The sequence below is a fragment of the Lactuca serriola genome, chromosome 5 (assembly GCF_051521515.1).
Source record: "Lactuca serriola cultivar US96UC23 chromosome 5, Lser_US96UC23_V15, whole genome shotgun sequence".
Taxonomy (NCBI): domain Eukaryota; kingdom Viridiplantae; phylum Streptophyta; class Magnoliopsida; order Asterales; family Asteraceae; genus Lactuca; species Lactuca serriola.
The window spans coordinates 216,748,902-216,820,990 of NC_136412.1; the positions used below are offsets into that span (position 1 = coordinate 216,748,902).

The following is a 72,089-nucleotide window of genomic DNA, read 5'->3' on the forward strand; positions in this document are numbered from 1 at the left end:
AATTGATCTGGGGTGAAGCTTGTGGAATTTCCGAAAGTAGTAGCGGTCTGACGAGGGTTGGACCAATCTTCGTAAAGAATCTCGGATGGTCTTAAGCTCTCGGAAGGGTAGAGCTTTTCAGTACTTAGAACATAGTGTACTTCTATGGCGAGATCATCACTGGCGTGATCGCCATTCCGAAGTTCCAACCGTTCTCTCACACTGGGAGTGTAGTCCTTCGGGTTGGTTCTTAAAAGTTCGGGTTGTCCTTGGGTTTGTGTTCCTATTGATTGGCTCTCCGAGGTTTCCTAGATCATTGGATGGATTGCGTGTCTATGGGTATCTATTTTTTTGCAGAGTGTTTATCTCAATCTTGTGCAAAATGAACCTGCACTTCTGATTCTTGAGATATTTCTAACGGAAACCCTCAGGGTCGGGGAGATAGGGTTTCACCAGACGAGTGTTGGACTATCTCGGGAGGTGGTTCTACTACATCTGTGCGAGATAGTTTCGTGGAACACCTAGTAGTCCAATGAATCTCTAAGGCATGTCCTATTCTCCAATGCGTTGGTTTATTTTAGTGAGGAAAGCGCGTGCTCTTGTATAACCCATCGACTAACACCTAGACTGGTATCAAGTCTATAATCTCTTCGGGATCTAGGTTATAAGGCTTAACGCAACCTACTCTCGCACTTTATTCAAGTATTCTTGGCTGCGGAGGTTATCCTGTGGGCCTTGGCATTCTAGTGTTCACTTTGGAGAATGTGGTCCATCATCTACAGGGCGACGGTGATTTCTTCCACGCGAGAGGGAGGAAGGTCCTAGGCACTACTCGTCGGTAACGGGGTGGACGAAGTGTCTGAGTAGTGCGAACATCTTCTGCAACTACTCTTCCGAAGGTTCTGAGTTTTCTCGATCTAGGTCAAATCTAGTGAATATATGGTTCCATCACTCAGAACTTTAATCTCCTCATCCACTCTTCTCAGAGTTTAACTTATCGCAGCTTCTGGATTTCCGGGATATCCGCTGAGATGCTTAATTCGTGGGATTAAGCGTGAGTGGATGGTCGTAGTCAATGTGTAGCACTTGGTTCCTGGTACGTAAATCCTATTTGAGTATTTCTCTTCTTTTAGCCTTGGACTCGGAGAGTCATAGGTCCGACTTGCCGAGTAGATGCGGGAACCGGGACACGTTTAAGTTGGCGACTCGGCGAGTCCATATCCTGGACTCGGCGAGTCACAGCTGTTGGATGAAACCCTAAGTTTCAGGGGTTTGCACCCTATTTAAACAACATATCTTCCCCAAGCCAGCCCCCATTCACACCCCAGAGCTTCCAACCCTCGTTCTAAGTTGTTCATTTAGAGTTTGAAGCATTTGTTGTGTGATCTTGAAGGTTTTGAGGCAAAAGGGAAGTAGATCAAGAGGAAGGGAAGGAATCCAAACATCTTTGTGCTCTCTCAGCAGTTCCTTTGAGGTATAACCCGTTTTCCCCATGTTTCTATGCTTATTACTTCATTTAAGTCATTCTTGAGCCAATCCCCAAGCTTGTATGTGCAATATAAGTCGTAATAAGTTGATTAGCCTCTAGATCTAGGCAGGATTGAGCTCCAGGAGCTCAGATCTGTTACCTTTATGGACCCATGTTGCTTGTTCACCCTAGATCTACCCTTTTGAGGCATTTTGAACCCTAAAATCCGTATTGGTGAATATCTACACGTAAAGTTGGAAACTTTACGTGTGATTTGTGTTCTAGGAGTCCAGATCTGTGAATGGCATGGACTGGAATCGAGCAAATCTATGTATTTAGTGGGTGCATGGCAACGACTCGGCGAGTCATTCATGTGACTCGGCGAGTCTGTTCGCGAGTCTCCGAGTTTGTCCCATTTTCGTAGTGTCGAGTGAGCAGTGAGTCACGGGGTGTGACTCAGTGAGCCAGAAGCTGAACTCATCTATAGAGGAACTCGGCGAGTCAATGCCCTGACTCGGCGAGTTCAAGGCAATCTCCTTAGATCAAGAACAGACTCGGCGAGTTGTTCATACAACTCGGCGAGTCGCAGCATAAGTGTTCTTCGGATGAAGATGAACTCGCCGAGTTGTTCATACAACTCGGTGAGTAGGATGAAGGACTTGAATATTAGTTTAGAAGGAGAACTCGTCGAGTCGTCGCCTAACTCGACGAGTAGTAACGGGATTCAGGACAATCGTTTGGGTAGGGACTCGGTGAGTTGGAAAGCAAACTCGGCGAGTCGGGTCAACTGAAAGTTGACTTTGACTTTGACTTAGGGCATGATCAGGGGTAAAATGGTCATTTTACCCAAAGGACAGTTAACATTGTTTGATTGAGTATGTTGTGGGAATTGCAGCCGGAGGAATTCCGGAGCAGCAGCAGCAGCAGTAGACAGTCAGTTCCCGATCAGATCAGCAGCTACTTCGAGGTGAGTTACCTTCCAGTAGCGGTGGGCCTACGGCCACAATGCCGGCCCACCAGTAGGAGTTGTATGTAGATGATTGTCTCCGTGATATTCATCTAGGGATTACTACTACCTGTGTTATGTTTATGTGCTAGTATGATATGATGTTATGTGCTAGTGATAGTAGGGGGGGGGGGGGAGATAGTCCCCGAGGTATCCGGTCGGTAGGGCCGAAGGGGTAGTTATACCCAGCCATGTTAGATAAATCTGATATCGTGATACATGTTATGTGATAGTAGTGGAGGGGAGGAATAGTTCCCCAGTATCCGGTCGAGAGGACCGAAGGGGAGGCCAGCACCCAAATATGCTAGGCAGTATCCGGTCGAGAGGACTGAAGGGGAGGCCAGCACCCAGATATGCTAGGCAATACCCGGTCGAGAGGGCCGAAGGGGTAGGTCGGGCACCCAGATATGCCTGACAATGTATGTATGTTATGAGATTATATGGTATGTGGTACAGTGGGGGAACTCACTAAGCTTCGTGCTTACGGTTTTCAGTTTTGGTTTCAGGTACCTCCTCAGCTAGGGGAAAGGAGTCGGCGCGGTAGCAGCATGTCACACACACACACACCCTCTTGTTTCCGCAGTTACGAGTTTATTCTGGGATTGATACTCTGATATTTGATTGATCGAATGTTGTGGTTTTCAATTTGGTTTTCGATGTGAAATGGTTTAATCAAACAATGTTTTAACTGTTAAGGCTTTCATGTAATGTTTTATAACGAAATTTTTGGACGTAAAAATTGGGTCGTTACACAATGTCCTTGACTCTTGCGACTTAGATTTCCTTACCAACCGAGGGTGTTAGCTACTATGCTGGCTTAACCGAGATGACAACAAATTTCGGATTTGTGGTCATTATAGTAGCTCAATCCACCGTGGTTCTCTTGACTCTATCTCCTATTCTACAGAATAGGATGAAAGGTTTTACTATGAGGTTCGTGGTAGAGCTCATATTCGGCTTAACCACTAATACTTGGTGTATGCAAGCCGTATATAATTGAGGTCGTCAGGATGTTCAGTTGTGCGACTCCACCCCAGACCCACAACCCAACGAGGAACAGGGAGTAGGGAGGAAGCACACATCTTAAATCTTTTTGATCTCAATTATATACCACTCTTATGCATATACTCAGTTATAGTGGTTAGTCCCATGAGTTCTATCCTCTTGATTCACGAACCGGATTGCGAGGTGCGAAGGGTCTTTCTGGGTTTCTACGGTGTCTGCTTCGGATGGTTATCATCTTCTGGAATGCCTGTAGTGCCTTTCGCTTCGATTTCTATCTGTCTAATAAGGGTTGGTTAACAGCGCGCGGTACCCTCTCTTGGGTACTTCGGACGGATTTGAAATAAGAGTGACAACTGACGGATCGTATTAGTCTTTATTATTTTTATTTTGTTTAGGTTCGGAAGAACCTTTATTTGCCGAAATGGCTATGGAGAAAGTTCTTTTTACACAGAACTAAGGATTTACACATGGTTGCACGATTGTCGAACCATGATTGATAGAGGCGTCGAAGTTGGCATACTTCGACATGATATAGAATGAGGATCGATAGGGTCATGTGCTAAACGGGCACATAAGTTCTAGACATCTCGGGTTTCGTCCCGTGTATCACTATCGCGGATACTTGGACCGATAGAGTCGACGCAGAACTATAGAGAGTCCTGAGTGTTTCTGAGTAAAGTACCTTTTCATGAATAGATTCTCACGAGGCATTTCTATAATCGCCTAACATATACTCGTCATGTATAACTAAGATGGGGAGGACTGTTGACTGAGCAACTCCGCCCTAAATCCACAACCAAACGAGGAATAGGAAATGAGTCGACATTCACTCACTCTAGGTCTATCCATCTCAATTATACATGGTCGTAACGTATATACTTAGCCATTATAGTTTTACCTGATGAATTTTTTTTGAGTAAATTACACGAATGGTCCCTATGGTTTAGGGTAATTTGCACGTTTGGTCCCTAACTTATTTTTTTAACTCGGAAGGTACCTACAGTTTATTTTTGTTACACGTTTGGTCCCTGTCTTACCTAAAAAGACTATTTTGCCATTGATTTTTTAATTTATTTAAATAAACACACCTCGAACTCCATTCCCCTCACCTTACCTTACCTATCCCATCATTTTTCCCTATTTAAATAATAGTCTTTTTAGGTAAGATAGGGACCAAGCGCGTAACAAAAACAAATAGTAGGGACCAAACGCGTAACAAAAACAAACAGTAGGGACTTTCTGAGTTAAAAAAAATTAGTTAGGGACCAAACACGTAAATTACACCAAACCATAGGGACCATTCATGTAGTTTACTCTTTTTTTTATTTTATAACAGTGCTGCGACTTTCGCCTTAACGGGGAAGTAATTACATTTAGAATTAGCCTTTTAATGTTTTCGATTAGTTATCTGAGATTGAGAGACGTACCAAAAATCTACCAGTTTCCTTTATGCTTCTCCCTAAGCATTAGAGTTAGCCTCTTCCTGTACCCCTGTTGTTTCTCCTGTAGCAGTGATCCTTAGTATCCTCCCGTCTGCACCGGAGTTCTTTATTATTGGACAATCCCTTTTGAGGTGTCCCGTCTCACCGCACTGATGACATGCCTGTTCGTACTGGTATTGGTAGTAGGAGTGAGGTGCTTAGTTAGAGTTACGTGGACGCGGGTGCCCTCCTCGTTCATCTACTTTGAAAATTTCCCTTTAAAGATTCCGAATTTGACACCACCATTGTGTGTAGGGTTGGACCCGATGCCTGGGACTTGTGGAAGGGGTCGTGTTGGCGCTGAAGGGGTGGGGGTTTCCACTTGATGTTGTTGTGCGGCAAGTCTGTGGAGTCGTTGGCTCTCCTTTCGAGCTTGACGATTCCGTTTCCTCCTCTCTGTTTTACCACTTCGCATGTTCGTGACTGTTGCCATTTGTTGGCTCCCTAGGTTTGGTTTTGTAGGTGTTGGGATGGAAGGGTTGGTAGGGGTATTGACTGTCTCGACTCGTTGCCTTTCGGAAGGTCCTTGAGTCGAGGTACTTCCTTCCTCGTTCTTAAACTTTCTCTTCGGTGGAGTTGGTTGAGGTTCTTGAGTGGCTGGGTATGCAGGTGTTGGTTGCTGTTGTCCATTGCTGGGATCGGGATTCCCGATAGGGCTCTTGCTAACACTTGCGTTGTTAGCATTCAGTTGAGCCATGGCAGCTGCAACGGCTGCCGAGACTGCAGCCTGGAAAGTAGCTTCATCGAATAGGAGAGTCGGTTTCTTGCCAGTGGATGGGTTACGCTTCCTCGGCGGCATGGTTTTCCCTACATGAAAAGGAACACAAGCTGGTGAGAGATGATGGTTAACCCTGGACGTATCTGTCCTTACTATATTAGGCATAAATTTTCTCGTGCTTCAGATATTGGTTGCTTGAGTGTCGACCTACATCCCTATGATGTAGTCCGGGTATCAAGGTAGGGGTATGAGTATCGGAAAAAGCCATAAGATGGGAGTCGTTCCTACTAAGTTACCTTTATACTAGGAAAGGTTTCACTCTCCAGCCTGGAAAAATTTGAGAACAGTTCGGAACGAAGACCGCGGGAAGAAAGTCTCATCAAGACTTATGGCTAAACACCCTCAATAGAGGTGTAGGGATCCGATCTAATCGTATTACTTGCAACGGGAAAAAGGCGATTCACCTAACACATAGCGTGAGTAATGTAATCACTAACTCACTAAATTGTATTATTTTATGGGTGTATTTGATGGGTTTTATGCATAAGAACAATCCTATGTGCTCATACAAACCCTAATGCTTGGATCTAGGTTTCTCTATTGTACATGCTTTGAATCCAAGACTAATAACCTTAGATCTAACATATTATAAACTGAATTAGGGTTTATAGAATTACCTTTAATTGTTATATAGTAATAACAATTAATTCCTTGCTTGAATAGGCCTTAGAAAGCTTAGTGCCTCAAGTGCTGCACCTCTAATGGAGTCACAAACACCTTATGCAACTTGGATGAAGAGGAGAAGAGAGGGGAGGCACCAAAAACGGCTGGAAACCCTAATGGAAGACTTGTCCACGTTTTTGGGGCATAGGGGCCCTTTATATACATGTAGGCTATTAGGGTTTACAACTAGGAAACCCTAATTTGACTGCTTAGGCCCTAAGCAGCCCATGGACTCCTTAATCATATCCCTTGGACGATTTCTAATGGGCTTCCCATAGAATTCGTCCAACCTATATATTATTAGGTGATCCATAGCCCAATTATAATTATCTTATAATTACAACTTCAGTCCCCTAAGTTTAATTAATCTCTTTTAGCCACAAAATTAATTAACAATTAATTCTTGACTAATATTAATTAAACAATATGATTTCTCCTTTAATATATTATTCTCATAATATATTAATAAATCATATTTTAAACCTTTCTCTCCTTAATTCATCCTACATATTGCTATGGTGAAGGCAACCCAAAAGGACCATGCTCATAATCGGGTCAAGTACATACCAAAATAGTTATGGACTTAGACACTAATCCAACAGTCTCCCACTTGGATAAGTCTAATAACTATTTTCCGTATGACTTCAGAACCTGATCAGCAATCGTAGCTTTCAAAAGCCGCTGTCAACTCTGATCTTATCAAATAGCGTGTCCTTTAGATAAGGGATTATATATTCCTCCATTCTCAATATATCGTATAGACAAAAGACATGAGTTTCAATCATTCTCTCTATACTGTTTCCCGACTTCCGATTTATGACGACTGACAATAGACTACAATTGAACACATCAACTTAGTCCCGGCTTGGCCAAGCGCTTAGGTGTCATCATTAAATCATCGAGAGGCCCACAGATATCGCTTTTATCCCACTTTGGGTAAAAGGAATGGATAAACTTCGACTCAAGTGCTCGCTTGCATTTATTGATCGAGTCACACACAACAATAAGTTTTATAACACCAAGTTACTGGTGCGTTTACTTATTATCAATGTGCAACCGACCAACAAATAACAACTCACATGTCTCGGTTTCAAGAATATACAATATTATCGTCTCACTAATCACTCGTGATAAAACCATGAAGTGATCCAAGTGAGCGTGGGTTTAATCCAATACTCTAATCTTATCAAAGCACTCATGAACTCTGCAGCAAACTTGTGCTATGTCTAAATACTTCAGACAATCTACAGACAGATTCATGACAGTCTTCATTCATACCTACTCCCAACGTATGACCGACTGTGGATGTTTGAATAACCTAGTTATTATGGAAGTCAAAACATGCAAATTGAAACATAACAATAATACTTAATCCTATATGGTCTCAAACTTGTGAGAGTAAATAAAACACTTCTATTTAACCACCATATTGATTACTCATTATTATCGTTTACTGTTTCAGAAAATCAACTTATTACTCGAATTACAACAATAGTTATCCCATGCATAAAGCATGCACACTATGTTTCCTATGGTCCTTACTTTGTGAAATAGATCAATTGAAAAACCTTTTTTTTTAATGATGCTAATTTCACAATTCCCAATCCTTATCATTAGTGTAAGAACACAAGGTTCTTTGCTACTATTAGAATATGCTAGATTCTAACATTTTACGCAACGATCCTTTCGTAAAGTCATAGCACAAAAGTCACCAAGACTTGGCTAATGAAATTACAAAGTACTTTCTTAGAAGTTGTTACAAGACAATTCCATAGACGTGAAGTCTCACATTCAAAGTACATTCCTTTGAACATCCTTCTTGCATAAAAGTTTCTAATCTAGACATAGATCCTCAATATCCAACTCCTAATATGGAAACATTTCCACATTTGCCATATGACAACTCATTCTTAATAGAATCTTATCTATTCATAATAATGTCGATATGGTCCATCCAATATCATACTTCCAACTACTCACAAGCGACCAATCCTCAGCGAACTTTGGATCGTCCTTTGATAGTTGTTTAATAATTTTAGTCAAAAACCCATTCTAGTCCTTTTTCCCTCTTAATGCGCTAGACATTTGAAAAATTTTAGAATGGTAAATTATTATAGCATTTGCAATCGATCCTATACCCGAAGTGTATGGGACACGATGCATAATGTCTCACATAAAGATATGATACTTTACCAATCTTTTGCCATAATATTTTATGTGTCATGTTCTCACAATTCGAACTATGAAGAGGGATGCCGTAATCATAATCGAATTTTAAGAACATACAATGTATCCTTTGACTGAAAATATTAAAATTTCTCAATCTAAGCTTCAGATTTTGAAACGAAGTATAATATTCTCTCCCTTAATTATAGCAAAACAATTTTTCAACCCATGCAACTTTGCAAATTGAATCTTTGTTTTTCTATAATTAATATTGCTAACTTGCAATACTTGCCATAATAATCATACAGGCATAACACTTATGCTCCCACTATCATGATGATTATTATTATATAAGCATAACACTTATGCTCCCACTAGCTTTGACATGTATTTAGAAAACAAATGAACTTCCAGAAAACAATGCCTATTGAATTTCTGAAATTCATATTTCTAATACCAGATACTTCGATAAGCCTTTGTCTTAGATAGCTCATATGTGTGTTTAAACAATTCAGAACTTATGTTACTAAGTTCCAAATGTTGAAACTAATTGCCAAATCTCATAATTCGAACTATGGAAAGGGATGCCGTAACCATAATCGAATTTTGAGAATACAATTTTCACAATCGCTATCTTCTTAAAATCTCTTTTAGTGAAAGCATTTCCTCACAGTCATTTTCATGAAGGAGGGAATCTTATGACACTTAGATTTTATGGTGTATGATTTCCTATCCATGTGAATTTGCCAAAACCAAGGTTTGCGACAAATCCAAACTCATATGGACTGAACTTTCTTAATCTTGATTTCTTGCCTTATGGTAACACGAGTGCCCACCATGTCTTCCAAGTAGTTTAGTAACTTGTCCTTACATATCAATGTACTTTCCATCGACTAAGGATCTAGTATGCATTCAAATGAGAACTCATAGAACTCACATACGCAATTAACTCAATTGGAATGGCACAAAAACAAAATAATGTCAGCACGATAGGTTGTAAACCTCAAGTCGTGTGCTAGTGATGATCGATAAGGTTTATTCTTGATTTGTTCTTGAAACCTTTCAAGACCATTAAGACTCCCACTGACTCTTTGACATATAAGATTCTCTTGTCAAGAAACATTTCTTGACAAAGCAAATATTCAAGAGTTAGTGTAGTTCTTATCAAGACAAAACACTTCACATAATTGGTCCTAGTTGGTCTTTGTCTTATCCAAGACAGCACAACTTACCAATTTCAAATGTGCAAGAATAAGAAAACTTTTTCCAAATTCCACATTTGATGAGTGTTATAAACCTACTTAAGACTTTTCACTCAATGTCACAATCTTGACTCTAAGACTTGATATTGGAACGAAGTATGATTGACTTATTGATTTAACCATTTCTACAATACTTGATTCCTCTTTTTAGACATGCAAATGCACTAAGACTCACTTAGAGGATCAATTGAGATATGGTTCTTAATCATTAAGACTTCATCATAAAACACAATAAAAGGTACTCTCCCTTTTTCTTAGAATGGAGAAACTTTTATCTTTCTGCCTTCTTGATTCTTCTTATTCATTCTGCTATTGATTGAAACTATTTCAGTTAACTCAGAACTATACTCAATCTTATAAGTATAACCATATTTACTAAACTTTAGTAAATCATGATGAATATCTTTGTCACTCTTGTGGTAGACTTGATCAACGTACGACCTAGTGTACTCGATCTCCTAGTCCTTCAATTGACACTTTGCCAAAGAATTAGTCTAAGTTTCCCAAATGTGAAAGTTTTTTCATTCATCATGCAACACACATTGCATGATTCCAAGTTTCTGTCCAATTGAAACTTGGGCGATGAGAAACTCTCCCTATTTGGTAAACTTTTGACATTTCCACAAATAACACAATTAAGAATCAAATCCATTATTGCTAATAATAGAAACATTCAAACATCAATTTTTCATACATGCCATCACAAGGATAAATAAATAAGATAAAATCAAAATTCATTTTATTGCGGAAAAAAAATTGTCCTTGCAATTCAATTGAAAAACAATGTTATTACATATTTTTTAACAATCTATTCTAACTCCAAGTAGTAGCTCAAGAATCCATTCTTCAAGTAATGCGATCGAAATCCATTTCTTCATGATTAGATTCAGCTCACTTCTTCCCTCAAGCTTCCTTTCTTTTCTTCGATCCTACAAAACATCAAAATGTAATCTTATCACATTATGTATTAAGAATCTAGAATAGGAACTCAAAAGAGTTAGCTAATGGATTTTACCTGAAGCAGAGCCATACATCTTGACTCTCCCATCTCTTAGATCTCTCAGGTAGTTAGGGCAACTTCGTCTCCAATGCCCTTTCTTTTGGCAATAAAAGCAAATGGACTCCTTTGGCACAGCACATCGGACAATCACAGACTTAGTTCTTTCTGGACTTCCAATGTTGCCAGTGTCCATTGAAGTTTGGGAGTTTGATTCAACAGACAAATTTGCTTGATTAGCATGCCAAATCATTGCTGATTCAACAGCTATAAGCAAATAGGTGAGATCAATAAGGGTCACGTCGTGATCCATCATATAGTACTCTCTAACGAACTCACTATATGATTCAGGAAGTGACTGAAGAACCCAGTCAGCAGCCAACTCGCTTGAAATCTTGACACCCAACATGCTTAACCTATCAATGTGTGACTTCATCTCTAAGACGTGTGCACACACAGGTTTCCCATCTTCGTGTTTACTTGCCAAAAGGGCTTGAGTGAGCTTGAATTTTTCAAGCCTTTGAACTTGTGGGTCAGGGAGAACAATTAGAGGAGGTGGAGGAAGTGAAGCATGACTCTCATTTCCTTGATCGTATCTCGGAACGTCATCTTCATTTGGAAAACTTGTTCCATGGGATTTGGGAAGACCATTGTAAGATTCAGACATCTACAAAACGGAAGAAAATTCAAGTTATGTTGATTAGATTTCTTGATGTAACACCCAAATGAAACACCAAACTAGGATCCAACACAATACTCTACAACCTAGAAGAGGGATGCCGTAATCTAGTTGCAGAATATTTGAAGGTAGGTAAATGACGATTTACCAATTTCCACCATGAAAAACGAAAAGGAAGATTAAGTTTTAAATGAATTGAAACTCCTAGATCTTTTGAGATTCATTGAACTTTTCAATGGCATGTTTAATCTCGATTATGCCCTACTATTTGTGACTGGGATGCCGAGGATCACAAACAAGGTGTGAATAACCATACGAATCACGTGGTGCACCCAATGCTACAATCACCTAATCAATGTGCCGGTTAGCCACACACGCTCCATTGATCTATGACAAACATCGAGTCACCCTTTGCTACCAATGTCATCCCCAAATTAGTGTGCCGGTTAACCACACACGCTCCACTAACGTTTGACAAGGGTACGAAGTGTAATTCCATGGGTTAGCATACAATTTCACATTTTGCCTAAAGTAACTATGATTTAGGAATTTGAAAAAGCATTTAGTTACTTTGTACTTCATTATACTTATAATGGAAGGTTTCTGTCCTATCCTACCCGTTCGGCTAACGACCCTCCACTAGTCAAGAGTGCGGTGGGTAAGAGTGGATACCCATTCAATCGCCATTTTATAGGCAACTTCCTTAAACACCCCTTATAGACCAGCTTCGTGAATGAGGCCTACTAACGGTAAGACTGACTGTTTACTCATACATATATATAATATTAGACTTTTAATTTTATATATAGTATAGGGTGTATTTTACACTTTTAAAATAGTAGGTGGTTTATCTTAGTAAATCATACCTTTAATTTAATTAATAAAACCATGAGGGTGAGATTTGAACTTTTCAAAATTAGGGTTTTTGGAATTTAGACTTTCAAAATTAACTTTTAATCAACAATTTAAATTCCAAAACTTGAGGGCAAGTTTTGAAACTCTTCAAAACAATTAGGTTTTAATCTCACTTAAAATTTTCGAATTTAAGACATTTAAATTAAAATTTTAAATATTAAAACTCTTGATTTAATAATTACCATAAATTAACCAATTAATTTAAATTATTAAATCACAAGGGATTATCTAGATCATGAGGATAATTACCAATTATACATCTAAGATATCCTAATCCCTTGAATCCCTCTCTAAATCTCGAAAATAAGGGATGGGATAATTCAAGATCTTTAATTACCACATTTAACAATTAAAAGATTATTACAAGATATGGGATTATCCAAATCCCTAAAATTTAGGATCTAACCTTGGGGAAGGAGGTAATTTCGAAATCCAAGGGTTGGATAACCCTAGATTTCAAAATCTTGGAGGCTAAGGAAAGGATTTGGGAAACCCTAGCAAAAATCGCCATCAAGGGTTTTGCAACCCTAATTGCGAAAATTACCTAGCCTTTAGGGTTTATTAGCCATAAACCCTAATATGTCAAATTCATAAAACATATAAGCATCAAATACAACTGAAACCAATCAAGGCTCTGATACCACTGATGGGTTTTATGCATAAGAACAATCCTATGTGCTCATACAAACCCTAATGCTTGGATCTAGGTTTCTCTATTGTACATGCTTTGAATCCAAGACTAATAACCTTAGATCTAACATATTATAAACTGAATTAGGGTTTATAGAATTACCTTTAATTGTTATATAGTAATAACAATTAATTCCTTGCTTGAATAGGCCTTAGAAAGCTTAGTGCCTCAAGTGCTGCACCTCTAATGGAGTCACAAACACCTTATGCAACTTGGATGAAGAGGAGAAGAGAGGGGAGGCACCAAAAACGGCTAGAAACCCTAATGGAAGACTTGTCCACGTTTTTGGGGCATAGGGGCCCTTTATATACATGTAGGCTATTAGGGTTTACAACTAGGAAACCCTAATTTGACTGCTTAGGCCCTAAGCAGCCCATGGACTCCTTAATCATATCCCTTGGACGATTTCTAATGGGCTTCCCATAGAATTCGTCCAACCTATATATTATTAGGTGATCCATAGCCCAATTATAATTATCTTATAATTACAACTTCAGTCCCCTAAGTTTAATTAATCTCTTTTAGCCACAAAATTAATTAACAATTAATTCTTGACTAATATTAATTAAACAATATGATTTCTCCTTTAATATATTATTCTCATAATATATTAATAAATCATATTTTAAACCTTTCTCTCCTTAATTCATCCTACATATTGCTATGGTGAAGGCAACCCAAAAGGACCATGCTCATAATCGGGTCAAGTACATACCAAAATAGTTATGGACTTAGACACTAATCCAACAGTATTATCGTGACGAACACGAGGAAAAGACACTTCTCGGATTCCATGTATTGGCTCCCTCTGTCTACCTCGTATCTTTGACTGGGATCGGCGTTGGTTTCCTTCGGGTAGTTACCTAGGGTTTTCTTCTCCTATAGACATATTGAATTTCTACTCCGTCTTACTTCCGATTCCGACTTTGGGTGTCATCACTTCATGATGGATGACTGGAAATCTCGGAAGTTTAGGCAAATTTCCCACCATTTCCCTAAAAAGATATAGGCACTTAGTGGTCTCAATAGTCTCGTCCTAGTTCATTTATTTCCGAACTGGAAATCTTCTCAATGAACCTCCTCCAGGTCTGAATCAACTCTTCTTCCGAGTACTGAAGTGGATAGGGTTTTCTACAGGGTTCGTGTGAGAATGGAAATGTCTAAAGAATCCTAAGAGATTATTAACATTTCACTGAGTGATCCATATCGAGTCCTGCTACGATTACATAGGGTATACAAATCATATGTAGCTTAGATCCGATAGGCCTTCGAATATGTGATACTATTCTATATCCACATCCCAACGAGGAAAAGGAAGTAGAGAGAAACCACACATTCTTAGCCTATGGGATCCTTATTATATATAAACTTGGGAGTATACCCTCTGTAATTGTACGTATATCAATAAGGATCTTTTTAGTTCTTCACACAAGGTTATTTATGGATCTTAAAATACCCCTATGGTATTTTAATTTTCTTGTTTGCTTTTTAACTTCTGAATATGATTCTGGGGTTAATGTGAGTCTTTTAGTATTCCAAAATACTCCCATAGTATTTTAAACTTTATGTTTGGCTCTAGCATTCCTAGTTGGTAAGTTTCAGACTCATTGCAACACCACTATCACTCCTAAGCACACGTTCATCACATCTCGAATAAATGTAGTTGATCAGGTTACATTTATTCCAGCTTACGATTACAGAACTGCCCAGGTTTGACGGTAATGCTCAACATCTGAAGACTTTTATTCTTGTTCTTCTTGTGATACTTGTGTTCGAGTGTTTAGATTCTGGATGTTCTTATACTTTGGTATAATATGGTTATATTTTAAAGTATAATTCTTGGTCAGAGTGTTTTATCCTTATGTATTTATAGGCTGTATATCTTTTATGAATTGATATACTTAGCTCACTATAAACAATGCTCTGATACCAATCTGTCACACCCCAAAACCGGAACGGCGGAAACGTTCTGCGGTGGATGACGTCATGTCAAGTATCACAACATATGTAGTATAGTAATCAAAGTACAACAACCATTGCATTAATAGTAATAGTTTTACATAGTTTACATTACATAGAAACATCAAAGTAATACAAGTAATAATATAGGTGCAGCTTGGTACTAACTGTCTTCACCAAAAGCTCCTGGGATGTACCTATCTATTGCTGACCTGAGAATACAAGTTATTTTGAAAGCGAGTATCAGCATTTTTATAAATGCTGGTAAGTTCATAAGTATTTAGTGTCATTTGTGTAAGCAATCATTTTATTCAAAATAACTTTATAAAAGTAGTAGTTTAGAATCAAAGGTGTATTAGAGTCCTTTCCAGAAAATCCTATATTTTCTAAATAAAAGCAGTCTTCTACCAAGACCCGACAGTGTTATGTTTTAAAGAGAATTTTCCCTGTAATACTATCATTACCCAAATACGGTATTTGATTTTAAAGGAAGTAGAAGGATATCACAAGTAAAAACATTAGGGAAAATAACATATGCCTCAGTAGGAAATACTGCTGACTAAGGCAAAAGAAATCGTAGACTCCAGGAGAGTATTGAGTGAACGACACGCCTGGCTCAGTTTAACAAAAGGAGACACAGACCCCAGACAGTATCAAATGAATGATACGTCTAGCAAGGTCTAAAAACAGTGAATACAGACCCCAGACAGTATCAATTGAATGATACGTCTAGCAAAGTCTAAAACAGTGAACACAGACCCTAGACAGTATCAATTGAATGATACATCTAGCAAGGTCTAAAACAAAGGGTGATCTTAAGTGTGTTGTTTCAGAAATACAGTGTTAATTCCCGTTACCTTAAGGCCATGAATTATAAGGTAACCCCGAGATACTCGTAACCATACTGATAGACACTAGAGAACTTGGCGCCCTGCAAGCGTCGGAAAGAATGTGACATTTGTCACCCCTTGGCATGGTAGGCCGTGCACTGTAGCTAGCAGTCAGGGTGTGGGGGTGTCAATCCCGTATAGATCTATACACACAATGCCCGCTTCCCTACAAGAGACTCTGGTTACCAACTTGACAACGGAGAAGGTCGTGTCCTGAAGATGCATCTCGTATAGTGAGTTATGATGTAAATACTGGGCTAATGATAGAGACTCACAAATAAAATGACCGACGTAAACCTATCTATCTATACATGTATACATAATATATAATTAATGATCAAACGACCTTCGGATGGATATCCGATCCCACCATACCACATCCCAACGAGGAAAAGGAAATAGGGCGAACTAGCCTTCCTAAGTCCTTTAAACATTATTTATATAACTATACAAGTACAGGCATACATTTAACTAAGTAGAAGCATTTAACAAAGTTGAAGTGTTTATCGAAGTAGAAGTGTTTCACGAAGTAGAAGCATTAACCAGTAGAAGCGTACCACGAAGTAGAAGTGTATCACGAAGTAAAATCGTATCACGAAGTAGAAGTGTATGACGAAGTAAAAGCGTATCACGAAGTAAGAGCGTTAACGAGTAGTAGCGTATCACGAAGTAGAAGTGTATCACGAAGTAAAAGCGTATCACAAAGTAAAAGCGTTAACAAAGTAATAGCGTTTAACTAAGTAGGAGCATTAACTAAGTAGAAGTATAACGAAGCAGTAGTATCTAACAAAGTAGGAGTATAAAAACATGGAAGAAAACTTTGATGAAAACTTTGGAAAACCTTTATACTTAAGAAAATCATGACTTGGTATTCTTTTGTAAAATAAGTTTGAAAACCTTTAGAAATCCTTTGAAAACCTTTCGTAAACAAGTTTTAAATGAAACTTTGATAAAACATTATAGGTAAGAAATCCTTTGTTTAAAATACTACTGTAACTAAATCTGAAATAAAACATACAGCGCGAGGGTCAATTTGAGAAAAGCTTTGAACAAGTAAAGACGTTTTAGAAAACCATTTACAGTATCATACTTGGTAAAACAGTTAACAGTGTAATAAATCCTTGTGCATGCAGGTTATCAATCACATGTGATTGATATGATAACTGGCATGTTTTAACTTGTATTCCCCCCCCCCCCATAAAATCATGTAAAAACATTTAAAAGGTTAATTCAGGGGTATGAACTCACCTGTTGTAAGCAGATCGAACGAAAGTGTCGGTTGGGTGCTCGGTGTCAAGTAAAGACTTGAACACACTTAGTGACCTATTAACATATGATGACATATGTTTACATACAATTAGTAAATATAATACTAATTAAACACGTATACGCATCCTAAAATGCGGAAAACACTTTGATTCAAGTGCTAGGAGTGTCCCGGGTAACATCTAAGGGTGTGTATGGCCTAGATAGGGAGTTTACTCTTCAAGAGTAAACTCTTTGTAGAGTTTACGACCCTAAGACCTTGTCCCCATGAGTTTACGGCCGTAAACTCATGGATGGTGTGTTCTTTGATGCATTAAGGTCTTATAACACTTGTGGAATTAGGCTAGGTTCAATTCTAGGGCTTATGAAGGGTTTAAGGCTTCAAAATGGGCCATTAAAGGAGTTTACGGCCTATGAATACTCCTTGAGGAGTTTACGACCGTAAACACATTAGTTTACGGTAGTAAACTCATGTTGGTCCATTCCTTTTGTTGTTTGGTGGTTCTAACTCATGCATGTAAGGTTCTAGTCACTTTTAGGAGCATAGGAAGGTGTTTAGGGCACCTAAACACCTTGGAAAGGTGTTTACGGTCTAAGGAGATGCTCTTGGGGAGTTTACTACCTTAAACACATGAGTTTACGGCAGTAAAATCATGTTAGTCCATAAATCATGTGTTTTTGTGGTTGTAGGTTAGGCATACGAAGTTCTAGGTCCATTTCCAAGCCATACCAAGTGTTAAGGGCACTTTAACACCCTTTGGGGGTGTTTATGGTCTAAGAATGGGTGTTTACGGTCCAAGAACCTTCTTGGGCCGTAAACTCAAGTGTGACACATAATTGCATGCTTTGGTGCACATAATGAAGGAAAATAAGGTTCTATGCACTCTAGGGAGTTCATGGAAGCCCTTGGAGTTGTTTGAGGGGTAGTTTAACACTTAAACAAGTGTTTATGGTCCATGAAGATGGGTTTACGGTCTAAGAACATCCTTAGACCGTAAACTCATGTTTACTCCCCATTTGGTCCGATTTTGGTGTTCTAAGTCCTTTCGGGTAAGCCTCTAAGCCATTGCTAAGCATAAGTGTTTGGGAGGGTTTTTGGGCATCAAACCCACTTCCAAAGGGGTTTACGGTTTTGGGAGGCTCCCAAGACCGTAAACTCATGTTCTTGGGGTTCTTGGATGATTAAGTCACGAATTTTCAAGCTAGATAAGTTAGATAACAAGCTAGGAAGGTTTACTTACCGATTTGAGGCTCGGAGGGGCGATTTTTGACCAAAACCCGTTTGTAGAGAGAGAAAGTAGAGAGAGAGAGAGAGTCTAAGGTGGGAAAAGGCTTCTAAGGAGTGTCCACCCACCCTTATATAGGGCTTGGGTGTTGTACCCGATATACGACTACCTGATACTTATGTTTAACTAGGTTTAAAATTTTACCCGGTTAAATGACCGTAAATAAAAATAAACTTTTTCCAAATAAAATGGAAAGATAATTTACGTGTTTTTATTTTTGCTTGAAGAATATTAATTAAAATATTCCAACGGGTTTAAATCCGGTCAAAAATATTTTTGGGATAAATTTGGCTAATTTTTTACGTTATTAATTTCGACGTTAAAACTAACGGAAATTTTTGGGTTGTCACAACATTCGCCTAGTTATTCCTATAAATTTAACGGCTATGTAAGTGTACAGGTAATCAAAATGTGTTTTTTCATCTAAAATCAACATTATGTATTGATGATACGACTTAAATGCCTCCATAACCGATCCAATGACTTAAAATGGTCAGATATCATTTAACAACATTTTTAAACACGTAATACTTACAAATCCATTAGAAAACAATATTTTCACATAGTTTAAAGATTCAAATATGATCATATGTGGTTTATGACATGAAACACTAAGGCTTTATGTGAATCATATGTACTTCAAAATGAATTGTAACTTGCAAATCGTCATTGGATCATCTTCAAACTTAAATGTGGTAGACATTATGAGTTAGATTGATGACAATGGTTGAAGTTTAAACTATTCCAAAGTTACATAATGTCACAATTACAACTCAAATCGTCATTGAAGTTATTAACTAACTCAAAAAACTATATTTGATCAACATGTGCAATTATTAACATATGGTGCATTCATTTGTTCCAAATGCGTTTAAAAAGTTCAAACAAGGTTAGATCATGGATCAAACGCACATATATAGGTCAATATTCAAATCCACCATAGTTAAGGTTTCAAAACCCAAAATGACATTCAAGCTAATCAAGCCATGAATGAGTAATCTGACTTTAGATTCATAAACAAATAGTTCAAACAAAACAAAGCTATGGACTCAATCCTATTCTCCGAGACATCACAGATACGTATTTGGGGAAATCCAAAATCCAAGAGTAGAAGAAGGAATTGTACCTTCTAGTGTCTCAAGGATGCAATTCAAGCTTTTGTTCTTCAACTACACTTCAAATCCACCTCTAATTCTCCCCATAGCTCCAAAATTGCCATCAAGCTTTCCCATGGCTTCCCAAAGTCGTTAATGTATATGTTTGACAAAACTAGTTAGAAGCAGAAAGTTAGTAGTTGTAGTTTTTATTTGTTTAGAAGTGTCCCAAAAAAATGACCGTAAGCTTATAAAATGTGTAAAATCACATAAAATCAAAAGGCTAAATGTTACTAAAATATAAAAGCTATTAAAAGATTTTTGTTTAAAATAAAAGTAAAAGCCTATACTTACAAGTTAAAAGTTAAAAATTACTAAAAACTTTCAAAAGTTCGATGCCAAACATCCATACCAAATTTATAATTCTTTGTATCTTGATCATCTATGAGGTGTTTGGGATTGTGCATTGTCATATGCTTATCTACCCTAATAAATAAGAATGATTTTGCCACATGTTCTTCTCTCATTCAATTTGCCACATGCCATTTTGTCATAATTTAGAGATATATTTATTTTCCACTTGTCATTTATTTCATTTTCCATTTCTAATATATTATTAATTAGTTTCCATAAATTAAACCTACCATAATGATATTAATTTCAAATTCTAAATTTTAAATTTCAATTTCAATTTTAAATAAATTTACAGTTTAAACCTTTGTGTTTAACATTTTGTTATAATTAACCTGTTTAATATACGGGTCTGATAACTAAACAATAATTTTAATTTGTTTATTTTTTCCATGTTTTTTTCTCATAATTTTTAGTTATTTCAAATTTCAAATTCAAATAAATTTCTCATTTAATCGTTTCTATTTAACATTTTGTTTTAATCAACCCGTATACGGGTTTCACAACTAGTTACTTATTAGTTTACCAAGAAGCCATTCAACTAGAAAAGTATTTGGAAATTCAAAATGGCTTTAAGCTTTTTCCACACAAGTTTTGAAGAAGTCACTTTTTTCAAACTTTTTGAAACTCGGTTCGTTTGATTTTGAATCACAAACACCCCTAAATATAACTTACACCGTACTTTTATTATAATATGATCTCTAACCAAATTCAAATTTACATATTTTAATATCGACTTAAAGATTGTAAACATTTATAGAAGGAATCAAACGACTAATATGATCATCAACCATTCATACTCCTAAATGGTATCTCAATTTCATATTGGATGAATCAAACGCCTATATACTCGGCTTCTTTTTCTCAAACAAGAATTTACCAACAATGTATCTTCGTCTTTTTTCTAAACAAGAAATCACCCTGATACGTAATACTGCAAAACCCTAAATTCTTACATCTCTATAGCAATAATGGAATTCAGAGTGCCAGGATTTAATAAAATGCAGCACAATCAAGTCTAGCCTACACTTTCTTCATCAGCTTCTTCTAACCATACTAACTAGCAATGGAAGGTACGCAATCATCGATCATATTCATTCGATTAACTGTTCAATAAGTTCCGCAAACCAAAGATCATTATTCGATTTGTAGATTTTTTTACGATTTCATCAGTGTAGTTGAAAATTACATGTGCGATGTTTTACTTGAACATAAATCGCGATGTTTACGATTTTTCAGGAGGACCGATGTGTACGCGAGAGGCGATTCAGCGTGAACTTGAGAAAGAGATGATACGGGGGATGATTATAGCAGAGGAAGTTGAGCGTCTTCACGTTTTGGAAGCAGAAGTGAGGAAAGAATTGATGATTGGACGAGAGATAATGGCAATGAATAACCGAAAGGGATTTCCATCATCGTTTATGGTGAGTACGTAATCCTCGTTCTCTCATTCACGAATCAGTACTTTATCCTGCTTAAAATCTTCTACATAGAATAGTTTTCTTCCATTAATGTACTGTTATTCATAGTTCAGCTTATGCATCAATGAACAGAATTCCATCCAAGATTCTAATTCAAGTAACTTTTTGGGGGCTTTAATTTACCTTTTCAGAGATTTTCAGTTTTAGGGTTTTTATATAATTTCATACTGAGTTTCTTATTACAGCCAACCACGTCTGGAGCTGGACATAACCCACCACAATCATTACATTCAACCGAGCTTAATTCCTACAGTCAAAAGAAGACTATAGAGTGGAAATGTCCGATCTGTAAGGTTAGTGCACCATGTGAGAATGGTTTCCTGCAAGATGTTGCAGGAAAAAACACATGGCCAAAGTGACAACTATCAATTACTCATCCAAATGGATATGTCCAATCTGTGAGGTTAGTACAACGTGTGAGAGTGGTTTACTAGATCACCTTAGAGGAAAAAAACATAAAGCCATTATGGAGTCTTTGAGAGGTGACAACAATGGTAAAAGTAACAAATCTGTTGAGACACATGAGCCATTTGTGATTAAGAACTTTTTAGGATATGTTTCAAATGGTTTGAAAGAAGATACAAAGAAGGAAATGGAGTGGAGATGTCGGATCTGTGAGGTGATTGCAACAAGTGAGATTGATTTACAGAAGCATATCGCGGGAAGGAAACATAAGGCTAAGGTGGTTACTTTAGGAAAAGGAAAAAACATTTAAAAAATATTTGTTGACTATAAGTTTGATTTGAGTTTTGGTTCTTTTTATTGTTTGCAAACAAGTTTTTTTCTTTTTCATGGGCTAATGTTGTAGGCTTGATAGATTGAACTACTTTAATATTGTAAAAATATATTGAAACTCCCCATAGTATTACAACTCTTGTTGAGCTCAAGAGTGGTGGGTGTCAAGGCACAGTCACATTTAAGCAAAGTTTAATTAAAGTATTTTTGACAAAACTAAGGCTTAAGGGAATGGGACCTTCGCTAGCAACCGGCTACACCACCCCCAAAGTTATGCTATTGCTAAGAGCCTCACTAAGAACATCTTGAGAGAGAGAGAGAGAGAGAGAGAGAGAGAGAGAGATGTGATTGGTTCTCATTTCTTTGACTGAATTCTACTTTCTAAGTGATTGTTAGCGGGAAGCTATGGATTAGAAGTTATATAGATCATCAAACTTGTTGTTAATCAAAATCAAAATATTTCAACCACTCGAAACACCCCAAATGATATGTACTCACATATGGGTGGATACATGCACATGTTAACATCCCCAATTCAACAACCTTTGTTCACCAACCATCCATACTTAGTGATGTCAAAAACCCCCCATAATGTCTGTACGAGAATATAAGTACGAGAAAGTATATAAAAGATTCATAAAATGTTAAAATACTCTTATAGTATTTTATGTCTTTATGTTTTGTTCTTAGATCCTTTTGGTTTAAAGTTGGTAAGTTTTAGATTGTTGTCCACCTCGACCACTCCTAAACACATGTTGGTCATATCTCGAATAAATATAGTTGATCAGGCTATATTTACCCTAGATATGATTACATAACTGTCTAAGTTTAATCGCGATGTCCAACTCTTCTAAATACTTCTTATTATAACATTATTTTCTATTATACATGTTTGTATGTAAACTTTATAAAATACTTATATTTTTAAAGTATACTTTTAGTCAGAGTGTTTTAGTCTCATTGTATTTATAGTTGTATATCTTGTATGATTAGATATACTAGTTCACTATAAACAATGCTCTGATACCAATCTGTCACACCCCCAAACCAGGACGACGGAAACGTCCGGGGGCGGATGATGTCATTATATAGTATCATAACAATTGTATATAATTGAAACATAGCAACCAAAACGGAATACATTGAGAATACCAACTTACATAGTTTACATATTGTACTTGTTCATAAATTACACAAAAGTGACAAAAAGTAAAATTTCATACTGCTGCATCACTTGATCTCAAAACATAGTTGATTACCTGTTACTGGTTCCCTGAGAATACAAGTCATTTTGAAAAGCGTCAACTATAAACTTGGTGAGTTCATAAGCATTTTTGTATGAAAATGGATTTGTAACTGTTTAAAAATGATTTTCGTATACTTTCAGAAAATCCGATAATTTCTATAAACTGTGTCGTTAGTTTTATATCCAAAACTAAGAAAAATGTGTGTATGACTCTTGTATCCTTCCTTGTAAAATGATAGTGTATGTATGTTCCAAGAAAATCCAATATTTTCTTATAAGTAAATTGTAGTCTTAACCCTTCAGACCAGAAATGTAAGCAATTATGTACTGAAAAGGATATGTAGTTTTATATTTTAATGAAACCAGCGAAGTATAAGCTTCCCGTAAACCAAGATAGTATTGTTAATCCCTATGTGAGTTATTATAACCATGCTTAATGTGACTGTTATGCCTGAGCGACGTTCTTTAGGCGTTGGAATTGGTAGATATTTCTCACCCTAGACCGGCCCGTCTAGCTGTAGCGAACATCTCAGGTGTGGGGTTGTCAATCTCGTATAGATCTATACACAACTATCTCGCTCTCCCTCCAGGAGACTCTGGTTATAATGCAGGACTTAAAGAGTATGCTAGGTAGGTACAATGAATAGTATGTCTCACTAGAGCATTAACGGATTTACGTGAACTACGACTCCCTTTTTTGTGTAATAAAGTAATGGCACTATTTGAAAAACTTATGACATGAGTTTTATGACACACAAATTATACTATCAATAATTTGTCTTGTATGTTTTTGTGTAAAACTATTTATATAAACTTTTATATAAATATTAAGTTGAAATCTTGTCTAGTAGTAATATATGTTGTTAAAACATAATATTTTTGGGTTTTGACTCACCAAAACGGTGATGACTAAAAACATGACCATTTTTACTTGAAAAGCTATTTTTAGCAAAAGAGTTACCAAAACTTGTAGTTTTACAACTCATATTTTCTTGTTGGTACTTGTATCACATGATGAGTTTTATTTGGGTACATCAACTTATATACATGATTTTTGTGTAGATAAAGTAGTGTTAACCATATCTTATGCAAGTATTATTTCACATTCAAATAATAATGATAAAACTAGCAAATATTCATAAGATAAACATGTTTTGACTTGTGTCCCCCCCCCCCCTAAAGGCATGAAAAACTCGAAAAATGGGGGTATAAAGCTCACCTTGAGTGGTTGATGTGTGTAGTTGAAGTGATGAGATGAAGGTTTTGAGCCTAAAACACTTGGATTGTTTGATGAACTCTTGAAGGTTATGATACCCTAAGGTTGTCAACACATAATATTATGTGTAAATAGGATGAAATCAACAAGATAATGTGTAGGATCACTAGCCAGACTCGAAATACTTACAAGGATATTGGGAATGCTTGAAGAAATAAGCCTTCTTAAAGCTTGAAGCTTGAACTCTTTAGAGTATTTGGAATTTCACAGTAAGTGAAAATGGAATTGTGGTATGTGAGGAAGGGTTTTCGTCCATAATAAAAGAAACGAGATTAACATGATACTTACTTGGATTACTGGAGGGTAATGCATTGTTATTTGATGGTTATTACGTGGTTTACTGTGATTGCATTGGAAATGGGTAAGCATTCAACTCCTAAAGTCAACTTTTCTTGTCTTATTCACATCCTAGACCGCAAACCCCATCAAAATATCCTAGTATGACCGAAATCACATGTGATTTCGGTTCTAGGATGGATTTCACTTTTAGTTTTCGTTCCTAAGTCTTTTCCCATGGAGATTTCGGCCTTAGTGGGTCATTAAGGTGTATTTTCGGCCAAACAATGATCCATTATAGTAGTTTTCGGTTTTAATGGTTCCTAAGTATTATGATTTCGGTTTTGAGTGGTTTAGATCACAAGAATGATGGCCTTAAAACTCAATAATTCAAGGTCATTGCATAAATACATGTTGTTATGTTACAACTATTTGATTCTTGTTTGATGTGCATGAACGTTTCAAGTCTTAAATCAACATGAATTTCCAAGTGTATATTATCTTTAATCATACAAATGGTGCCCTCTTGACTTTCAATTTATATTATTGCATTATATATATATATATATATATATATATATATATATATATATATATATTGTGGGTACCCTTATACACAAGACCTCTTAGACTTGGTTTGACCCAAAATCTTCTAGTTGTCACATAAACCTGGTGTGGATCTTCCGGCTGTTCTTTGATCCTGAGAATTTTGGTATGCTCATAGACGAATAACCCTTCGTATGGATCTACTTCTTCATCATCTTGAGGAATCGGACTGCAGAGGTAAAGGATGAAACGACAATTGTCATCGAATAACCCCCCAAACATTCGGTCCTGAACTCGACAAAATTGACCTATATTCATCGAAACCCATTCTCTATTCTCTAAAACCACACACACATCTCCAACAACTTGGCACTTGACCCGAACCCATAATGAAACCTACTATTCACCTGTGACTTCATGTATTAAAAGGACACATAAATAAACATAATAACCAAAATGCATAAGTGGATAACAAGAAATCATCAAGGTAAACAAACCCTAGACCAAAAGAGTTTACCTAAACTTGGAATGATGACGATCTACAAATGGGTTCCCTTATTTTAGCTCTCCAATTCCCTCGGAAGCTTCTGCTTGTTAAAGAAATGGAACAGAGATAAAGAGAGAAGCCTCACCGATTAATGCGATTTAATTGTTGATTTGGAGATGATATTGTTTCCTTATTTGTTTTTATGTAATTGTTGATTCTTTGGAATGTTGAGTTTTCAGAATTAATGATTCCCAGACAATTTGAATTTCAAAAGAGAGGAAGTCGAATTAATAGGAGATACTTATTTATTAGATTAGAGGATTTGCAACTTCCTTTTATCCTCTTGATCATTATGCTGTGGTATTTTTCATTTTTAAATGGAAAATACACATTTCACTTTAGTTATTTTGTATTCCAAAAATTGTTAAGAGGTAACTATTATCTTTTTGATAACTCAAGGGGTATTTAAAAAATAACTGAAAAATGCTGGAGGTTAGATGCAAATATGTAGGGATCGCTTAATAAAAATCCTGATCATCGTGCTTAATTCGTGCCATTTCTCCGCAGTGTCGCTTGCTGCCTCCTGCTGTTCACTTCGCCATTGAAGAAACCTCCGGTAATGCTTCATCTTCTTCGTCACTCGATTGATTAATTTAACAGCTATAGGCTTCTTTTCTCTTAATCTGCGAATTTAAAACCTAAATTTGTTGTTATTCCCGAGTGAATCGAATTCGCAATACAAAAATGTGAAGGCTTTGATTTTCAGTATCAAATTAGGGATATTTTTTTTATAAGATGGTTGTAATTTAGTACTCGGATTCATTAAACAATTGGTGCTCCCACTGCTCCAATAAATAAGAGTTGCAAATTGGCTTTTGAAAATCAAATCTATTACTTTCCGAGAAAAACTTGTTCTTTGTAACCCCCTTTTTCTTATCATCTTCATAGCTTAATTATTTGCCTATATAATTAGGAATTACTTCCAACTATTTATCTACTAAATACAAAAATATATATAGTTCTCTTACAAATTTAACCCCCAATATAGTCTAATCTATTGCCAGTTTCAAATATCATAACTATTTAGAAGTTTAAATCTAATCTTACAAACTCATAAAGCTTTCGATTTCAGAGTTTTGAGAATGGAAAATACCCAAGAACCAGAGGAAAGTGAGACTAAAGAGATTCAAGAAACAGAAACCCGTGAGGAGATGCTTTCAAGACACAGGTACCCTTCTTTCAATTAAGTAATTTCTGCATTTATAAGTACAAAAATGATGACTTTGGTATAATAATTACAGAAAAGAAATCACCCAATTACAAAACAAGGAAATCGCACTAAAAAAAGCAGCAGCTAAAGGCAGTAAAGCTGAGCAAAAAGCTAAAAAGAAACAAGTGGAAGAACAAATCTCTCAACTCACAAGTGACCTAAAACAAAAACATTTAGGTGAACTTGCAACTGTAGGTTATACTAGTAGCACCACAATCAAGGAGGACAATATCGACATTTTAGCAAAAGCCATAGCTGGGGTCTCTGTAACACAACCCGAACATTCAAAACCCACAAAAAGTGCAAAAAGAAAAGAAAAAAGAGCCCAAGAAGAAGCAGCAAGAGAGCAAAGAATACAAGAAGAACAAAGCAATATTGTGAGTGACAAAATGGTTGAAAATGAAAAATTGGAGAAAAAAGTCAAACCACTCGGTCTTATAGTCAATGAAATAAAACCAGATGGGCATTGTTTATACAGAGCTGTTGAAGATCAGTTGAAAATAAAAAGCAAAAGTTCATCTTTTTACACGTTTCAAGAACTTAGAAAAATGGTGGCAGATTATATGAGGAAGAATTCATCAGATTTTCTTCCGTTTTTTCTATCAGAAACAGAAGAAGATGGAGATTATCATGAAAGATTTGAGAGTTATTGTAATGAAGTGGAGTCAACAGCTGCTTGGGGTGGTCAACTTGAGCTTGGGGCTTTGACTCATTGTTTAAAGAAACATATTATGATATTTTCAGGGTCTTTTCCTGATGTGGAAATGGGAAAAGAGTATAAATCTGGTGATTTTTTGGATTCAAGTATTGTTTTGTCGTATCATAAGCATGCATTTGGGCTTGGTGAGCATTATAACTCTCTTGTTCCAGTTTGAAGAGAAATCCGAAAGGGTAAAAAGGTAATATATCATACTTGCAGTTATTACTTAGTATTTTTGTTATGAAATGGCCATATAAACCATGGTTAATCTTTTAAACTAGTGTTTTGGTTTGTGCCTTTTTTTTGAAGTTGAACTTGTATCAACAAATAATATGATTGATGTCACAAATTTAGTGCTTTGACTTTGTTTCAAGAAGGTTATATGTTGACTGGTCAATTATTGGTATGAATTTATGATAGATGTGGTTTGACTTTGTGTCATGAATGTCATATGTTGACTTATAATTTAATAAATTTATTTGAATGTTTTTAAACCATCTAAGATATCTTTTATCTGCAAAAAATGAGGTATATACTTTAATTTGACACCAAATGACATGATCATATGCAGAATTTGATTATGTTGTGTTGATTTAAGTCTAACTGTGATCTAAATGTTGAGTTCTTATTCTTAATCCCACGTAAGTTTTAAAAAAAATTATATCTGTTCTAAAAACCAAAGTTGTGGAGCTGGCTTTGGTTCACCCCTTTACTTTGAATCCATTTACATTTTTCATTTTTACTTTGGAAAATGACACTTTTTATCCTTTTATTTTTTTAAATGTCGTTTATACACTCTCAATTTTGAATTTTTTAAAATATCCCCATTTTCCACTCTCTGTTTTTAAAATGTTGCTTTTCACCCCCTCAATTTTGAACTTTTTAAAATGTCATTTTCACCTTGTTCATTTAATTAGAATTCCGTATTTACCCCATAATATACATAATTTAATTCTCTAGTTACCACACATGACACATCAACTTTGTAAAATATCACTTGGACCCCTTCAACTTTGAATTTTATAAAATTTGTCATGTTATTAAAAAAAACTAATTTATTATGTATTTGTTTTTATCATGGTTGTCAAAATCACGATCCTAGGTATGAAAAACGATCCGGATCGTAAAATGATCGTATTTTGGGTAGGATCGTAGAGATTCGATCCTATCCTACCTTCCCTTGATTGTTTTTTTTTTTTTTTTTGCAAATGAAATTTTTTTTACCACTTTATGTCTTTTACCTTTTACCAATCTATCATTTATCATTTTTTATTGTGACTTATGACTAATATTTTGAAGTTTTTATAACTTTTGAACGAAAAATTAAATGTTTGAAATATTTTTCATGATTAAATATTTTGAATTAAATTTATATTTTATTTTGTGGGATCTTAAGATCTCGATCTTGCAAACCAGAAAACGATTCTAGGTAGGATCCCAATCTTGACAACCTTGGTTTTTATGTATGTGTTGGTGTAAGTTTAAGGTGATCAATGTTTCGATATAAATTTGAAAATTTTGCTCATTACCTTTTTATAAAAAATACTTCTTTTTTTATGTACGTGTCGGTATAAATTAGGAATGACAAAAAAGTCCGAACCCGACGGGGAAATCTGAAACCCGATCATTTCGGGTTGGGTAACGGGTCGTTATTGGGTTTTTTATCGGGTTCGGGGCAGGGAGTGGGTTCTCCTCGCCCCGACCCGCCCCGATTATATATATATATATATATATATATATATATATATATATATACACACACACACACGAATCATTGTGATGTTAATTGCACACATTCAAAGATAAAATATTTACTTTGGACAATCTTTTTAGTTTTTAAAAATATGGTATGAATAATTATTTCTTATGTTTTGACGTATTACACTAAACTTAAATCAAATAATCTTTTTAGTTATTGACAATTATTTATGTTTTGACGTATTATACTAAACTTAAATCAAATAAATTTATTATAACGTCTAGTTTATTTTATTAAAGTGATGCATCATATTTTTAATTTAAAAGGGAGGCTAGAACATGTATTTTTTGTAAGACATTGGGGTACCCTAAAACAAAATAAAGATTTTGTTATGAATTGTTATAAACCCGATAAGATACACCTGACGGGAAAACTCAAAACCCAATGGGGCGCCCCGATAAGATACTCGAAAAATATCGGGGCGGGTTTGGGAAACCATGCCCCGCCCCAAACCCGCCCCATTGTCATTCCTAGTTTAAATTTGAGTGTGTGTACGTTTCGACGTAATTTTTTATACTTTTTTGTGTTTCGAGTATGTCAACATTTCGACATAAGTTATATTTTCATGCTTAGTTTTAAGCACTTTGTTTACATGGCTTTGGTCCCTGACTTTTGTGTTTTGACCCACTTAAGTCCTAAGTTTCTATGTGTGGCTTTGATCCTTGACTTTTTTAGTTTGGCAACTGAAGTCCTCTTAAGTTTTTATTGTTACCAAAAGAGTTTATCTTTTAAAACAATTACTAAAACTGTGGCACAACGGGAACATCCTATTTTAATCTCATACTTTTGTTAGCTTAGGCCAGTGGGTATGAGTCCTCACCTACACCATTTTTTTTGCCACCTTACATGTCATGTCACTCTAACACATACAACTTTAGTTACGAAATGGTTACTACACCAAAATCATTTCCTATGTTATATAATAGTTTTAAACTTTTAAAATGAGGACAACTATTCATGTGAAGTACAACTCTTGAATCAATGGAATGGCATTGCCTTGTATTGAGAGGGCAACGTCTCTTAACATAACTTGAGGTCGGGATGGTGTTATGTTGATCTTAACGCCATTAAGCTTGTACCACATAGGATCCTCCATGCAATGGATGACCCATACCAATCACCCTTAACCACTCAACTTTCAATTTGTTCCTCTTATCTTTTTGTTCAATCTTTTTATGAAATTTCACAATTTTAAATTGAGTGATGACGACTTGTTGATGATGACACAAACTATTGTAACAACTCGATTAAACAATAACCAAATAGTAGTTACAAGATGCAAGAAAAATACATTTGTCAAAACTTAAACACCATTCAAATGTCATGGTTGTTGAATCGGTTGGCGATGAGGTTTTGGAGCTGCACCAAACAAAAGGGGAAACCTTATTTGCTAAAAGAACAACATGAGTCAAAGGAGAACTAGTTAATTAAGAATACATATATACGTACATACCATTAGGGTTTCCAAGCTCATAAAAGTTTCTAAAAAGAGAAACTGCTTCTTCACCCATTATCCCACCCGTGCATTTGTAACTTTTCCTCCCAACATCTTCACCACTATCCGATGTATTTGTATGCAAGGATAATATTGATCCACACCCTCCAAATTTATCATTCCCACAACCATAGTACACCTCTTTTATACCTACATCCATGTGTAGTGAAAAAGAGGGCACCATATTTATATATCAAATTAAAAGTCTCATTAAAACTATGTTTGTTACACGGAACTTGATTGGACTGGACAAGTTTTCTATTACTGTTTTTGATTGACACCAGTTTCGGTCCTTGTCAGCTGCAATTTTTGCCCTATCGACATTGGTCACACCTTTTCCACCTTTTTGGGAGAGAGAAAAAAAAAGTTGTTTTTTTTTGTCTGATTACAGTCTTAGTCCAATGTATGCCAAATACAGTTGTCATGTGTAACAAATGCAGCCTATGTTGTGTTAGTTTGAATAAGAGTACCAATAAATGATAAGGCAGATGCACACATTATACATGGTTCACATGTAACATAAAGAGAGCATTTTGAGAACATCTCAGCAATTTCATGTTTTGTAAGTTCCCTTTCTTTCCACTCCTTAAGCAGAAAATCAATAGCTTCCATTTCAGCGTGTCTTGTAGCCTGTATTTTAGAGGCCAATTTGTTAGTGTTAGTATTAACATTAATGGTGAGTTAAACAGAGTTACAAACATAAAATATAAAATTGTTATAAAAGTATATACATTTCTTGTTTCATTAGTCCGATTTCTTCCACATGATATGACCTTCCCATCCATAACAATAACACATCTGTTCCATGAAAAAGAAATTCGTTTATATGTATGTCAAATGAGAGTCAAAGTACCAAAGAATTTGATAAGACATACCCCACAGGCACCTCAAGACTGTCGAATGCAATTTTAGCCTGTTCTAACGCCAGCTTCATAAATGCAAAAACTTCAGGCATTTCTTCTCCCATCTTGATATGGACTGAAATGAAATAAACAGGCATGGAAAAAAGGGAAAAGAGAACTTCTTTAAGTAATTGCAAACAGTATGTATTCGGCATTCTAGATAAGCAGTAGAAAAATCCTGTGAATCCATATCATTGGCTAGTGACTAAGCATTTGAATTGAAATAAGAGCAATATTTTATTCATAAGACAAATCGCAAGAATGTGAGTGCAAATGTCGTTTGTTACACATGCATTGCAACCTAAAGGAAATGAAGTCGTATTTTTTCTTCATACCTGACGCAAACTTCTAATATTGATGCCGAACTTCAGTTAGACATATCATCAAGCATCTAGAGTGCACAACCAGCTATTGGCACCCTCTTATATGTGACTACAGATGTGAGTTTCAGAACGTTGAAAACAAGAATACACACATTCAAGAAGCTGCAATGGCCTGAGAGGAGGAGAGAGAAGCCGACGTGAGCGAAATCCCAAATTCTCGAGCGGACAAACTGTACTGGACTGGTTTACATTGTTGTTTGTACTCTGATATTCGATTTTGGCCCAAAACCCGGCCCGATCTGGGTCGTCCGAGTTCCGGCCCTTTTTATCGTCCCAATTGGTTGATATATCATTATGGTGTAGACTTTATTAGAGGAACAAAGTAAAGGTAAAACCATTTAGTAGCGTGTTATGCATAGAGGTGCAACTGGTTTCGGTTTTTATAGACGGGTATCGGTTACAATATGTTTTTTTTAGAAGTAAAATTGCATTAAAAACTGATTCTTTTGGTTTATAAACCTGTTCTGTTTTGTTATTCTAGAAAAACTGGTATCTGTTATATAGTATAACATTCTCGTAACCGATGGTTTGGTTTTAACCTAATCGGTTCTCAAAAAAACGGTTTGAAATGTGCACCTCTGGTTAATCACTAAAAGGGTAACCGGTTATCTTTTCTCTAGGTAAAACTATGTTATGATTTGTACAAAGTTAGAATTTATGTTGTTATTATGGGTAAAAATTGAAGTACATTACCATTTTTGTAAAAATAACAAAACATGTTGCTATTTCTTGCAATTTTCCGTAATATAAAAGCATATTTGAAGAAAGAAACATATTGCAAATTGGAAATTTTATGAATTTTGTTTTTTGTTCTTGAACTCCATACCATCATATGGTGCTTGTGTTTGTAAGTTTGCTTACCTTACAGGGTTAATGGCTTGATAGGTCAACAACTATATTTTGTGTATATATTTAGTTATATTCTTGTATACAAGTTATCATTAAAATGAAAATAGTTGTTCAAAAAACACTGATTTAACTAGCAGGAGTCGATTTTTGGTAACTCACTTGGGGAGTTAACGAATCGATAGGGTATGGAGCTATCTACCTCACGTAGTGTTCAACAAAATCCTATCAACTACCAGCTACCCGTTAATTTTGCAGAACACGCCCTTATCGAATGAATACCTTCTTATTATAACTTCCTTCTATTCACTACTAACGACTTAGTATGATTATTTAACACTCGGTTATATGTTTTTAAACCTTGATTAGCATCTCACATCATCATTAACACAATGATTTACAATCCTAAGTTGAAGATGTAATAAAACTTTGATTAAATCTATTAGAAGTCACATAAGCTTCCAAATGAGACATTAGCTTCAATTGATGATTAAATGCCATCAAATATGATTCAAACTGATCATATAAACTAGGTTCATGATATAACTTGAAATTTCAATATGTTTAGAAGCAAGTCATATCACACTCAATGCTTAGAACTATCACATTCAAGGCTTAGAACTCCATTGAAGCTCTCCATAGAGACTTGAAATCATCAATTAGCTCAACAAAATTTGATAGTAACATGTTTTGGATTCATCAGCTCAATATGAGAGCAGGAAACTTGATTCCTAACCAAATCAAACATTAATTTTGTTCATCATAACTAAAAATGAATTCCTCCAATTCTAGGATTTGAAAACCTCTAAAACATGATTTGATTCCAATTCTAACTTGCAAATGAGAAATTGAAGCTAGAACTGTATCTTAAGATTATAATCATCCTCTAACCTACATTCCTCAACACCAATCCATCATAGATTCATATTTGTGAAGGCTTTATATGAGATTTGTAGAGAATGGAGGAGATATATTCGTTCTTCCCAAACAGTGAATTCAAGCTCCAAACCTCCCATTAAACTATAATATATTTCAAATCTCCTTAATTACTTTCACAATCATCTTTAAGCTCTTTCAATCCTTCCAATTCATTCAAACGAGAAAGAGAAATGAGTGTCGAGGCTTATGTTCATAAGTTTGCGAACTTGACACTTTAGGTCCTACGACTTCCTAATTTTTCTTATTTGGCCCCAAAACACTTGACTAGATTTTGAAATTACCATTTAGACCTTAACCAACTAATTTCCTAACAAAATTACTCCTGCAAGAGGTTAATTAGGTTAAGTAAAGGTCAAACATGTAATAATACTCGAGTCAACTTCCAATTTTCTAACATTTGACTTTATTTATATATTTAATTCATCAAATATACATTTTATTATTTATTATTTTTAATTTCAATAAAATAAAGGTTACTCATAGTCATAAAAGACAGGTGTTACATTTCCCATCTCTTCCTTTTAGTGTAATTTTATTTTCCTTAGCAACTCTACTCCTTTAATTCATCAACGTGATGGACAAATGGAAAAGTTTTACTATTTTCTACTAAGAAACCAAGAAAGGACATTTTGTTTAATATTCGTAAAAGAAAATCTAGTGGTTAAGACTAAAGACAGATGAAAGAGTTATGATGGAAGAAGTATCCAATCATTGGTTTTTTGGTTTTTTTAGATATGTAATTCTTTTATAGCTTCTTGCTAGTTCTTATTAAAACTTGACTTTTGAAAATAAATACCCGATATCTTGAAGAAATGATTTTGGTGGTGATTAAAAAGAAACTCAAGCTCTTTATGTAATTTATAGTTTAGTGTGATATTTTGGAATCGGAATGAGATCTTCCAATAGTTGCAATATATTTTGGTGACGAAGAATCTATTAATTATTTTGAACTTATTCGTATTATTCAATGTAACTGAAATTTCAAAGATTGTTTCATGTTTTAAATTCATCGGAAAACCACGTACTTTTTTCTATTGATATAAAGACAACCACATTGCGTATGTCTACAAACAAAACAAATTTAGAATAATACCCAACAAATTGCTATCCTACAAATCGACGTGTTCCACCAAGATGAAATAACATGGTTGTTGCCTTGTGGGTTGCTTTCTTACACGTTAATAACAGAAACAAACCATATAACCAAATTTACAATCCAAAAAGTATAAAAAAACACCATAAACAAACAAAACCTTAACCTAACATCAAAATCTTCCAAAAGATTATATACCTTGTTTACTCAGCCAAAGAGGTGTCATTGTGTCAACAAACACAGGATTTATCATTTATCAAGATATACATTAACAATGATTTCTTCATCCTTCATATTGTTTTCCATCTCAAAATTAAAAATTAAAAAAGAAAACCCACTAATCCCACAAACCTTTTCTTTACATAATGTTCTTTTTAAAAAAAAAAAAAAAAAAAAAAAAAAAAAAAAAAAAACAGAAACCACAATCGAATACCAAGTCAAAATCAAAGTCTTGGCCTTATAAAGATTACCCCTAACCCAATCTATAATTAACCTTTAGTCATACTCTTAAAGCCACAGGATCTTGCCATGAGATCTTCCTCTTCCCTGCTCTATTTGATGAAGCATCCCCAACATTTCTACAAATCGATAGCTTTAAATCATTGTGTTCTTCTTCTTCTTCTTCAATCTAAATATCAAGAAGCAATAAAACGTTACAACAAGTAACTATCAAAGAGCTTTTTTTTTTTTACTTTGTGGATAAAATGTTGTCTCGACAAACAAAAAGGAAAAAGTAAACAAATTTGTAAAAAGTATCTTGTGTTCTTTCTACATTAAGAAAAAGAAAAAAATTCATATACACCCATTTGACTTTTTGACTTACGGATATTTGGTTCAAGTCAAATATAGGAACCCGAGCTTCTTTACCACCAAAACCGTTTTCTTTCCGATTGAATTCAGTCACCGGCGACATGTTGACACTACGCAAATTTACATTTTTATCCCCATGAGTTGGTCGACTTGGATTAACGTTTTTCTTCTCTGTATACACTCTTCCCCTTTGATTTAGGTTGTGAATCGGGGGCAAATTGTGTAAAGTTTTCGCCTTTTTGGGGTGGACGTTTTCCTTCTTGCTTTTTCTGAATTGGGTTGTTTCTAAATTATGTGATTTCACTTGTTGTGAAGTTGTAGTAGACTTCGATTTCAATAGAAATTTGTGTCTTCTCCTCAAGAATCTGTATTCACAAGAACTCAATTTCAGTTCATGATAAAGTTATAAATTATCTTATTATCACAATAAATAACAATGTAGTTTCATATATTTTTTTCTTATTAAAGTATTGTGCTTTGTATTTTTAAAATAATAACAATGAAAGTAGGATGCTCTAATAAACATGTAAATGAAAGTATGTTGTAATGAATTTAGTAGGTAAAAGTGATTAGAAAGGTGATATCGTACCTAACTTCAGCTTCTAAAGTTTGCTTCTTTTGCTTCATGGCCTCCAATTTGTTTCTTGCAGCCTCTGTTTCCTGTAAATTTCATAACCGAGTTAACTCAGCCCGGTTCAACAAAGCTCGCCGGCTTGTTAACAGCTGTCGGTGGCTCCAAGAGTCACCGGCGATCTTCAAAGATCACAATATATTTATGACACAAATACCCTTTTGTAGTTGATTGAAATCTTCCAAGATAACAAAATTAATTATAACCCTAACCCCACAAATTTTGTGATGAGAATTTATCAAGAAAATCAAGGGGAAACGTAGATCAGAGAGTTCAAATTCGATTATTAAAGAAAAAAGACATGATTTTTTTTCCCAATAATCTTAAAAGAAACAATAGATCTATTTAGGGAATACACGAAGAGATCATATACGAAATCAACGGCATAAAGAAGAAGAAATATCAAGAATCGTCATCAACATATGATCAAAACAACAAGAACCCTAACGAATCTTGAAGATCAAAAACAAAATAGAGAACAAACTTTACCTGTTCCAACTCCCGGTAATCTTGGAGGAGGGTTTGATGCTTAAATCTTGCTCGAGCGTCCTCATAAGACACATGAGGAGATGAATCAAAAGCAACCCCTTTCATCTTCTTACTCATCAGATCTCAACTTTGTTGAAAAAAAAAATTGTAATTCGATAAAAGAAGAGAGAGAGAAAGTGAAGAAGGAAATACGAAGATGAGAGAGAGATAGAAAGCGAGGTGTGGGGAAGAAAGAGTTTAAAGAAAGAAAGAAAGATGAATGGGTGTGTGTGGGTGTGGGGGTGAGAAGGTTCTTGCTTTTCCTGTTTTCTCTGTTGTTGGTGATGAAACTCTGACCAAAGACAAAGCCCCAAAAAGCCCACATATATCGGTTCGTTTGGTAGACAATGGAGTGATGAAGATGGAGATTTTTGGGGGGTTGCAGAAGGGTATTTGTGGAACAACCATAATTAATTGGTCTGTATGTGAATTTTGTTTTTGTGCGTGTGTGTGTATGTGTATGTGTGAGGTGGGTTTGGTTGGAGTTTGAAGACATCTCCCCTCTCTTTCTCTCTCTATCTATCTCACTGATGATTTCTCTTTCTCTTTCTCTCTCTATCTTTCAAGACTCTCTTTTTTACATAAATTTTGGTCCAACTGGGCCATTGAAGAGACAGAGAGGATGGGTGGTGTGTGGACTCTTTCTTTGTTTTTCTGATGATGATGAGTTGTGTGTGCCATTTTTTCTTTCTTCTTTGTGGGTGGTGTGTTTGTATTGTATATATTTTGCAAGATAGAAAGAAGAAGAAAAAGAAATCAATTAATTAAAGAAAATAGTTTTTTTTTTTCTTTAGAGAGAGAAAGAGAAAGAGAAAGAGAAAGATGAGTGCTGTGTGTTCTGATGTGGTGCAGTTGTTGGTAGTACCTTGTTTTTAGGCATCGGTTTCCTTGATGACTGGTTCTTTTCTTTTTTTTAAGTTTGATTGAGATGTGATTGTGATGGTAACCCTTTTTAAAATTACTCTTTACTCCTTTTGCTTAATCTATAAATCCAACACTTTTGATCGTTTATAAAAAAAGATTCCTCCATTTGGTGTTGTGGTATTTATTATATTGCAGAAGACCCGATGGGCATGGAGTCATGAGGGTCTTCTGATCTGGGTGTGCCCACTACTATATAGCCTTTATGTTAGTCTTCCAGGGGCAAAAACGTAATTTTGTTCTCAATCATGGAAGATACAGGTCCATTAACCTTCTGGTACTGGGAAGGTGGCAAAGAAAAGTGAAAAAGAGAATCTTTTTTCACCGAACAGCCATTTCCATCAAGCAACAGTCAGGGGTATTTTGGTAATTTACCACCTTCTTCATGTTTCCTTATCTTGGTTTACCCACCATGATTGGCACTTTCCTGGGAAGAAGTCAACAGGTTTTTAAACCAGCTGAACAGTTTAGGGGAGAGAGAAGGAGAATGTGAAAAAAGACCCCCTTTTTCTTCTTTTATTTATTTATTTATTTATTTTTTGGGTGGGTGGATAGAATGTGGTCACAAGTTGTGGAGGGGTTTTATTGCAATTTGATAAACGTAATCATCTCCTTTTGGTAAAGAAAATATGTTTTTAGTCCTTGAAGTATTGATGAGGTGACTCTTTACTCATCCTATTGTGAAATATGTCAAATTCATCATATTTATTTAGGAAAAATCCAACAAAAAAAAAAACATAGCTTTTCATATTTTTTTGGTTTAACGGACCGTCTATATTTTTGTAATTTTTATGATTTTTTTTAGACAACAAATTTAACTTATTCCTAAAACTATACCTTAAATCCACATATGTCCACGACAAGACTTGAACCCTCAACCTCAAGGAGAGAGGGCAACACCGGATACTACTGGGTTAGAAGCCCTTTTGTGTAGTTTTTACGATTTAGCAATAAAACTTTTAATTTTATCTAAAACTAAACTGAAAAAATGGTCCATGTAATATGTCGAAAATTGTTAATTTGGTCTAAAAATGTTTGGACTATCACTATCAGTTAAAAAATTTTATTCTTTTGCATTGTTAATCTAATTGTTTTTTAATATTCTAAAAATGATGAATTTACCATTTCACATTTACTTTACCATTTATTTATTTCATTAAAAGAAAATATAAATAAAATATAAACCTACCTACCCACCCAAACCCCCAAGACTTTATCTTTCTTTCTTTTTAGTTTTGCTGGAAACAGCCATCAGCGCTGCTAATAACATTGAATTTCACCGTCGGTGTTGGATTTACCGTCAAACCCTTCATCTTCTCTAGCGAACTCCGACAACAAAAACCTAATCATAGGGGCAGTGAAAACCTAACCATAAAAGCTTTAAGCACGACAACGTTTGTCAAGTTTGTCGGACCACCACTATGGCCAAAGATTTGCAAACGTAAAGCTCCGCCACCGTAGAGCTCTATCATCACCAGGTTGGACCACCTTTGTCGTATAGCCACCCCCGTAACGTCAAAACCTTAGAAACATCATCATTGTCGTTAGTCTTGCAGGTCCAGATCCTCACGACGAACAGAGGATCGAAGGATCGACGTTGTCTTTAGTCGCAACCAACGGTTGTCCTTCGTCTCTCCGAAAAAAATGTCGTCGTACTTCTTCTTTATCCGACCAAGCTTTAACAGATCGAGTTGGACAAGGACGGCTCTGTGGTTATTCATATCTGAAACCTCCCTCCCAAACGATCGTCGCTTTTTCTTCTTCGTTTTTTCAGATCTGAGGTGGCGAGCTATGTCACACCCCCAAACCTAAACGATGGAAACATTCGGGGGTGGAGGACGTCATGTATAATATCACAACAATTGCATAATAGTAATCGAAGTACAACAACCATGTATTTGATAAAGTAAAAATTTTACATATGTGTTCAAACTGTTGTATATTGACACCAATATATATATATATATATATATATATATATATATATATATATATATATATATATATATATACAAAAGTTAAGAGTCTCAATGCTCCATCTTCTCAAAAACTTGAGGTGTACTTGATTACCGGTTTCCTGAGATTACAAGTTATTTGAGAAAAAGTGTCAAAAATTAAATTGGTGAGTTCATAAGTATTTTTATGAAATTAAAAATACTATTTAAAGATATGAATTCACATTTGTTTCCAGAAAATCCGATATTTTCTATAAAATTGAGTTGTAAGCTGTTTGTTTGTAAGAAATCGTATTTATCCAGGAAAATCATATATTTTACATAAAAATTGAGTTGTAAATAGTAGTCTTAATTTTATCCAAGACTAAAACATGTACAAGTAATTCACCATACTTGAATTAATGATATATAGATTTATTCGAAAATAAAACTATTTGAAGAGATGTGTTTATATGTATATTCGTTTTCCCTATGTGAGTTTTTATAACCGTACTAACAAATGATTTGCCTGCCTCAGCGTTCTTCAGGCGTCGTACTTTCTGATATTTGTCACTCCAGGGACTGTAGCTAACAGTTAGGGTGCGGGGTCATCAATCCCGTATAGATCTATACACAAGTATCACGCTCTCTGGGAGGAGACTCGAGTTATAAAACAGGACTTGTTGTTATACCTTGATAGACACTACTGGAAAAACAACCTTTTACGACGCTCATTGCGCGTCATAAAAGGCTCATACGACGCGCAAATGCGCGTCAATGAAGGCCCTGTCATAAAGAGAGACGACGCGCATTTACGACGCTCATTTACGACACGCAATTACGACGCGCGTTTACGACACGCAATGCGTATCAAGGAAGGCCCTGTCATAAAGGAAGACGACACGCATTCGCGTGTCGTAACCTTACGACGCGCGTGTTTATGACACGCAATGCGTATCAAGGAAGCCCCTGTCATAAAGGAAGACGACACGCATTTTTGCGTGTCATAATTTTAAATGCTTTTAAAATTATATATTTTTGATAGATTTACTAATTTTCAAATTAAATAGCACATTAAAGGTCTCATAATACAAAATAAAATAACATAAACAATAAAGATAATTCATTACATTAATATGTCAAATACAGAGAATCATTAATTCCAATAGTAAGTAAATGTAACACATTGCTAATATTGCATAATATTTATTATAGAATACAAAACATGTACAAAGTCGAAACCATTGTTGCCGTCCTCAATGCTTCAAGATTTTTAGGACGAAGTTGCCTGATTTGCTCATATGATTCAGCAGCTTTGTGATAGTTTCCAGGCTCAACATAAATCAAGGCACGGGAATGTCTAAGACTCACATCTTCCGGATCTGCCCTTATTGCTCGGTCAAGACAATACTAGGCTTGTTTATGGTTCCCTAGTTCGCTGCATATATTATCACAGGGTCATTTTTGGTAGAAAAATGCATCTAAAATGAATGTGTGTTATGTTGGAAGAAAACTCACAAAGACCAAGTAACAAGTAGCTTCCAATTTCTAAGGTTCACCTTAATGGGCTTGTACATGGTCAACATACTTATATTCCTTTCAGTGTAAGTTATCTCTATTATCACTAGCAAAATTTTCAGGAAAACCAATACATTTTCAACCATTTAATTTATCTGAAAAAGTTAATTAATATTTTTTTCCCTTTTAGAAAAACAATGTTTCTAATGGTTAACAAACTTTGTTTCATGGTCAAAAATTATATAACAACATTGTACTTTAAAATGTCTATTGAATTATATTTATAGCAGTGTCATCCAAATACAAAACCATTTTCAATACTATATATAATAGCTTTTCAAAGTACAATGTTCAAATATGAAAATTTTATAAAAACCCAATGCATTAATAAGAAATAAGAAATAACATGTAAGTAGGATGTTGTCAAGACTTACATGCTCCAAGGGAGCGAAGCTCCTCTTGTTTGTCTGTTGTTAGGGTGTTTTGTGCCTCCCAATATCTTTGCCAATTGATTTTCCAAAGAAATGATACGTAAAGCATATGAGCCTATATATATAGTCTGTTTCATTTTTTTTTTTAAAAAAAGAAAAAAAATTACCTGCAAAACAAGGCTTCCGGAGTAGTCTACAATTCCTCCAACCACATCCAATCTTCCAGGTGCCCTTGCTACATATATCTCTTCCTGTATAAGTAAACAATGCAACAAGAAGATTGGAATTTTCTTAAAAAAGGAAACAAGAACAACTTTCATCTGATCTAAAATAAGTTGCATGATTGATTTTGCGTTAGAAAACATTAAGGAAATCTAGTCATAGTGTGACATGAGAATCTAGACCGGCTCTCGATCTTTCGTATGTGTAAAAGACATAAATGCCCTCTTCAAAAATAGCCCCAGAAAGCAGTTTCATATCCAATTTTTCCTAAAACAGTTTATGTCAAATGAGTCTGGAATGCAAAAGAAAAGAAAGCTTTTTTTTAGTTTATATATATATATATATATATATATATATATATATATATATATATATATATATATATATATATATATATATATATATCACTAACCAAGCATGCAGTCAGATGCTTCCATGACATCAGGGGTATACACATCTTTTGCCATCTTCTTAAAATTATGAGGAAGCTCCTGCTGATTGTCATGTGCTCCACAAACCTGAGCCATAGAACTTTTTGCACAATTTTTTTTTACATTGGATACAAAACGGTAGATATGGAAAAAGAGAGAAAGAATACCAGGAAAATCCAACCAGGAGGCAAGTACTCCTCCTTTAAGTTCCAACCTAATGACTTCAAATTTTCATGCATTGAAGGTTAAAGTTTAAGTTATTTTATAGCATTTTGTCAGTTAAAAGTATTTCATATTTATTTTTTTTTAAATTCTGCATCAGACCCACTACGAAATAGGTGGTTATGTTGTTAAAAGGTTATGAAAATTGGTCAATTTGTTAATTGGAATCATCCATTTTGGTCAATTTTTTGATAATACCTAAATTATATTTTACTAATTACTTCTGTTTACTGAGTATCTTCTAAGAGAGAATGCAAAATTGTTATATTGTTAATGATGAATGAAAGAAATTAGTGAATTATGAAAAGTTAAACTATCACATAAAAAGATGATAATTTGCATAGAAGATGAATATATTTTACCGAATTTACCTTGTATTTGATAATACCTAAATTATATTTTACTAATTACTCTGTATTTTACCGAATTTACCCTTGTTAAGTCTATCTAAGAAATATGATAATTTGCATAGAAGATGAATATATTAGAAATAAAAGGGGTAAAAAATGTAAGCTTTGTAGGCTTCATTCTAACATATATGCTAAACTTACCAAAATCCCGATTGATTTCTACAAGGTCTAAAAAATGGAGAGAAAATAACGAGGTTTTATGAAATTTTTTTGGTGGATTCACCCGACTCAATTTGTTCTTGAACCCTAACATCTTGAAATTCGTTTGTGAAGTCTGGAGTATTAGTTCTTGAACCCTTAGATACGGCTGTTTGTGCAGCCAAGCCAAGAGTTGTAGCTGGATTAACTCATATCAACTGCAGCCAATAGAGATAGAGGATTAGACCTGTGAGGACAGATTAGAACAACAATTTGAGGGATTTGGTACTACAACAGACTGTTTAGCACCTCCATCCGTTGTTTCTGCAATTTTTGTACTAAATGTTGCACTTTGACCCTCTAATTTTTGGCCTTCAACACCATTCACCCAAATTTTAATCATTACCTGAAAAGTAAGCACATAAAAATCATATCATGTGAACAAATCACCAATTCACGCTACAATCATCAATCATCAGTTAGTCTATATATGTATGTATAATCAAATATGTGGCTTACCTTCAATATCTCATGTCTGATAATTCTTTCACAGATGAGGAGTAATCTTTCCAATTCAACTTGCATGACTATTTTAAGAAAAAAAATTAAGATTTTGGATTCAAATAATTGTTTTTATAAACAACAATATAACTTACCCTGACTTTCTTCAGAGAATTCCATTCTTCAACTCCATGTTTTTGAGTCTCGACCTAGAATAAACAATAAATAAAGTATTGTAAGAAACTAGTATCATATTTGATAAAAACTAGAAACAGAAAAACAAGAAGGTTGACAGGAATGTTATGGTAAATAATAATAATAGTATATCACCTCATAAGTAAGAATCACAATCAAAGAATATTACCTCAGCACAGAAGGCATGGACCCATTGACCATTAGTTGACTTCCTAAAAGCACCAATATTGCCACCACATAAGCAACATTCCGCTACACGAGACGCCTTCTCTGACTAACTGAAAGATAGGACCCCCTGTTTCTAGAAGATGATGAATCTTCACATAACTCACAAAACCATGGACCTGCAGAATCTTTCAGCAAACCAATTCACTATATTACCAAAACTGTTCTCCTTTTGGCTACCCTTCTTCACTTTTTCCTCTTTTTTCCCAGAATCCACACTTTCTTTCCCATTATGCCCCTGCTTATCCATAATGAAAGATTTATTATTTGCAGCAACAAACTCCTGGTTCTTTTGATGATTCCAATGGATAACATTGGAACTAGAACCCTTGATCGAAGCTTGACAAGCTTATTGAGTTTTTTTTTTAATGATCCAAATGTAACTTTTTTACAGATAGCGTTCAAGTGCTTAATGGTTACAGATGGACATACGTATGTTGGAAAAAGCAAGAAAAAGCAAGAAAAAGGAAAGTGTACGTAGGGCTGTTACTAACATTAATGTGGAGAAGCTTAGCCACAACTGGAAAGAACCAACCCTAATGTGGTTCTTCTGGACATGTTTAGAAAGCATGTTGTACTCCGAGATTTAATTAAAAAAGGCTGATGATCAAGACCCGATGATGCAACAAATCAAGAAACTTCTAAGCTATGACAAAGATGGATCATGGGCTTTGTTGTGTAGAGGGTCAAAGATTCTGATTAATGGACATGGAACCACAATGATGCAAACACCATCTGACTTTGATATGTGGAAGAAAGATATTGAAACAAAGTGGTTTGATTTGTCGTTTATGGAGTACCATGATAAGCTTCATGTTGCAGCGAATAATTGTTATAGATTTGAGTTTCCAGTAGCAGCAGGTAGAGTCCCTGATGGGATGTGGTGCCCTGAGTGTCATCGTGTCATGGAGAAATACATTGCTTTTCTTTGTTGCCATGATCAAGATGGCCTACTTGAAATCGATTGAGAATTATCTACATACAACTATGGAACTACCAATCACAAGGTAATCCTCAGCATCCATAGGAGTTCTGAGAAGAGAATCGCCCCGATTAGGTTTCCTAGCTTTATGCAAACCCTCCAATTTCCACTCCGCTTTCCCGATTCCCAACACAACAGCTCCAGTAGCACTTGGGTTTCGTCGGGCACGGTAGATAGTAGACGAAGACTGATCGACAACCCCATGAGGAATAACATCGCTTAAATCGACCTCAGTCCGCACAAATCGACCCACCGCTCCTTTATCAGGAGGCTTAACCTTTACATCCTTCAGCAAAGAGATGAAAAAAGGGTAGAGAGAAGTTGTACCAGGTTTTAGGGTAGAGAGAGAAAGGGTAGAGAGAATTATAGAGAGAGAAAGGGTAGAGAGAAAGCGTTTTTTGTACCGTGAAGTTTCTTAATCTATTTCTTCAAGTCGGACTCAAACTTCTCCTTTTGATTGGCATTGTCAGTATCGTATACCTAAAATAAGAAATTCAACACGTGAACATGAAACTTCAACATTCAGATTACACAAAAACAATAACGTCAATAATTCGAAGAAAATTAAAAACATTTACGAAGAGGCCTGGGAGAAAGGATTAAGAGAAGTCGTACCAGGTTTTAGGGTAGAAATCAAACTAGTTTCGATTGTTGCAGAGGCCTGGGAGAACCGATCGAGAATTGGAGAGTGTTTTGAATTTTCTTGAAAAAGCCCTAGGTGTGAATGAAGGGAGATACAAAGGAGAGATCGAAGAAGCGGGCACTTCAAAATTTTTGCCCTTTAAAAACGCGCGTTTGATAAAAAAATATAAAGCGACATTTTTAGAGGACACCCATTTAAAACAAGTGTCGTCCGTGTTTGTATTTTTTTATTGGACATTAATTTTAAGGCGCGCAAAAATACGCGTCCTCTATCCTTCAAATTTTGGAAGGCTGACATTATTTTTAGGGGCACACAAAAATGCGTATCGTTAATCAGCGAGTGTCATTGTTCGCGCGTCATTAAAGGGTATTTTTCTTGTAGTGTAGGTACCATGAAGACGAATGACTCACAATTTCCCAATGAAATATATATACTTATATATGATAATTTTCATATAAGAAATTGTTACTCTTTTCATAATGTTTATAACATATAAAAATAATCATATTTTTATATAACTGTATTATTTGTCCTGAAAGAGTAAAATATATTGAGAATGTAACCCAAACTATATCTAATATAGTTTAAAATATATATTTCAATTAAATTGATAATTGTTGTGTCATAAGATGTTCCATATGTATATGTTTTCATATGAAAGTTATATAAATTGAAAGAAAACATAACCACGATTTATATTTAAACACTAGTATTCTAGTGTTTTACTTGTATTTTCCCCCTTTAAAACTTATAAAAAGTTATAAAAAGTGTAGGAGTATGAACTCACTTGATAAGTGGTGAATTGTGTAGCACTTCATTGCTAGAAAAAGGCTTTATTGTTGAAAACCGGGCTTTGCGAGGGTTAGGTTTAGAAACCGAAAGACTCTTTCCTTGCAGACTTCTGGCGCCTCGAGATGTTCTTCGGGTGTTGGATATGATATCAGGGCTTCGGGGGGTTGTAAGGAGGTTTATGGGGGTGAAATATGTGAAAAAGGGTGAAAAATGGTGTAAAAGTGGTGTAGGAACCGGGAGGGTTCGCACCCCCTTTTATACCCTGTGAGGGTTCGGATCCGAGGGGATAAGGACACGCGGCAACGAGGGAGGCCAGGCGTCGAACGGAGGGCTGAACACGCGTCGCATCTCGGACGCTTCCACGGACGCAACACGCGTCGGATCTTCAGTGGGCCGCACCTTCGGTCGAATCAGCAGGCGAACACGGGGTGGACACGAGGCGGACTCGCATGCAAGGTGACGTGGTCGGTTCCCAACCATGAGAAATTTCCCGGTTTTCATGATTTTTCGGTTTTTGGGCCCAAAACTTCCAAAATTCATAACTTTTGCATACGAACTCCGTTTTTGACGTTCTTTATATACACGCGTAGGTGAGATTATACTCTACAACTTTCATTTAGATTCATTCGGCTAACTTTGACTTTATTTTTAATATTATTATTTTTAACAGACCGGGACAGGAAAATCCGTTAAAAATTCATAACTTCTTCATCCGACGTCCGTTTTCTTCTATCTTTTTACCGTTGTACTACTATTGACGAGACCTTCGATTCTCGTTTAGGTTGTGTCGGCTAAAAATCACTCGATCTTTATTTCAAGTTTTTAGTTGTGTACTGCTATGTCGAATCTTAAAAAAATCATAACTTCTTGATATGAAGTCAGATTTTGGCATTCTTTTTATGCACACTCTCGGTTTAATGTATACTACAACTTTCATTTAGACACTTATGGCTAAAAATCAATTTATTGAAATCTCTCCTTTTATGCTTAATAGTGTTTTGCCGGTTTTGTCGTGGATTTTCGATTGATCATAACTTCATCGTTATAACTCGGATTTCAGTGTTCTTTATATTTTTGGAAACTTTGTTACAATATCTACCACTTCATTCATCCTAATCAAGATTATTTATACTTAATTTTCTCGCTAATTTTCATCTCAATTAATATCTATTCTTATTATTTCAAAATAAGTTACAGTTTGACTTAGACTATTACATTGACCTGTAATATCGGGTTGTTACATTATCCCCCCGTTAGAGGGAATTTCGTCCCAAAATTATTTCTAAGGTAATACTCATGGACTAGGGAAAAGATGTGGGTACTTTTGTTTCATCTAATCTTCCCGTTCCTAAGTGAATTTAGGCCCCCGCTTAAGATTCCAGCGAACCTTCACTATTGGTATACAGCTTTGTTTTGTTCGTTTGACTTCCGTATCCATGATTTCTACTGGTTCTGCCACGAAGTGTAGACTCTCGTTCAATTCAGTTTCATCGAGTGGAATCACAAGAGTCTCATCAGATAGGCATTTCTTTAAATTAGATATGTGGAAGATAGGATGTATGTTATTAAGTTCTCGAGGTAGTTGTAATTTGTAAGCTACAAGACCAATCCTTGCGAGAAGTTCAAATGGTCCAATGTACCTTGGATTTAATTTACCACGCTTTCCAAAGTGTATCGTGCCCTTCCAGGGTAAGACCTTTAATAGAAAACGATCACCAACCTGAAATTCCAAGGGTTTTCGTCTTTTGTCTGCGTAGCTCTTTTGTCGATCTCGAGAGGATTTTAGACGTTCACGAAGTTGAACAATCTTTTTGGTAGTTTCTCTGATGATTTCTGGACCGGTGAGAGTGCTATCTTGAACATGACCTCTAGCTAGCTGCGTGTCACCCATCTCAACCCAACACAGAGGGGATCTGCACTTACGGCCATAGAGAGCTTCGAATAGAGCAGCCTTGATGCTAGTATGATAGCTGTTGTTGTAAGAGAACTCGACTAGTGGCAAATGAGTATCCCAGGACTTGCCGAAGTCGATAACACATGCTTGCAGCATGTCTTCTAGTGTTTGAATGGTTCTCTCACTCTGCCTCGTTGGTTTGTGGATGATAAGTTGTACTCACGTCTAGCTTAGTTCCAAGAGCCTTCTGAAGTGTCTGCCAGAATCGAGAGGTAAACCTACTATCTCTATCTGAGATAATGGATATAGGCGCACCGTGCAATCATATTATCTCCTAAATGTAGATTCTATTCAGTCTCTCCATCTTGTATGTTTCTTTGATTGGCAGGAAGTGGGCGGAATTGGTCAATCTGTCAATGATCATCCAAATAGTGTCATGGCCACTCGGGGTTTTGGATAATTTGGTGATGAAGTCCATCGCAATTCGATCCCACTTCCACTCAGGTATTTCTGGCTGTTAAAGTAAACATGAGGGCTTCTGATATTCCACTTCACCTTAGCGCAAGTTAGGCACTTGCCCACGTAGGTAGCAATTTCAGCTTTCATGTTCAGCCACCAATATAATTTCTTAAGGTCCAGATACATCTTGTCTGAACCTGGATGAACAAAGTATCGAGTCTTGTATGCTTCTTTCATGACAACTTCTCTGAATCCACCAAACTTTGGTGTCCAGATTCGATCCATGAAATAATGAACTCCGTCATCCTTGATTTCTAACTTCTTTTCCATTCCCCTTAAGGTTTCATTTGTTATGTTCTCCGGTTTCAAAGCATCCAGTTGAGCCTCTTTGATTTGTGTGGATAAGTGATAATGGATGGTCATGGTCAGAGACTTTACTCGACAACCCGAGTATTCTTTCCGACTAAGGGCATCTGCTACCACACTGGCTTTTGCCTGGATGATAACGAATTTCACATTCGTAATCATTAAGTAGTTCAACCCATCGTCGTTGTCTCATGTTTAGCTCCTTCTGATCGAATATGTGCTGAAGACTTTTATCGTCTGTAAAGATGGTGCACTTTGTGTCGTAAAGGTAGTGTCTCCAGATCTTTAGAGAAAATACTACTGCTCCCAACTCAAGGTCATGAGTAGTGTAGTTGACCTCGTGCATTTTTAGTTGTCGTGAAGCATAGGCGATAACTTTTCCTCGTTGCATAAGTACACATCCCAGTCCTTGATTGGATGCATCACAATATACAACGAAGTCTTCTGTTCCTTCAGGTAGAGATATAGTAGGGATGTTCTTCGAGTCGGAACCGAACCGAACTGAATCCGAATTACCCGAAAATCGAAAAAGAGTAATTGCATGAACCGAAAACCGAACCGATTTACCAATATGGGCTCGGTTCGGTTCATGTAATTACTCTTTTTCAGTTTTCGGATTATTCGGGTTCAGGTCGGGTCGATCTAGTTCCAACCCGAATAACATCATTAATGGGTTCGGTTCGTTTATTACCCAAATAACATGTACAAGATTATTAGAGACCGAATAAACCGTATTAGGATTCTATAACCTGAATAATAGAATAACAATGTAATTTTATACATCAACATAAAACATACAAATACTAACATAACACAGTAGCACATCGAAAGAATAACATTTACACAATAGATTAACATAATAAGAATTAATTGCTTACTTGAGTTTCTTGAGTTTGAGACCAATTTTCCATGACTAGAAAAAGTAGAAATTCGTGAATCCTTAAAGGTAATAGGAAGGGTCGATTTTTGAAGGCCTGAAACAAGAGGAAGGATCGACAGAAGTGATTTCGAGTTTGGAAATAAATGAGAAGATTGGTCGATTTTGAAATGACGAGGACGAGCGTAGGGTTTTTTTTCTGTTATGAATGAGCGTGATTTTGATTTTTGTCGATCAATAAAAGGGGACGATGAATGCTTATTCGGGTCGGGTATTTAGAACTGAATAAGCTCTTATTCGAGTAAACCAAACTGAATAACCCAAGAACCAAATAAGCATAATATAGATTCCCGAAAACTGAATCAAATTGTTTATTCGGGCCTAATTCGGTTCGGTTCAGTTTAGTTTGGTTTTCGGTTCGCTTAGGATTTTCACGCCAAATTCTCATCCCTACCACAAAGACCATTTTGAAAGTTTTGTCTTTATTTAAAGACTGTCACCTTAACGATGGTCACCTTAACGAGATATACAACATTTCACTTGCTTAATTACAAAATTTGGAATTATATAAAAATTAATGTATGTTCATATTTTATGGTTTAACCATCCTAAATATATTTTTTTAGAAATAATTACATGAGTGGTTAATGGTTCAACACTTCAACTCATTCAAGTGTCAAATTGCATGTATGGTTTATTTTTTTAGAAATTAATTTGGACCATCCCTATTTCCCATTTGTTTTAAACTTACACGTTCCATCCTGAAAAACGATTTGGTTACGTTTTTAGTCTGTGTTATATCTAAAATGACCATATTGCCTTTGGATATTTATTTTTTTGTTTAAATTAATATTACTTATTATTATTTATAACTTGAAAAAAAAAGCTCTCACCACCCCAACTAACCTACGCTTCACTTTAAACCTAATAAAGTTTCTTTTTTCTCACTATATCTCGCACACCCCCTATTCTCTCCACTCTAAACCTCACCACCAACTACTACCTTCATCGTCATCTTACTACCCAATCCTTCCATATGGGCCCTAGCCCAAGGCCTAATAACATATTTGGCCCGAAAACTACCAAAAACAGATGGCCCAACTAAACCCCAACCTTCCAAGCCCAAAGAAGGCCCAAACCGAAAGTCCATAATCGAAATGCCATTAGATTGAGTACGTTGGGCATACTTAGCTGGTACGCTAAGCATACTGCATCGAAGGCTTGTACGTTGCGTGTACAGGCTTGTATGCCCAACGTACTCAATCCATTCAGCCAACTTCGGGATTAAGCTCCTAATCCGTTAAGACTTTGCTCCAGAATGCAGATCTGACCCCTTTAAGCTGAAATACCACGTAAAGTTGCTAAATTTACGTCCATGCATGACGTTAAGAATCTCTAAAGCTAAAAAAGGACTTAATGAAGGACTTAATGAATCCAAGAAGCCCTTAAACTCCATAAAGTTGGCACCTTTATGCCAAAGGAGTCCATGAAGACCTTAGATCCGAAGGAATAAGCATTTGGGACATCCTAATCCCAAAATCCATCCAAAACATGGCTAAAAACATGCAATCTAACTGAAAAAGAGATCTAAGCATCTAGCAAGCAAGATGATAACTTGATACCTCAAAATGTAACATCCCAAATTTCAGAAGTTTGAGTTAAGAGCTTAAAGTGTAGATTGAAGAAGGGACTCGATGTCACACCTCGAAACCGATGGCGGAAACGTTCCGGGGCGGAGGACGTCATGTAATATCACAACCAATGTACATAGTAAGCATAGTAAACACAAAACAATACATTACATAGGATCATTACATTTGTTTGAAAGTAAGGTAATACATGTTTTATAGATACATTAGTTTAAACAAAAGTAAAGACGTGAATTCCATATGCTCCGTCTTCTGCAAAAGAACGCGGGATACTTGTCTAAGGAGAACCTGAGAATACAAGCAGTTTTAAAAATCAACATAAAGCTGGTAAGTTCATAAGCAGTTTGTTTATGAAAAAGAACAAGTTTCCTTTGCTTTTCTGAAAAAGATTGTTAACCAAGAAAATCCCATATTTTCTATCACGTTTGTCGATTTCTATAAAATAAGTCATGATTATTACTAGTATGTTAATAAAACATAAGTTAAAATTTACTGAATTCCGTTCGGTATCATAGTAAGTAGTTTAATACGTGAAACTATAGATTGAAAACCCTGGAATACCATCCAGTACACTAGTAGGTAGTTTTAATACATAACACTATAGATTAGAGAAATAAAATCCGTAAGCAAAATTTATAGTTAATACGTATTGTGAGTCGTATAACCATGCTAATTTGACCCGAGACCTCCTTGACGTTCTTCAGGCATCGAACGATATCCAGAATTTGTCATCCCAGGTGTGCCCGCCTAACTGTAGCTAGCAGTTAAGGTGTGGGATTGTCAGTCCCGAATAGATCTATTCACAAATTCCACGCTTTCCCTCCAGGAGACTCTGGTTATACTTCCGGGGAGGATTTACTGATAACCCGAAGGGTTTAATGAAGACGAATCTCACAAGCTAGTATTACATTATTCACGGTGTACTCGGTCGTTATCAAATATCGTAATCGTTTTGAAACATAATAGAGTATAAACAATTGAATACAAAAAACTTATCTGGCATGATATTCTAAATTAAACTTAGATAAACTGAATCAGACATAGTTTATCTATTGACTCTACATGACATCCGAACTCGTAAAACAAGAAGTGAAGATCCCAAATTATTCCCATAATAATTTGATTGTTTTGATTGTTTCCTACACTGTAATTGAAATCTATGTAGTTATATTCAGAAAACATCCCTTATGCTCCTCATAACACAAAATGGGTAAAGATATCCAAAAGTTTGTCAGATATTTCTAGAATTACATCAGTTTTATGTTTATCAAAAACATTTATAATTTGCTTGTATTCCCCCCTAAAAACATTGAAAAACTTGGAAAAAGGCGTAGGGGTATGAACTCACCAGTCGAGGAATGTGTCGGTTTGGGTGCTAAACGTCAGTTCGGGGCTTGAAAACACGCGGGGTTCCTATGTAATATGAAGAGATACACATTTGTATCTAGTTAGACCTTGAAATACTAATTAATTAAGAATATACACTCCGAGGTGCGAAAACACTTTATATCAAGTGCTTAGAATGATCCGGGTTGCATCTAAGGGTGTGTAGGGCCTAGATAAGGAGTTTACTCTTCAAGAGTAAGCCCTTAGGGGAGTTTACGGTCCAATGACCATATCCCCATGAGTTTACAGCCGTAAACTCATGGGTGGTGTGTTTTTTGATGCTAAATGGTCTTAGAATGCACAAGTGAAGGTTCTAGGGTTGACTCCATGGCTTAGGAAGTGATCGGAACTTGAATTGACCTTGGAAAGGAGTTTACGGTTTATGAAGATGTTCTTGGTGATTTTACTACCTTAAACACATGAGTTTATGGCAGTAAACTCATGTTTGTCCATGAATCATGTGTTTTGGAGGTTGTAGGTTAAGCATACAAAGTTCTAGGTCCAATTCTAAGCCATACAAGGTGTTAAGGGCACTTTAACACCCTTTGGAAGAGTTTATGGTCTAAGAAGGGGTGTTTATGGTCCAAGAATGTTCTTGGGCCGTAAACTCAAGTGTGACTCATTTGTATATGTTTTGGTGCATCTCATGAAGGAATATAAGGTTCTATGCACTCATGGAGGCTCATAGAAGCTTTTGGAGGTGTTTAAGGGGCAATCTAACACCTTAAAAGGTGTTTATGGTCTATGAATGAGGGTTTATGGTCCAAGCATGTTCTTGGGCCGTAAAATCATGTTTAATCCTCAAATGGTAAGATTTTGGTACTCTAAGTCCATTCCTGCAAGTCCAAAGGTCTTAACTAAGCACTAGAAGTGATTTGGAAGGGTTTTGGGGCTCCAAAACCCCATTTATAGGTGTTCACGGTTTGGGGAGGTTCCTAGACCGTAAACACAAGTTCTTGGTCCTATTTCATGATTTAAACACGAATTTGAAAGCCAAACATGTTATACTATGAGCTAGGATGGATTTCTTACCAAATTGGAGCTTGAAATGGATGATTTTGGATCAAAGTCGAGTTTTTAGAGAGAGAGAGTAGTGAGAGAAAGTGTGTTAAGAGAGTGAAAAAGCTTCAAAATGCGGTCACTCAATCCCTTATATAGGGTTTGAGTTTATGGCCCGGTGGAAATCTACCCGATACTGTCGTTAAACGAGGCTTTTGGTCGTACCCGATTTAGTTGTTGTAACCCGACGTAGTCGAAACTAAAAATTTTCTAAATAATAATTTGGGATGTTTTCATGTGTTTCTAACGGGTTTGGATACTCACGAGGTCATAATAAAAGTCCCACTTTAATTAATTTAAATCGAAAGTTAACGGGAAAATTGAAATACGAACGGTTTTACTAACGGAAATGGAATATCGTGACGGAATAAATTTCAGGTTGTCACACTCGACGAGTAGGTATACTTACTCGCAGAGTCAGAGCTGGATCCGGGTTATAGAATAAGTAACCGAATCGGCGAGTGGACTCGGCGAGTCTGGTCTGGATGAGAAAAGCTCTAATCTTAGGGTTTGCACCTTATTTAAAGGACCTTATGTCCTCTCCTCAGTCCCCTTGTCGGCCAGAAGCTTCTTTAAGCAATTCCAAACCCTAATTCGAGTAAGAGGAGGAGGAAAGTGAGCTTGGGGCTTTTACAAGAGAAAGATTTGGAGGATTTGACCACTAAGGTGCTGGAGGATTCAACTCTTTGGTTGTGAGCATCAGTTTGAAGGTAACAATCTGTCACTTTGCCTTTGTTGCTTCTAGATCTTTTTTTGGATGATGTTTTGGGGCCATTTTGGCCTGTTAAGGAGCCATTTCGAGTTAGAAGTAGTCCAAATCTGAGGTTGCTACTTCAGATCTAGGCTTGTCTTGGTCCAAAAAAACCCGTAAAGTATCAGCCTTGGTGTGTTGGTGAAGCATGTTTGTCTTAAAACCTAGCCCTAGAGTGTTTTAAGCCTATAGCTCCTTGGTTTCACGTAAAGTTTGCAACTTTACGTGAAGGGTGGGCCTTAGAAGAGTGGATCTACAGTTTGGAGCCCCTACATGGCTCGAAAAGCCACTATATGGATTAAGATCTGAAGCGACTCGGCGAGTCACATGGGTGGACTCGGCGAGTTGTATGAAGATGGGCAGGAACTCGACGAGTTGGAAGAACAACTAGGAAAGTCTGTTGAAGATTGCCTTGGACTCGGCGAGTCAGGTCGCAGAACCCCAGCCTCTTTTGGTTAAACTTCGGATCTGTGAGTCGGTTGGCAACTCAGTGAGTTGGTCAAGACGGAATTCTGAGATCGTTCAACTCGACGAGTCCTGTGGCGACTCGGCGAGTTGAGTTGTGTTATGGGAGTTTTCTGAGTATAAGAACTCGATGAGTCGACGGGTTGACTCGGCGAGTAGGGTCAATCAGGAAGGTTGACTTTGACCAGGACTTTGACCAAAGTTGACTTAATTGACCCCAGGAAGACAGTTTAGTCTAAGTGTCGTTATTGGTATTGGTTGCTTAGGGAGCTAGAGGAGCAGCATTTCGGAGAGTTTTCGGTTAGCAGCCGGTGGGTTATCGGCCGAGTTCAGCAGTTCAGGTGAGTTTTCCCTCCAGTAGGAACGGGTCTACGGCCACAATGTCGACCCGTCTAGTTAGCAGTAGTTTCCAGACTTCGGTCCGATGTAGTAGTTCAGTGTGCTTGATGTCTTTGTGATTCAAGCATGTTTTTGTGTTATGTGTTCCGGACTTCGGTCCAATACAGTATGTAGTATATGTGTGTTTATGCTAGTAGTTATGATTATGCTATGCCGTGTTCAGCCAGTTAGTCCGGACTTCGGTCCAATGCAGTTAGCCGGACTTCGGTCTGATGTAGGGGGCAAGGCCCCAGTTAGTCCGGACTTTGGTCCGATGCAGTTTCCGGACTTCAGTCTGATGCAGGGGGCAAGACCCCAGTTAGTCCGGACTTTGGTCCGATGCAGTTTTCGGACTTCGGTCCGATGCAGGGGGGAAGGCCCCAGTTAGTCCGGACTTCGGTCCGATGCCGGGGGCAAGGCACCAGTTAGTCCGGATTTCGGTCCGATGCAGTGGGCAAGGCCCAATATGCGATTTATATGTTATTGTATGGTATGTGGTAGTTTGGGGGAGCTCACTAAGCTTCGTGCTTATAGTTTTAGTTTTGGTTTCAGGTACTTCCGCTAGCGGAGGGAAGAGAGCTCAGGATGATGGCATCGCACACACCATAAATTCAGTTTTATCCTGGGAGTTTATTTCGGATACTGTCATGATTGATACAGTGTTGTTTTGATACAGTTGCGATGACATTGAGTTACTCATTCCATGATTTTATTATATATGACATTCGAGGATTTGATTTTTAGTAATATTAAAACAAAAAATTTTGGGTCGTATTTTGGGTCGTTACACAAAAGCTTGGCTAATAAGGTAGAGTTTCGGGATCCAAGGCCTCCTCTTCGGGATAAGCAACTTCTAGCTTCTTCAACTCCTTAAAAATGCATAAAGATGAACACCAAAAGCTTTCAAAAAGCTCACACACTCAACAATGTAAGATATGACTCGGTTTAGGGTTTATGGACATAAGAGGCTGATAAGGAGGCCACCACTTGGGACTTAATGACATTATATAGGGCTTGCACCCTAAAAGTTAGGGTTTTTGGTCCTAACCATGTACACTACGTGTACCACTTCGTACACTAAGCGTACATGCATTCCTCCTCGTTCCTTAATGTTCCACTTACGCCTTGGTAACACCAGGCTTACACTCAGCGTACGACCTCAGCAAAGCCCACACTAAGCCCACACAACTTGCATAATTAGACAAATAAACAAATGATTATATAATTAAATTATACCTTGGAACCATCGGACGTTACAATTCTCCCCTACTTGGATCAGACTTCGTCCTCGAAGTCTGTTGTCTCGAATAACTCGGGATAATGCTCCCTCATCTCCTCCTCAGGCTCCCACGTCCACTCAGACCCCTTGCAGTGTAACCACTGCACTGTGACAACCCAAAATTTTCATTCGTACAAACTCTAAAGTCAATGACTTCAATTAAAAGTCAATTACATTTCTGATAATTGTTAGCCAATTTAAAGTTCGTTTGAGTGTTTTTAGTATTTATTCTTCAAACGAACGAATGAAAGGAAGTACCGTCTCGGGTCTTGTAGTTGCAAACCCACACATACCACCCTAATAAGGAGTTCACGGCCAAACTTTTAGAGTTTGGGCCGTAAAATCCCATGTGGCCATGAACTCATGCCTTAGGCATGAGTTTACTCCCCAAACCCTTCATTTCTCACTTCCACCCTCAAGAACACTCTCCATTCTCTCTCAACTATCATCCTGATCTTCCGAAAACGTAAGTGTTTCTCGACTTGATTTTTTGTTATAACCTAAAATTTAGTTGTTATACATCATTTCATCCATTCATTATTGCTTTTCAACTAGATCTTCAAGTGTTCTTCAAAACACCAAGAACACCAAGAAAACACACTAGTGTTCTTGGACCTTAAAGACCCAATCAAGCTTCTATCTTTTAAGTACACTTGCCCGAGCTTCTTGGGTGCTTAATATGAACTTGATAACACTTGAAAATCATCAAGAATCATAAGATCAAAGGAGTTTACGGCCAAGGATGTTCTTGGGCCGTAAACCCTTCTTAAGGGGGGTTAAATGGACCCTAGTCCCTTCCTAAGCCTTGGATGTTAACCTTGATCCTTCCTAGAAGTTTTGAAGACCCTAAAAACAATCAAAACAAGTCCCCATAAGAGTTTACGACTGTAAACACATAAGGATATGGTCCTTAGGCCGTAAACTCTACAAAGTAGTCTTATTGTGCCCCTAATGCTTTCCTAAGGCTTGGACTTGATCAATGGATGCTCCATCATTACTTATAATACCTCAAAACACAATATGGCACTTAGTACCATGAGTTTACAACCATAAACTCATGGGGAAATGACCATGGGCTGTAAACTCCATAAGGAGTGGTTCTTGGGCCATAAACTCCAATGCCATACCACACAACCCTTATATGCAACCCTTTGGTACCTATAACACTTGAATCAAAGTGTTTCCATGTCCTAGGGTTGTCTTAACTTGATTAATTAGTTGTTAAATGACTAATTAGATACATATATGTTTATTATATGTTAACTAGGATCATTGTGTGTGTTCAAGTCTTCACTTGACACCTAGCACCTTGTCCAACACTTCCGTACAAACCACTCACTGCAGGTGAGTTCATAGCCCTTACTTAACCTTTGAAATGTTTTTAAATACTTTTATGGGGGGGGGGGAATACAAGTTGAACCATGTTAGTTATTAGATCAATCACATGTGATTAATAACTAGCATACTAATGGATTTTCCATACTTTAAATTGTTTTACCAATAAATGACTTCAAACTACTTATCAAACTATTTTACATGTCAAACTCTTTATCAAATTCACTTTTGTATACCAAACCTTTCTTATACAGTTTTCAAACTTATATATTGTTAAAACCATGTCTACTACATATATAGTTATATAAATAAGGTTTGAAGGACTTAGAACTGATAACCCACTTTACTTCCTATCCTTGTTTGGTTGTGGAATTAAAGTACCCGGTTGTTTGTCTGAGTGTCGTTGAATCCTTACTTATATATTATGTATATATGTATAGCTATAAAGACTTTTATCTTAGTTCAGTACATTCAGTCATACAAACAAGTCTTCTAATAAACTATAGGGTTTAGGTCATTTTTGGTCACTTAACTTTTGGTTTCGAGCTCATTTGGTCACTTAACTCTTTTTAAGTTTTAAAAGGTCATCAAACTTTTGGCTTTGTTCTCATTTGGTCACTTAGCTTTTGGTTTGGTCACATTTAGTCACCTAACTTTTAAAATTGTGCTCATTTGGTCACTAAACTTTTAATTTTTTTCAAAAGTTTAGTGACTAAATGAGCAGAATTTTAAAAGTTAGGTGACTAAATCAGCACAAATCTAAAAGTTAAGTGACCAAACCAAAAGTTAAGTGACTAAATGAGCACACAGTCAAAAGTTTGATGACCTTTCTAAAATTTAAAAAGAGTTAAGTGACCAAATGAGCACAAAACTAAAAGTTAAGTGACCAAAAATGACCTAAACCCTAAACTATAATAGGTATAGTTTAGGGTTATACTACTTACTACTTCTAGTCCAATGAAGCATACAAGAGTCAGTTCATTCATAAGCCATTACTTACTACTATGAGAACATATACAACGATACTATGATGAGAACTTATACAACTATACTATGATGAGAACTTACACAACTATACTATGATGAGAACTTATACAACTATACTATGATGAGAACATATACAACTATACTATGATGAGAAACAATACATTCATTACACAAGTACATACATTACATATACAAGTATACTATAACATAAATGTGATCCACTGTATCGGAGCACGCCTTCATTGTCATGGCCCGAGTTGTAACCAGAATCTCCTGGAGGGAGAACGTGAGTTTGCGTATAGGTCTATACTGGATTGACTATCCTACACCTTACTGCTAGCTACAGTGGGACCGGCAGGTCTTCGGGTGCCAAATGTCACATTGTCACATAATACCTTTTGACGACTTACATTGTCGTGTTTCCCAGTCGATAGTATGGTACAATTAATCACATAATACCTTGATATAAATGTAGTTTAAGGTAGTTAGTAGAGCAGTAGTTCCTATAATACAACATTACAGTACTTTTACTACAAACGTTTACAAACTCGTGCTTCAAACACCATTTCAAAAATTTTGATACAAACATAGACACTAAATACTTATGTATTCACCCGCTTTAATGCTGACAAACTCTTTCAAAATAACTTGTATTCCCAGGTCATCAGTAGTCAGGTACCGATGTCAACTTTTTGGAAGATGGAGCACATACAAGACTCATCTTATATTTTGATTTATGTTTTGGTGTCTTATATACTACAGAACACACTTGTATTAAAATTATATATTTAATGCAATGGATGATGTTGTTTACTTGTTTGCTATTATACTGTGTTGTGATATTATACATGACGTCCTCCGCCCTAGAACGTTTCCGCCGTTCTTGGTTTTGGGGTGTGACAGATTGGTATCAGAGCATCATTTATAGTGAATCTAGTATATCAACCCATAAAAGATATACTAACTATAAACACAATGAGATTAAAACACTCTGACCAAGAGTCTATACTTTTAAATAATAAAATATTTAACTAAGTATACAAGCCTGCATTCATATTAAAATCGGTGTCACAACGACAAATACAAAGTATTACGATTGTTGAATATCACAAGTAAGCTCGGGGATGTATGGTCAGTCCTGGGAGTAGCATAGCCTGATCAACTATGCTGGTCCGAGGAGTGATTAGCATATGCCCTAGAATGGTTGTGATATGGCAACAAGTCTAAAAACTTACCAACACTACTACAATGAATGCACTAGAACAGAACATAAGTTTAAAATACTATAGGAGTATTTTGTGTTACTATAATTACTTATCTGAGAACTAAAAATGTCTCTATCAAGTAGGTCAATAGTCGTTAAGTGGATACGCTAAGGTTATATGAAATTTAGGTGTTATAGACTCAGAATCTGTGATCTTTGCTTTACTTCCTGTCCTTGTTTGGTTGTGGATTTGGAGTTAGGGTCACTTATTCGAAGGTCTATCCTGCTTTCATTTCGTATAACTGGTATACACTACACAAGTATTGACATAATTGATAAAGATCATCTTATAATTATCTTAGGTAGTACGTTTATTTATATAAGATTCTTATACCCCTTTTCTCGCATAGATATCATGGCTGGATTCCATCATCATGGCGACCCGTACTTCCCACACCACGACAATGTTGGATGGCTTGAAGAAGAGCCCGAAGATGAGCATCCAATTCCTTTGGATGATCACCTCGCAGAAGGCTTCTCGGATGGTTCTGACTCCATCCTGAAGTCAACAACCTACCCCAAGAGGGTCAAGCCCCAAATGTCAAACCACGACCCGCGTTTCAAGGTCCCACACCCTTGTGGGCAACAAACTTAAATCGTTGAAGCGATGAATAGGGTCAACCTTTACCCTACAACGGGGATCGAAGCTTTTACAACATAAATGAGGGTGGCTCAGCTGACCGAGTGCTGCCTATCATGGTCTGTAGGATTGCTCGGAATATCGAGCAAGGTTGAGCAGCCATCGACCAAATCGTGGAAATTGATGCCAACTCTGGTGTCAACACAGTCCGCATCCGCCGTCTTGAAGAAGATATGGAAAGGACCAGGAGAACCAATGAGACTCTACAACAACAGCTGGCTGCCTCCCGAGCTGAAGTCATAGAACTTCGAGTTCGCCAGAGGGCTCATGAGCGACACCTTCAAGAAGTGGTTCGCCAACTGGCAGATCTGAGGATTCGCCCGAGGAATTCCCATCGCCGTTAGAAGATGTTTAGTGCATCTTTTCTTTTGACTCAAGGAATAGCCTTCTTAACTATGCTCTATGAAGCTTTTGTCTGTAAAATATTCATACTTTCCAAGTACTCTAACTAGGAATCTAAGAATTGTCAACCTTTTCCCCCTTATGTTATGATGTAAGACCTACTGTTAGGTCATTTTCATCCGAACTTGTTACATCAATAATACCAGTAATATTGACAATTATCTAATCTGATGGAAAAATTTGTACTCTTGTGTTTCCTCTACTTTTCTACTGTGCTTCTATTTCAAAACATAAGCTCATTCAACTGTTGGACTATGGTGATTTAGCCCATGGATCGCTCTCACCATGCTCACAATTGATTCTAACCACCATGTACATCTTTCCTTTAAACTTATAGTTGAAGGATGCCTCCTCGCAAATCAACAAGGCGTAACCCTCAAATTACTCCAACTCCACCTCCAACACCACCTCCTCCACAATTTGATGCAACAGCTCTGAATGTTGCAGTAGCTGCGGCAGTGGCAACTGCCATGACACAATATCACTCTACTGATGCCAGTAGAGGTGGAACCCCTGTTAACTCTACTCAAGGTGAACTCCTTGTGCGCTCGAGAGAGTGCTCCTACAAGGACTTCACTAACTGTAAGCCAAAACCCTTCAAAGGGATTGGCGGAGTCATTGCCCTCTCGCAATGGTTCGAGAAGACGGAGCTGATCTTCGAGATTTTCTCCTGTCGTGCCGTGAGTAAGGTGTTTGCCGCTTGCACCTTTGAAGAGAAAGCCCTAACATGGTGGAACAGCCATGTCAAGTCACTCACTCTTGTAGTGGCTAACGACATGGGCTGGGAAACTCTGAAAGACATCATGATCGAGGAGTACTACCTGAGGGGCGAAATCCAGAAGTTGGAACAGGAGCTGTGGAGCCTAACCATGAAGGGATCCAACATTGTGGCTTATACCGCCAGGTTCAGCGAACTGGTGGCCCTCTGTCCCAATACGGTTCCTACCGAGGGAAAGAAAATCGAAAGATACATCTGGGGGTTGGTGCCTCCGTATTAGGGGAATGTCTTATCCTCAAACCCTGCTACCTTTGATAGTGCCAAACGATTGGCACAGTGACTCATCGATCATGGAGTCCAATCCTCATCATCAACAACAACCCTGGCCATCTCAAAACCCTCCAAACCCTCTGACAATAATAGGAAGTTCTGGGATGACAAAAAGAAACAACGAGCTGCTAAAAAGCAGAGATCCGTGGCAGTTTATGCTGCGATAGTACCTACCATTGCTGCTCCGGTGAAGCAGTACGCTGAAAGTTTGCCAAAGTGCAACAAATGCAACTTCCACACAATGGACCCTGCCGGGAAAGGCAGTGCTCCAACTGCAACAAGAAAGGACACACTGTTCGTTTCTGCAAATCTCCGGCAAGGCCGATCACCCAAGTTCCCGGCGTTGGCATAGGCCAGGCTTGCTAAGGATGTGGCGAGGTGGGCCGCTATAAAAGGGACTACCCCAAAGCAAGAAATGTTGGTGGAGCGGGAAGACTTCTGGCTATAGGCCATGGAGAAGCAGTTGCTGACCCTATGGTGGTAACTGGTACGTTTCTTCTTGAAAACTCTTATTCATGCATATTGTTTGATAGTGGAGCGGAGAGAAGCTTCGTAAATCATAAATTTGCTCGCCTACTTAAACAAAACCACGCACACTTAAGGAACCATTCACTATAGAAATGGCTAATGGGAAAACTGAGATCACTAGCAGTATATATGTAGGATGTACTCTAACTCTAGATAACCATTCATTTCCAATCGACCTCATGCCGGTCTCGATTAAAAGTTTCGACGTCATCATCGGCATGGATTGGTTGAGTCTTCATCGCGCCGACATCATGTGCTACGAGAAAGCAGTCCGTCTAAATCTTCCATCTAACGAAACTCTCATTATTTATGGTGACAAACCCGGTACGAGTCTTCGTATCATCTCAAGTATTCAAGCACAAGAGTATCTACGTAAGGAATATCGTGCATTCCTTGCTCACGTTGTCGATACGATCCTAGAAACGAAAGAACTAAAGAACATTCCGGTAGTGAGCGACTTTCCCGACATCTTTCCAGAAGAACTATCAGGATTACCTCCACAACGGCAAGTCGAGTTCAGAATCGACTTGGTCCCAGGAGCTACCCTAGTAGCCAAATCGCCCTACCGATTAGCACCAGCTGAGATGCAGGAACTATCTGGTCAACTGAACGAACTACTCAGCAAGGGCTTTATTAGACCCAGCTTCTCACCCTGGCGAGCACCGGTCTTGTTTGTTAAGAAGAAAGACAGATCATTTCGTATGTGTATCGACTACAGAGAACTCAACAAAATGACGGTCAAAAATCGTTACCCTCTGCCTTGCATAGACGATTTATTTGACCAACTGCAAGGGGCGAGTTACTTTTCTATGAATCATCTAAGATCCGTATATCACCAGTTACGAGTGCTGGAGGAGGATGTTCCGAAAACAGCCTTCCGAACTCGTTACGGACACTATGAGTTCGTGGTGATGCCATTTGGATTAACCAATGCGCCCGCAATATTCATGGACTTAATAAATAGAGTATGTCGTCCTTACTTGGATCATTTCATTATCGTCTTCATTGACGACATCCTGATCTACTCTTGAAGTAAGGAAGAGCATGGCGATCACCTGCGACAAGTGCTAGGAACTTTACGAGCGGAGAAGCTCTATGCGAAGTTCTCTAAATGTGAATTTTGGATCTGAAGAGTCGAATTCTTAGGACACGTGGTTAGCGAAGAGGGAATCCACGTGGACCCATCCAAAATTAAAGTCATTGAGAACTGGTCAGCACCGAAGACACCCACATAAATTCGTCAATTTCTAGGTCTCACTGGCTACTACCGCAAGTTCATACAGAACTTCTCCCGAATTGTGAAACCACTTACAACGTTGAACCAGAAGGGCGTGGCCTTTGACTGGGAAGAGAAACAAGAAAAAGCGTTTCAAACGCTGAAGCGAGCCTTATGCACCGCACCGATACTATCCCTCCCCGAAGGGATAGACGACTTTGTTGTATACTGCGATGCATCCAACCAAGGGCTCAGTTATGTTCAGATGCAACGGGGTAAGGTCATCGCCTATGCCTCGAGACAACTAAAGACACACGAAGTCAGCTACACCACACATGATCTTGAGCTGGGGGCAGTTGTGTTTGCCCTGAAGATCTGGAGACACTATCTGTATGGTACAAAAAGCACTATCTTTACAGACCACAAGAGTTTACAACACATATTCGATGAGAAGGAGCTCAACATGAGACAACGACGGTGGGTCGAGCTACTCAATGACTACGAATGCGAAATTCGTTATCATCCGGGTAAAGCTAACGTAGTAGCAGACGCCCTAAGTCGGAAAGAATATTCTAGTCGAAGGTTGAAATCGTTAATAATGACTATCCATTCACACTTGTCTACACAAATTCAGGAGGCTCAACTTGAAGCCTTGAAACCTGAAAACATGGCGGGTGAATCCCTAAGAGGAATGGATAAGAACTTAGAAGCTAAGGGTGGCGGAACCTTATATTTCATGGACCAGATCTGGACACCGAAGCACGGTGGCTTCCGAGACTTGGTCATGACCGAGGCACACAACACTCGGTATTCCATTCACCTAGGTTCAGATAAGATGTATCTGGATCTTAAAAAGTTATACTGGTGGCCTAATATGAAAGCAGAAATTACTACCTTCGTGAGTAAATGCCTTACCTGCGCAAAGGTTAAGGTCGAATACCAAAAACCCTCCAGTTTATTACAGCAGCCAGAGATTCCAGAATGGAAGTGGGAGCGGATCACTATGGACTTCATAACCAAGTTGCCCAAGACAACGGGTGGACTTGATACCATATGGGTCATCGTCGATAGATTGACCAAGTCTGCACACTTCCTGCCTATCAAAGAAACTGACAAGATGGAAAAGTTTACGAGAACATACATTAGGGAAATCATACGACTGCATGGTGTTCCAATATCTATTATCTCTGATAGAGATAGTAGATTCACTTTGACATTCTGGCAGTCACTACAAAGTTCCCTAGGAATGAGGCTGGACATGAGTACAACCTACCATCCTCAGAGTTATGAACATTGTAATAGAACCATCCAAACACTGGAAGATATGTTGAGAGCCTGTGTGATCGACTTTGGGAAAGGATGGGATACTCATTTACCCCTTGTCGAATTTTCCTACAACAACAGCTATCACACGAGTATAAAGGCTGCTCCATTTGAAGCCCTCTATGGCCGGAAGTGCAGACCCCCTATGTGCTGGGCTGAGGTGGGTGACACCCAGTTAGCTAAAGGACGAGTATCTGACACCACTCTCAAAGGTCCGGAAATCATTTGGGAAATGACGGAGAAGATCGTTCAGATTCATGAACGATTGAAAGCCTTTAGAGACCGACAGAAAAGCTACGCTGGCAAGCGAAGGAAACCTTTGGAATTTCAGGTGGGAGACCGAGTCCTTTTGAAAGTCTCACCCTGGAAGGGCTTGATATGCTTCGGTTAGCGTGGGAAGCTTAATCCAAGATACATAGGGCCTTTCGAGATTCTTGCTAGAATCGGCCCTGTAGCTTACAAACTCAATCTACCCAACGAACTCAGTAATGTACATTCTACATTCCATGTCTCTAACTTGAAAAAGTGTCTGTCCGACGAGACTCTTGTAATCCCACTCGACGAGATCGAGATCAACAAGAGCCTCAACTTCGTGGAAGAACCTGTAGAGATCATGGACCGTGAGGTCAAGCAGACGAAGCAAAGCCGCATCCCAATAGTGAAGGTTCACTGGAATGCCAAGAGAGGACCAAAATTCACATGGGAGCGCGAGGATCAAATGAAATTGAAATATCCTCATCTATTCGCTTAGTTATTTGTAGCTACTTTATTTACTTAAACTCTAATTTCGGGACGAAATTCCCTTTAACGGGGGGATGATGTGATAATCCGAAATTTTCATTCGTACAAACTTTAAAGTCAATCACTTCAATTAAAAGTTAATTACATTTCTGATAATTGTTAGCCAATTTAAAGTCCGTTTCAGTGTTTTTAGTATTTATTCTTCAAACGAGCGAATGAAAGGAAGTACCGTCTCGGGTCTTATAGTAGCAAACCCACACATACCACCCTAAAAAGGAGTTCACGGCCAAACTTTTAGAGTTTGGGCCGTAAACTCCCATGTGGCCATGAACTCATGCCTTAGGCATGAGTTTACTCCCCAAACCCTTCATTTCTCACTTCCACCCTCAAGAACACTCTCCATTCTCTCTCAACTATCATCCCGATCTTCCGAAAACGTAAGTGTTTTTCGACTTCATTTTTTGTTATAACCTAAAATTTAGTTGTTATACATCATTTCATCCATTCATTATTGCTTTTCAACTAGATCTTCAAGTGTTCTTCAAAACACCAAGAACACCAAGAACACACACTAGTGTTCTTGGACCTTAAAGACCCAATCAAGCTTCTATCTTTTAAGTACACTTGCCCGAGCTTCTTGTGTGCTTAATATGAACTTGATAACACTTGAAAATCATCAAGAATCATAAGATCAAAGGAGTTTACGGCCAAGGATGTTCTTGGGCTGTAAACCCTTCTTAAGGGGGGTTAAATGGACCCTAGTCCCTTCCTAAGCCTTGGATGTTAACCTTGATCCTTCCTAGAAGTGTTGAAGACCCTAAAAACAATCAAAACAAGTCCCCATAAGAGTTTACGGCTGTAAACACATAAGGATATGGTCCTTAGGCCGTAAACTCTACAAAGTAGTCTTATTGTGCCCCTAATGCTTTCCTAAGGCTTGGACTTGATCAATGGATGCTCCATCATTACTTATAATACCTCAAAACACAATATGGCACTTAGTACCATGAGTTTACAACCATAAACTCATGGGGAAATGACCATGGGCCGTAAACTCCATAAGGAGTGGTTCTTGGGCCATAAACTCCAATGCCATACCACACAACCCTTATATGCAACCCTTTGGTACCTATAACACTTGAATCAAAGTGTTTCCATGTCCTAGGGTTGTCTTAACTTGATTAATTAGTTGTTAAATGACTAATTAGATACATATATGTTTATTATATGTTAACTAGGATCATTGTGTGTGTTCAAGTCTTCACTTGACACCTAGCACCTTGTCCAACACTTCCGTACAAACCACTCACTGCAGGTGAGTTCATAGCCCTTACTTAACCTTTGAAATGTTTTTAAATACTTTTATGGGGGGGGGGAATACAAGTTGAACCATGTTAGTTATTAGATCAATCACATGTGATTAATAACTAGCATACTAATGGATTTTCCATACTTTAAATTGTTTTACCAATAAATGACTTCAAACTACTTATCAAACTATTTTACATGTCAAACTCTTTATCAAATTCACTTTTGTATACCAAACCTTTCTTATACAGTTTTCAAACTTATATATTGTTAAAACCATGTCTACTACATATATAGTTATATAAATAAGGTTTGAAGGACTTAGAACTGATAACCCACTTTACTTCCTATCCTTGTTTGGTTGTGGAATTAAAGTACCCGGTTGTTTGTCTGAGTGTCGTTGAATCCTTACTTATATATTATGTATATATGTATAGCTATAAAGACTTTTATCTTAGTTCAGTACATTCAGTCATACAAACAAGTCTTCTAATAAACTATAGGGTTTAGGTCATTTTTGGTCACTTAACTTTTGGTTTCGAGCTCATTTGGTCACTTAACTCTTTTTAAGTTTTAAAAGGTCATCAAACTTTTGGCTTTGTTCTCATTTGGTCACTTAGCTTTTGGTTTGGTCACATTTAGTCACCTAACTTTTAAAATTGTGCTCATTTGGTCACTAAACTTTTAATTTTTTTCAAAAGTTTAGTGACTAAATGAGCAGAATTTTAAAAGTTAGGTGACTAAATCAGCACAAATCTAAAAGTTAAGTGACCAAACCAAAAGTTAAGTGACTAAATGAGCACAAAGTCAAAAGTTTGATGACCTTTCTAAAATTTAAAAAGTGTTAAGTGACCAAATGAGCACAAAACTAAAAGTTAAGTGACCAAAAATGACCTAAACCCTAAACTATAATAGGTATAGTTTAGGGTTATACTACTTACTACTTCTAGTCCAATGAAGCATACAAGAGTCAGTTCATTCATAAGCCATTACTTACTACTATGAGAACATATACAACGATACTATGATGAGAACTTATACAACTATACTATGATGAGAACTTACACAACTATACTATGATGAGAACTTATACAACTATACTATGATGAGAACATATACAACTATACTATGATGAGAAACAATACATTCATTACACAAGTACATACATTACATATACAAGTATACTATAACATAAATGTGATCCACTGTATCGGAGCACGCCTTCATTGTCATGGCCCGAGTTGTAACCAGAATCTCCTGGAGGGAGAACGTGAGTTTGCGTATAGGTCTATACTGGATTGACTATCCTACACCTTACTGCTAGCTACAGTGGGACCGGCAGGTCTTCGGGTGCCAAATGTCATACCTTTTGACGACTTACATTTTCATGTTTCCCATTCGATAGTATGGTACAATTAATCACATAATACCTTGATATAAATCCGGTTTAAGGTAGTTAGTACAGCAGTAGTTCCTATAATACAACACTAAAGTACTACATTAATTTACCCTTTACATTTATTTGGTGATCACTTCACTTAAACATTTATGTACAAATTATATTTTGATAATGATAGTTACTCGTGGGAAAATTTCACACTTTTACAAGAAACAAACATACAAAACAGTTGTGCCTTGGTAGAAAATATAGGATTTTCTAGGAGTTACAAACTTTTACAAACACTTACAAACATACACATACTTTTACTACAAACGTTTACAAACTCGTGCTTCAAACACCGTTTCAAACATTTTGATACAAACATCGACACTAAATACTTATGAACTCACCAGCTTTAATGCTGATAAACTCTTTCAAAATAACTTGTATTCTCAGGTCATCAGTAGTTAGGTACCGATGCCAACTTTTGAGAAGATGGAGCACATACAAGACTAATCTTATATTTTGATTTATGTTTTGGTGTCTTATACACTACAGAACACACTTGTATTAAAATTATATATTTAATGCAATGGATGATGTTGTTTACTTGTTTGCTATTATAGGGTTTTTGGTCCTCACCATGTACGCTGCTCGTACCACTTCGTACACTAAGCGTACATGCATTCCTCCTCGTTCCTTAATGGTCCACTTACGCCTTGGTAACACCAGGCTTATGCTCAGCGTACGGCCTCAACAAAGCCCACACTAAGCCCACACAACTTGCATAATTAGACAAATAAACAAATGATTATATAGTTAAATAATACCTTGGAACCATCGGACGTTACAATTCTCCCATACTTGGATCAGACTTCGTCCTCGAAGTCTGTTGTCTCGAATAACTCGGGATAATGCTCCCTCATCTCCTCCTTAGGCTCCCACGTCCACTCAGACCCCTTACGGTGTAACCATTGCACCTTTACCAGTTCCACAACCTTGTTCCTCATGGTTTTTGTCTTCTGATCTAAAATTTCCACCGGTCTCTCAATGTAATTCAGGCGGTCATCCACCTGAATGTCCTCCAAGGGTACAACAGCAGGATCATCCACTAAATGTTTCTGCATCTAAAAGACATGAAAAGTGTTATGAATATGATTGAGCTCAGCTGGAAGGTCAAGACGATAAGCTACCCGGCCTACCGGAGCCAAAACCCTGAAGGGACCAATATACCTGGGGCCCAGATTGCCCCACTTCCTGAACTGGATGACACCTTTCCATGGTGACACCTTCAGAAGAACCATATCTCCCACCTGGAACTCCAAGTATGAACGACGCCTATCGACATAGCTCTTCTTCTGACTCTAAGCTGTCTGGAGCCTGCTTTGAACCATCTGAATCTTCTTTGTGGTCTTGAGCACCACCTCGATACTCCCCATAACCCGCTGACCAACCTTGCCCCAACAAATCGGGGTCCCGCACTTCCTCCCGTAGAGCATTTCAAAAGGAGGTTGATCGATGTTGGATTGATAACTGTTGTTATACGCAAATTCCGCCAACGGAAGATACATATCCCAACTCCCACCGAAATCCAACACACACACTCGTAGCATGTCCTCAAGAATCTGAATAGTCCGCTCACTTTGACCATCGATCTGCGGATGAAATTTCATACCGAAATGGAGACAAGTGCTCATCTCGTCATGAAACCGCTTCCAAAATCTAGTAGTAAAGCGAACATCCCTTTCTGAAACCACTAATACAGGCACCCCATGATGTTCCACCACCTCCCGAACATAAATCTCGGCCAACTTCTCTGCAGAATTACTCTCCTGGATCGGGATGAATTACACGCTCTTGGTCAATTGATCCATGAGGACCCAGATAGAATCCACTTCGCACACGGTCTTGGAAGCCAGATAAAATCCACTCCGCGCGCGACAACGTTTGTCAAGTTTGTCGGACCACCATTATGGCCAAAGATCTGCAAACGTAAAGCCTCACCGTCATAGAGCTCTATCATCACCAGGTTGAACCACCTTTGTCGTATAGCCACCCTCGTAACGTTGAAATCCTAGAAACATCATCATCATCGTTAGTCTTGCAGGTCCCGATCCTTACGATGAACAAAGGACCGAAGGATCGACGTTGTCCTTCGTCTCTTAACTAATGTTTGTCCTTCGTCTCTCCGAAAAAAATGTCGCCGCCCTTCTTCTTTATCCAACCAAGCTTTAACAGATCGAGACAGACAAGGACAACTCTGTGGTTGTTCAAATCTGAAACCTCCCTCCCAAACTTTCGTCGCTTTTTCTTCTTTATTTTTTCAGATCTGAGGTGGTGAGCTACGATGGAGATGAAGGACGGCATAGATCTAAAGATCGATGTAGTT

General features: G+C 37.1%; 4 protein-coding genes across 5 annotated transcripts; 2 read left to right on the forward strand and 2 right to left on the reverse strand.

Moving 5' to 3' along the window:
* The first annotated feature begins 20,851 nt into the window (after positions 1–20,851).
* On the forward strand, positions 20,852–22,199 carry LOC145051441 (uncharacterized). Its single transcript, XM_078999422.1, has 3 exons — positions 20,852–21,069; positions 21,236–21,420; positions 21,663–22,199. Exons 1-3 carry the CDS (start codon positions 21,063–21,065, stop codon positions 21,834–21,836), a joined length of 366 nt encoding a protein of 121 aa, XP_078855548.1. The 5' UTR covers positions 20,852–21,062; the 3' UTR covers positions 21,837–22,199.
* A 4,359-nt stretch (positions 22,200–26,558) lies between these two features.
* LOC145053573 (Cysteine proteinases superfamily protein) lies at positions 26,559–28,458 on the forward strand. Of its 2 annotated transcripts, none has more exons than XM_079001636.1 (3): positions 26,559–26,659; positions 27,176–27,271; positions 27,345–28,458. In XM_079001636.1, exons 2-3 carry the CDS (start codon positions 27,186–27,188, stop codon positions 28,186–28,188), a joined length of 930 nt encoding a protein of 309 aa, XP_078857762.1. In that variant the 5' UTR covers positions 26,559–26,659; positions 27,176–27,185; the 3' UTR covers positions 28,189–28,458. The 2 variants fall into 2 exon arrangements, with proteins under 2 accessions (XP_078857762.1, XP_078857763.1); XM_079001637.1 differs by having other exon boundaries at positions 26,561–26,659; positions 27,163–27,271.
* A 2,535-nt stretch (positions 28,459–30,993) lies between these two features.
* On the reverse strand, positions 30,994–32,769 carry LOC145051442 (tRNA-specific adenosine deaminase TAD2-like). The gene is made up of 6 exons (XM_078999423.1): positions 32,505–32,769; positions 32,143–32,245; positions 31,999–32,065; positions 31,738–31,897; positions 31,226–31,417; positions 30,994–31,131 (listed from the first exon to the last, which is right to left on the reverse strand). The coding sequence occupies exons 2-6, from the start codon at positions 32,232–32,234 to the stop codon at positions 31,094–31,096; spliced, it is 549 nt and encodes a 182-aa protein (XP_078855549.1). The 5' UTR covers positions 32,235–32,245; positions 32,505–32,769; the 3' UTR covers positions 30,994–31,093.
* A 3,061-nt stretch (positions 32,770–35,830) lies between these two features.
* Positions 35,831–38,169, reverse strand: LOC145053574 (uncharacterized). The gene is made up of 4 exons (XM_079001638.1): positions 37,361–38,169; positions 36,830–36,900; positions 36,254–36,605; positions 35,831–36,058 (listed from the first exon to the last, which is right to left on the reverse strand). The coding sequence occupies exons 1-4, from the start codon at positions 37,475–37,477 to the stop codon at positions 35,930–35,932; spliced, it is 669 nt and encodes a 222-aa protein (XP_078857764.1). The 5' UTR covers positions 37,478–38,169; the 3' UTR covers positions 35,831–35,929.
* Between the last annotated feature and the right edge of the window lie 33,920 nt (positions 38,170–72,089).

Coding starts and splice junctions, on each gene's coding strand:
- LOC145051441 (XM_078999422.1), top strand. Junction 21,421..21,662: donor GATTTCCATCATCGTTTATG/GTGAGTACGTAA, acceptor TTCTTATTACAG/CCAACCACGTCTGGAGCTGG.
- LOC145053573 (XM_079001636.1), top strand. CDS start 27,186: ATGGAAAATACCCAAGAACCAGAGGAAAGTGAGACTAAAGAGATTCAA. Junction 27,272..27,344: donor GAGATGCTTTCAAGACACAG/GTACCCTTCTTT, acceptor TAATAATTACAG/AAAAGAAATCACCCAATTAC.
- LOC145051442 (XM_078999423.1), bottom strand. CDS start 32,234: ATGGGAGAAGAAATGCCTGAAGTTTTTGCATTTATGAAGCTGGCGTTA. Junction 32,066..32,142: donor AGTCTTGAGGTGCCTGTGGG/GTATGTCTTATC, acceptor TTCATGGAACAG/ATGTGTTATTGTTATGGATG. Junction 31,898..31,998: donor GGACTAATGAAACAAGAAAT/GTATATACTTTT, acceptor TCTAAAATACAG/GCTACAAGACACGCTGAAAT.
- LOC145053574 (XM_079001638.1), bottom strand. CDS start 37,477: ATGAGTAAGAAGATGAAAGGGGTTGCTTTTGATTCATCTCCTCATGTG. Junction 36,606..36,829: donor ACTTTAGAAGCTGAAGTTAG/GTACGATATCAC, acceptor TTGTGAATACAG/ATTCTTGAGGAGAAGACACA. Junction 36,059..36,253: donor TTGACTTGAACCAAATATCC/GTAAGTCAAAAA, acceptor CTTGATATTTAG/ATTGAAGAAGAAGAAGAAGA.